The following is a 65,747-nucleotide window of genomic DNA, read 5'->3' as shown; positions in this document are numbered from 1 at the left end:
ATTGTGATTGTGAACGGAAACTGCAGAGCCAGATTCATTTACTTTTTTAATTTTAATTTTTATTTCCAACGTGCATATAAACAGAGTGAGTCCTGGACAAGACAATTTGTTCAGACTTCTTCTCTGATGTTCCACCGCTGACATGTGGTAACAATCCGATTCTGCCATCTGCCCTTCAGGTATTCATGAAGACTGGTCAACAAGTTTCCAGATGACTTAACTTCATTTGTTCCTTGTCTACTGTGTGCAGGAAGAACAAGTCTCATGATAAGTCCAAGAAAAAAAGAAAAAAAAAAAAAAAAAAGGTCAAACAATTCAACAAATCTTGATCGAAAAAAAAAAATCAATGATAAAATATAGTCCTACAGTTTGCTTTCACTGACAGCTACAGTAGAGTTCAGTTCATTTGTCATCTCATTTGTACAGACATTTTCTTGCGTCCTTCTCATCCCAGACAGCATTTACATCTGTGCCAGATCCGTTTTCGAATCCGCAGATTCGCGTAGCAGTCGCACTCACTATGCAGATCTGCACCAACTCTGCGCCAGACTTGTCTGTAGCTTCGACTGTGACAGTCCATTCGGCGGGTGCGGCGCCGATCCGGGGCAGCTGCGCAGATCAGACGCGCCACTTCTGAATTGAGTCCGTCCGGCGGGTGTGGGCCGGATTCGCGCGAGCTGCGCAGACTGGACGCGCCTCAACTAACGGAACGCTTTTTCCCCCTGCATAAAACCGCAACTCTATCTGACAGGCATAAGAGTGGAAGACAGGCTGCACCGTCTTTGTGATTATTGGTAAGTCTATTATACAAGTAATATTTAGTAAGTGCATTATAAAAGTAAACCGTTGTTGATGTCATGTTATTCTGTTAAATATGCCTATTTATATTAAACATAAAAGTTTACACTGACATTCTGACAACCTGAAACGTGTAAGACAAGCTATAACGTTAGCTAGGCTATGGTTAGCCGGTAGTAGGCCTATATTCTTTTAAACATCCACAACTAATGTGAATGAATAGGAGGCTTTAAGTTTGAATCGGTGATCACTGTCACTGATCATTCAAACAGCGCTTGATTGCTGGATTTTTGCCGACAGTATTAGTTAGCTAAATCAATAAAGGAATTAACTTCTTCTTTCTTTCTTTTTTTTTAAATCAGTGAGATGGCAACCAAGGCCATTGCGGCTCGTAAGTATGCCTTTCACTCAGTCTTTACTTAGGCTATCACCACTCTCTCATTAATTTTAGTCACATTACATAGGCTGGCCTAATCATCACATTAATTATTATTATTTGTGCAAGCATTTTATGTAGGCTAATGTAATAAAGTAATGTAATCTTTGAATATTAAATCTAATATTTTCTCTGTTTATTTTCTTGTGTGCTTTTTGTACGTCTTACAGGAGCAGTGAGGAAGAATCGCACGGAGACGGAGATGCTGCTAAATCAAGTGGTTTAATCTGGCTTGCGACCGCGGGGGTGGCCGCCGTGCCCGGTCACACCCAACTAATGAGCAGTAGGCTAAATATGTGCAGTGTTCACATTATTTACTCGGTTTTGTATTTTTTGTGTAATTTGAATAATTAACATTGATCTTTAACCATTAGATTTTTTTCTCACTTGATTGTATTGGTTTGTATTGTTTGTTTTTGTACCTCTGGATTCACGTCTACAGATGGTTGTGTTCTCTTTTGCCTTTTTTAAATAAAAAACATTTTTTTAAATTACAAATTGTGTGGTGTGTGGGCCTTTTTTTCTGATAGCCTAAATGAATCACAGACCAGGGCCAGATGAGCCCCAGATGTAAAACATGAGTCGCGGATCTGGGCCAGATCCGGACCACACCTAATGGCATTAATAACTGTACTGGGCCAGTGCTGGCCCAGATCTGTCTCTGATCCGTAATTCCAACCTGTTCCGCTATTGGGCCGTTGGAAAGAATGAGCCCGGCCCAGGTCCGTTTAGCGGATCTGCACCAAATGCAAATGAAGACCTGGGCCAAATCTGGCCCAAATACATTTTGCTGTCTGGGAGATTATGCCGGAGAACATGATCATCTGGTTGGTTCATGTCAGCTCATGTTTATTCTGCTGTCATTAATTATGCAAATGAAAACATGTTAAACAATAGAAACCATGTGGATTTCTAAGCTCTATATTCTCAGTTTTAACCACCATGCTTTTGTCTTCCTCTCAGTCAGCTGAAAGTACGCAAGTCACCTTGCATATCACGGGAATGCACAGCATGGGATTAGAATCCTCATTCCTCATGGATCCCACAGGGAAAGTAATCTTGGAGAAACAGTGACTGTGAGGCCCTGCTGCCGGCCGGATGAGGTACGGTATAACACTGCATGTTATCAGACGTACACACAAATGTAAAAGTGAGAGTGATTTTAACTGCAAGGTTTTTTTGCAAGGTTTTAATCAATGACTGCTTGTGTGGCCAGTCCGGTTTTATTTATTTACATTCACGCTGAATTTAACTGACATTACATGCATAATTGACCATAAAGTGATTGAATCCTGGCCTCGGTCGCCAATGATAACACCTCTTGATATTTGGGCTTTGCATCACTCAGCAGATGATAACTAATACTGACGTCTGGATGAGCAGCCAGGATTCTGCAGAAACACAGCGCTAAGACCAAGACAAAAGCATTAGTGGGACCATTCTTTATTTCTAATGGGGACTGGGGCAGTCAAACTCCAAAAATGACCAAAACAAATCATAGATATGAGTCCATATGATTCTTGATGGCCAGTGAAAATCCCCAGTGTGCGTTATAGTCCAAGTCTTCTGCTTTATAAAGCCATCTTACTTCAGAAGACTGGATATAATATAACATAATATAATATAATATAATATAATATAATATAATATAATATAATATAATAGATTAGAATAGAATATAATAGAATAGAATAGAATAGAATAGAATAGAATAGAATGGAATACAAAACTGCCCAGCTAACAGTGAACATTCTTAGAACGTTCTGGCATATAATATAATAGAATAGAATAGAATAGAATAGAATAGAATAGAATAGAATAGAATAGAATGGAATAGAATAAAATACAGAACTGCCCAGCTAACAGTGAACATTCTTAGAACGTTCTGGCATAGAATAGAATAGAATAGAATAGAATAGAATAGAATAGAATAGAATAGAATAGAATAGAATACAAAACTGCCCAGCTAACAGTGAACATTCTTAGAACGTTCTGGCATAGAATAGAATAGAATAGAATAGAATAGAATAGAATAGAATAGAATAGAATAGAATAGAATAGAATACAAAACTGCCCAGCTAACAGTGAACATTCTTAGAACGTTCTGGCATAGAATAGAATAGAATAGAATAGAATAGAATAGAATAGAATAGAATAGAATAGAATAGAATAGAATAGAATAAAATAAAATACAGAACTGCCCAGCTAACAGTGAACATTCTTAGAACGTTCTGGCATAGAATAGAATAGAATAGAATAGAATAGAATAGAATAGAATAGAATAGAATATAATAGAATAGAATAGAACAGAACAGAATACAGAATACAGAACTGCTCAGCTAACAGTGAACATTCTTAGAATGTTCTGGCATAGAATAGAATAGAATAGAATGGAATGGAATGGAATGGAATGGAATAGAATAGAATAGAATAGAATAGAATACAGAACTGCCCAGCTAACAGTGAACATTCTTAGAACGTTCTGGCATATAATAGAATAGAATAGAATGGAATAGAATGGAATGGAATGGAATAGAATAGAATAGAATAGAATAGAATAGAATAGAATAGAATAGAATAGAATACAGAACTGCCCAGCTAACAATGAACATTCTTAGAACGTTTTGGCATATAATAGAATAGAATAGAATAGAATAGAATACAGAACTGCCCAGCTAACAGTGAACATTCTTAGAACGTTCTGGCAAGGTTTTCTAAAAGTTATTAGCAAACGTTCTTCCGTTCAAAGTTATCTGGTCATTAATAATGTTTTCATGTTAGCAGAACAAAATTATGGCAACACGTTATTTTACAGTGTCCTTGTTACACATGTTGCATGTATTAATAACAGTAAATCATAATTACATGCAACTAATCCTAAACCAAACCAGTCCCGAACCCTATAGTAAGTGCATGTTCCTAATTAACATTATTCAGTGACTAAATTTATCATTTTATTTTTCTGAAAAAATTATCAAATGGAATGTTCCCTCAAGTTTGTATAAACAAAAATAAAGTTTTTAAAACATGTAGGAGGTTTTGAATATTCAGTGAAATTTCAGAAATAATGTTTTCATAACCTAATGATACTGTTAGCAAAATCTTCTTATGTCATGTAATTGCTTGTGACGTAACTTTATTGATGCTTTTTTTGTTGTCATTTTAGAGTTTGACAGTCCTTATTCACTTTCATTATGGAAAAGAGGAGCAAGGTATTCACCTAAAAGTTCACCTTTAATGTTCAATGGAACAATGAAAGTAATACAGATTTTGGAGGACATTAGTAGAAATAAATAATGAAACATTCTCAGTTTTGGGGGGGAACTAATCCTGTAACCTGAGCAGGACTGTCTCAGGATCAACAGTAGCTCTACCTTTAAAAACATCTGCTAAAATAAGTTAAAGATTTACACTTATTCATGGATCACTTGCATTTTTGACATTGCTATGATGACAATAAGAAGAACCATGGCTTCAGTGAGACACACACAAACCAAATTTATTTGAAATCTGCTAACACTGCAACTTCATAAAAACGTCCAATAAGAGGTTATGTTAACCTTTGGCCGTTGTAGTGATGCCTTCAGAGACCAGGAGCTGTCTCCGGTCTTCACAGACAGCTAGAGAAGAGGAGTAACTCCATTATCAGCCACTGACACTCACACACACACACACTCATACATACACACACACACTCCTCATGAGAAATGCACAAGAGACTCACGTTTGACAGTAAAGATGTTGCTAATGACCCGAGTACAAAATATACAAAGCTCAAACAAATAACTGGTGAAACCATTTTGTGAGGAGAATATTTATCAATATTCAGAAATGAAATTAAATATGTTTACATTTAAACCTCTGCAGTCCGGGTTATTATTGTTGAATTATTTTTTTTAAAACATTTATTAATGAAAATAAAATATTAAAATCATCCATCCATCCATCCATCTTCTTCCGCTTATCCGGGGCCGGGTCGCGGGGGCAGCAGTCTAAGCAGAGACACCCAGACTTCCCTCTCCCTAGCCACTTCCTCCAGCTCTTCCGGGGGGACACCGAGGCGTTCCCAGGCCAGCCGAGAGACATAGTCCCTCCAGCGTGTCCTAGGTCTTCCCCGGGGTCTCCTCCGGTGGGACGTGCCCGGAACACCTTCCCGGGAAGGCGTCCAGGAGGCATCCGGAACAGATGCCACCTCAGCTGACCCCTCTCGATGTGGAGGAGCAGCGGCTCTACTCTGAGCTCCTCCCGAGTGACCGAGCTCCTCACCCTATCTCTAAGGGATCGCCCAGCCACTCTACGGAGAAAGCTCATTTCGGCCGCCTGGATCCGGGATCTTGTCCTTTCGGTCATGACCCAAAGCTCAGGCCATAGGTGAGAGTAGGAACGTAGATTGATCGGTAAATCGAGAGCTTCGCCTTGCGGCTCAGCTCTTTCTTCACCACGACAGACCGGTACATCGACCGCATTACTGCAGAAGCTGCACCGATCCGTCTGTCAATCTCCCGTTCCATCCTTCCCTCACTCGTGAACAAGACCCCAAGATACTTGAACTCCTCCACTTGAGGCAGGAACTCTCCACCAACCTGAAGTAGGCAAGCCACCTTTTTCCGACTGAGGACCAAGGCCTCGGATTTGGAGGTGCTGATTCTCATCCCCCCATATTAAAAACATTTATTAATGAATACAAAAAAAAAAAACATGAACTTATTTTTAAATGAAACTAAATAGAATACGTATTTTATATCATCTAATGCAAAGAAAAACTTCTAATTTTGTTTACTAAAAAAGTGCTTAAAAATAAAAAAAATGATATGGACATTGTCACGGGTGGTAGCTCAGATGAGGAAGACGTAATATCCAAATTTACTAGAGATACAAAAGACAGGCGAACAGAACGCAACACACACTTAACATTGACGATACCGCACACTGAACTGAACCAGAACTGAACATATATACAGGTACAGGTGTTGATGATGGTGACTGATGAGTGAACAGCTGAACGTGATTAGTGTCCGTGACAACAAATGAGTGAGGAAGGCATGATGACAAAACATAACAAGTCAAAACTAATGTGCATGTGACAAACATATTTAAAAACAAACAAAAAAACACAACAAAACAAAACATAACAAAATATTAAAGTAAGATCTATTTCAAAATATTAACACAATATATAATAGTATACAGATGGCTTATACACACACACGGATAATCAACAGAACAAGAAACAGGTGCAACTCAATCAGAAACTATGGCACAAAAAACTGGAAACAGGAACTCAGGCAAACAGGAAAAAGCTATGCAAACAATATGTTTTATAAGAAAGAAAAATTAACCCTAGAATGCATAAAGGGATATGAGAAAAAAAATATTTGTCAATAATATGTATTTTCTTAAAACTGCATTATAATAAATGCTTTATGCTGAATATGACTAATTCTATGTCTTATCTGTCTTTACTCTTTAAGCTGAGGAGTGTGTGGCTCAGGAAAATAGCTTTTTTTTTATCCTGATGCATTCGAGAGGTTTTATCTTCAAGTTCAAATAAACAAACAAATAAAAACATGATTTACTCATTCCAAGATGAAGTCATTTTCTTTACAGTTGAGATATTTTATCATGTAATTTAAAATATATAGATCACCACATAACATCGGCTTTCTGAGGGATTCTCTGTTTTGTCTGGTAGAGGTGGTTTAAAAGTACATTTTACATAGTGACTCATTATGTGACCCACTGGAATCTTTAAATTAATAAATGGGACCTACTTTTCACCCACTTTGGTCCCCCCCCCCAAAAAAAAATAAAAAAAATAAAACATAATGGGGCCATTTGTGGGTCCAGTGTGGTCACCCATGGGCCCCATAAGGTACCCAGCGAAGGATTGTGTGTGTAGCCCACCATGGCCCCATTATTAGCACCCATATAAGCCCATAATGAACATCTAAATTGGCCCCACTGAGAGCCCACTATTGACCCATCTTGACCCCTCTGGGCTAATATCCAAGCATGAATGTGTTTAGTCCCAGCCAACATTTCCATGTGGGTTTTGGGGCCCATGTGGAGCCGATGGACAGATTTCTCTGGGCCCCATTTGGGTTGCCCATTGAGGGCCAAAGTGACAGACCATCAAAAACCCACATGGAAATGTTGGCTGGGACTAAACACATTCATGCTTTACAGAGGAATAGGAGCAATACCCAAAAGATATGCTTAGAATTATGCAAATCGTATGTGAAATATTCTGTCTGTCTGAAAAGATCATTTTCACACGGTCTATGAGAAATGTGGAGAGTTCAGACTGGAATATACTCTACTGTAGATCTAAAGTAAGGTTAATAACGGCATTTTAAAAACAATACATTTCATCTTTTGTAATGCGTATAAGGAAATTGGACAAACAAACATGTTTGATATATCAAAACACTTATGTATCATCAATTATTTTAATTATTTAATTAAACGTTTACTTAATTTTTTTTTTTTTTAAAGAAAACCATTCATTCCATTATGCATCATTTTGACCCCCTTTATGTATTTGTGTAGATTGTTTTGGTTAATGCATTCTAGGGTTAATGATGTAGACCCATACAGCACACTAATGCATTAATAAATCATTAAATCATAAAAATGCATTCAGATTAAAAAAAAAATGTTAAACCTGCAGGTCTGCTCATTTCCCACATTAATCTAGTCTAAACCCCGTCTGAAGATGCTGGAGATGTTAGATTATCACTTCATCATTTCTTGTCTACCTTTTAACCCTGCGACATCTGAGAGCAATTTTACCCTCTTAGCCACGACCCACAGGTTCATCACAGCAGGGTCATCATCAAGCAAAGTCCAGATCGGATCAAAGCGACATGTGGATGAAGAGGAAGTCATAGATTACAGATGTGTCATTAAATCATTTACATAATCAAAGCTGGCCTACTATATTAATATACCAGTCCCTTTTCTTTCTGTTCAATATCAACATTCTCCTTTGACTTGAGGAGGATCGTACCCAACAGCTGGTCTAACCATACCTTGTTTTTCAAAAGCCGGACAGGTGAGGAAGACAATGTATCACATGACCACGTCTTCATCATGCTAATAACTCATCACAGCTTTAGTCATGTTTTACTCTCACTAACCTTTCTTCACAGCTGTTCATCCATGTTTCTCCTAAAGCAGTCGACCTTTGACCATCTGAACTCCTGCATTGCAGAACAAGTAAATCAATGTAATTGATTGTTTGATGGGATTGTTTTTCCCACACATTATATGAACTGCATCAGACCGAGTTACTGAGCGTTGTCAGTGATGTAAGCTGTTCCTGCTCTGTCAGTTAGTCATTTTCTGATCCTTATTTACCTAATTTCTTGAAATCTGCTAAATAAAGTATGTCGCAGTCTGTCTTTTTATAGCATAATTTATTTAACTTTTTTTGTTGCTCAAAGCAAAATAGTTTTTTCCTCCACAAATAGTAAAATATGTTGGATTTGTATCTTAATTTCCCCACAGACGTGATGAGTGACTATAGTAGCAGGGTTTGTCCTTCCCCAAAAACAGGGCCTATTTTTTGACTATAGCTACAAGGAAATAAATATGAAAGGCAAGGTAGCCATTCCACTCAAAAGTGAACAAGGTGACGTATGCGACCCTCTCTGTGCCTGAGGGTTAATCCATGACTGAGCCAATTAGAAGACGTGTGTTAAAGGAATGGAATGAAATTCCTGAATGGCTTCGTCATAGTAAGACCTTCCGCACTTTGACTGAGACAAATCCCACCTGGTCTCTTTAGGCCCCGACGTGGTGCAAAAGGTTTTCTGATCACATTTCTGAAACAACACGCATGTGACCACTATGTGCCACTCACTTGCGTAATCGATATGGGACAAGTCATGAGGAAGCACACCAAAATGGGGGATTCAAAATGTGCAGCGTGGTACAAAAACACTGATTACAATCAAAATTGCAGTTTCCCCCTTATCTTCTTTATTCGCATATTGCTTGCAACCACAGCCATTACATATTTAAAACAGTAATATCCTATACTAAACCTAAACTAATCCTGACAAACTATCATTTGAAAGCTTACAATCTCTAGTTTACATATTTTTGTGACTGATTTTCAAAATTAATTTCAGAGGAGCCGTAATTTATCAATTTGCAACAAGAATATGTTCATCCTCCTGAGGCGAGTTCAGACCTTTATTTTGAAATAGTGATGAACATGAAAAATCATAAAAGAATGGTAGAAACCTCATTTTGTTTTCATGCCAAGAGTTCAAAAGATAGCATCCATTCAATTATTTTAGAAAAAAAGGTCTGGAAAGGGTTTAAATATTAAGAAAATAATAATAGATTCAGCATTAGTGATGTGCAGCGAGCTATAATGCACATACGTGTTCTTTTGTGTTTCTTAGAGGTTGAATTCATTTCAAAATCTGCCAAACTTCCAACACTACTTCTGAATAGGATGTCTACTTCATAAATTGTATGAAAATTGTAATAATAATGAGTCAGATCACTTAAACAACATATGGAAATGGAGGCGCCCTTATATGGGCAGTAATGTCCACTAGTGGAGAAGTGTGGTACTGCGCACAAACTAAATCTCACTGAACGCTCATTTCAAGAGATATCAAATTTGATATCAAAATTTGAAACAACTTGTTCAGATTTTTGCCTTTGATTTTTTTAGCAGTTTAAGAGTCCACCAGGTTTTGAAAATATATATTTTATATAAAGTATGAATAATTAAATTTGTAACGTTGTACATTTTCATAAACTCAAACTTCTCTGTTTAACTTTCTTAATTTATTTCACTTCTACAAAAATCTGCCAAATGTCATCTTTAAAACAAGACCAATCTTACATCTATATTCCAAAGCATTCTTGAATTACAACCATTTAAGTTCAAAATGTGCAGTTTCGTGTCTATTTAAAAAAAGGGGGGGTGCTTGACCTTTTCCATTCAAGTGTAGGTTACACTTTTTCAATAGTCCACTTTAGACTAATTAACTATAAAGAACTTTGCAACTACATGTCAACTAACTCTCATTAGAGTATTAGTAGACTGTTAGGTTCTGGTTCGGCTTAGAATAAGTTGACATTTTACTTGCAAAGTTACTAGTCAGTAGAACGTCTGTTGAGGAGCATCAAAATAAAGTGTCAGCAGATATTAATCAGACAGTCTACTAATACTCTAATGACTGCTGTTGACATGTAGTTGCAAAGTTACTTATAGCTAGTACTCTAAGAGGGACTTTCAAATTAAAGTGCTACTCAAGTGTATTTGTGCTCAACACAAAAGTAATGTAGGGTGTGAATGACAGAATAAAGGTGTCACATTAGTGCTAATTTGCAGAAATTTCACAGGCCAAAAAAGGCCCATTGCCAGTAAGCAAAATATGAAGCACAGCTCACACAGAAGTGACTAAGCAGATTTGTGTTGGTCGGCGGGGCAAATTCGCATGACCAACGTGAACATGAGAGAAATCTGTATGGGAAACTGTGGCGAGCAGGACGAGGTCGAGGGACGTGAGAGCGGCGCGAGACCGGTGGCGTGATTACTGATGAGCGACACCTGCGCGACGCACCGGTCTCGTATCTCTCACGGAGGAGCGGAGGCATATAGGGTCCGTGAGAGATACGAGACCGGTGCGTCGCGCAGGTGTCGCTCATCAGTAATCACGCCACCGGTCTCGCGCCGCTCTCACGTCCCTCGACCTCGTCCTGCTCGCCACAGAAACTTTTTACCTTCAGGTAAAACTACCGAACGCATGGATTCCTATTGAAAACAGAGCCATGGTTATTGTGACCACAAGGAGGGAAGGATCTCGACACAATTCACCCTTCGCAGGGAGTTTGATTGACAGGTGATCTGACCAATCATAATCCGCCATCCGCCAAATTCGTAATTTTTGTCCGACAAAGCAGTCAGGAGAGTTAGTAGATTAATGTTGGAGGATTTGAGCTTGAGAAGCGGAGTGTACTGACGTCTTTCCGCGGTTAAAACAACATTCCTTCCGATGTTCATTCATGTTTATTTGATGCTATAAATGAACTAGAAGGAAGAGATGATCGGGTCACGAGCGGCTTTAACTGAAGCTCTACAGCGATCTGTCACACACATTAAAGAGCCACAAGACGCTATTTATTTGTTTGTTTATTTAACAGGGACAGTGCATGGCACTCAGCCATTCCAGAATTAGCTATAAGCTAAATTTCATCCGTAGTCCCTGGGTTTATTTATTGTTTAAATTTCTTAAAAAAATTACCAAATTTGAAAGTTGAAGACTTTGTTTCATATCAAAATTAAGCTGGTCTGTGTCTGTCAGTGTGTTGTCAGTGTCTCTCTGCTCCACGATGTGTTTTTCACTGCGTGAGAACATGGTGTGTGTGAGAGAGCGGCGTGGCTTGTCGGACATAGCGACAGTAATTAAAGGGGGCGGGTCTTTGTGAACGGTCAATTGGTCAGCCAAGTCTCCTTTATGACCACATGTGATCAGATCACCGAAAACTTATTTTAATACCATGTTGGAATCAGGGCCTCAGAGAAAAGACCTCGTTTTCTCACAGTGTGTTCTCTCCTGTCGTTAAAAGGGGTCCATAGGGCTTTCGCACCGGCTAGTTATAGGAACTTAAAGTCCTGCCATATGTTTATTCCACCAATGAACAGCCAGCTGATTAGTTCTGTCTCCTGGCTGGAAAACTGTGATAATTAGCAAATACAGATAATTGGAACAAAATACTGAGGAGGACTTTTACTTTCTGCCCCTGGACTTTACACCTCTGTCGTAGAGTTAGTTTGTGGAGTAAATATATCGGCTATAATCTGTGTGTTTACGCAGCTTTTTTTTTTAAATGGCGGGTGCTGGTGTTTCGTGTGCGTTCAACCAATCAGCGTCCACTAACGTCACTGGTAGTTCCTATTAACACAGTCTCACCCCAAAACGTCACATACTGACGGGTCTTGACCATACGGCAACATACGACGAAAAGGGTACCCCTATAACGTCCATGTGTGACGATTCGGGTATGGTAGGTTTAGGTGTGCGTTAGGGTACCGCTAGGAGGCGCTGCTGGTGCGCTTATGTCTGCGTCTCATATTGACGTTATAGGGGTACCCTTTTCGTCGTATGTTGACGTATGGTCAAGACCCGTCAGTATATGACGTTTTGGGGTGAGACCGGGCTGTTCCTATAGTGTTTAGACCGACTCTGAATAAGAAGCTAAATTAGTTTCTCGCAAAAGGAGTTCCTAGAACTAAAATCGTTCCCCGTTCCTGCGGTGCGAACATACACGCCAAAATCCGGGTATTTCCGCCAATGGTTCTAGGAAAAGGTTCCTTTGGTGCGAAAGCGCCTTTATAACAAGCTTTCTGCAGCCACCACATGTCACTCAGTGAGTGTAATTTATGTCTGTGTTTATTCATTTAAACCTACATTAGGGTAATTCACTTACACTTACATTACCAGCCTCCCTCTTCATAGCAACATGGGTTTGTTTCCCAAGCCATTTAAGCACACAACTCTCCTTGCAACCGATTCGAAAGATTTCACTGGTCATGTCAGTCACAGCGCTGACTCCCTACAACACTGACACCTACTGACCCCTAACCTTAACCTTACGTTATACTGATAGATAGCATTACTGCTTCTCACAATATGATCCATCAATGATTTGTGTGAACTCTGAACTGAATCTGAGAACTGAACGTTTCTTAACAGGTGACTTGACCAATGAAATCCACTGCAGGGCAAGAGTTGACCTTCGCTGGTTTGGTTTACAATCACGCTTGTAAACCCATTAAACAGTCCCTCTGTATCCGGTTTCAGTGTTTGGATCCTGGTGACTCGCTCTCCCAGTTTAAAACTAGATTAAAGACGCATCTCTTTAGCCAAGCATTCACATGATGCATCTCATACCTTTTATACTACAGTTAAATCAGATCAAATGCATTCATATTATGAACAGCAGCTACGCTTATTATCTCCCATCTGCCTTTTTTGTTGTTATCTCGGGACGCCTGTCCCCATAACTCAAATAGAGTTCGTCAGCTCCAGTTATGTATCCAGCCTCTCATGGAGACTTCAGATGCCCCAACGCCTGTGATGAGACGACTCGACGCCTGTGAAGAGACGACCCAACGCCGGCGATATGTTATGCCCTAAATTTCATGATTAACTAACTGTATTTTTGTATGTATATTTTTGAAATGCATTTTCTGTAAAGCTGCTTTGAAACAATGTGTATTGTGAAAAGCGCTATACAAATAAACTTGAATTGAATTGAATTGAATCCTGTTTAAACCTATGCTTTCCGGTTCAGACTAACTGTGACGGATCTTAATACTACAAGTTTTTAAAACATGACTATAATAAATACTGGAATTTATTATTTTGTTTGTTTAACCAATAATGCTAGAAAGCTCTTAACCAACTGAAGCTATAAAAGCATTTAGCAAAAGAATTTCAAAAGAGGATCAGAAGTATGAAAGCATAAAACACTTAAAAGTACCAATTATAAACTCTTATTATACGATCTAAAACGTTGCACCTGAATTAGATTAACCTGTTAAGATCCTGGACCATTTTGGGGGATTTCCGCCTGGATTTGCCTATCCAAATTGAAAAGCTGCCCATTTCCTCATAGTTTTGTCAAAATGGAGAATTTTGGTGTAATTTTACAGGAAACCCTTTGAAGTTTCATAAAACAGTGCCTAAAGTGATACACATTTAAGTATATCTTGTCTGAGCTGTAATAAACACAAAAAAGAGGTGCTTTTTTATTTTTTTATTTTAAATTCATTTTTAATATATTGACCCATTGCAAGTTCTGACTAAATTGGGATTGTAAGGATTATAAGCACATCTAGTTCCAGAGATACACACTGTGTTCAGCCTGCCCAGTTCTCTGCACTCCTCCATCATGAAATACCTAAGACTGTGGTTTTGGACCGGCTGGTGATAAACTTGCCAGTGTGCTTCAGACTTCATTCTTCTACAAGCTTTTCTCTCAGGAATTCCTCTGGATGTTTCCTCCGCTGCCACATGGGGATCTGCGCGCCGAGAGTTTTGGTTTGGCAGCTTTTTGGACGTTATTTTAACTCCTCAGTGATAACCTGATGAATTAATTCACCATCTCAGTTTATCTTTCACCGCAGGATAAGGAAATAAACAAAAACACATGTTCTTTATCTGACAGTGGAGAGGATAAATCAAAACTTTCTCATCTTCAAACTCACTGCCTCATGTTCTTTATGAAAACAACATTTTTGTGACAGACGTTCTATTGTTCTGTTGTTATATCATTTTAGGCACCCTGTGTCATTATAATACATTTCTTCAAAAACACTTTGAGATTTAAATTCCTAAATAAGAGTAATTACCATCATGGAATTGCATTAAACAAAAATAAATAAATAAGCAACATTAACAGCCTTAACTATTGTACCACAAATGTTCAAAAAAATATATTTTTACTTTATTTAAAATAAAAATAGATATTGCTAATTTATTAATCTGTAGCACAACAGATTTAATGAAGAATATGTTTTTCCCCCCCAAAAAAATGAGTTTAAGGGAAACTTAGTAAAATAGTTTAATGGCTTGTTATATCTGCCTAATGTCAGAAACTCCATGAACTCCATGAACTCCATGAACTCGAGCTCCTTGCTTCATCGTTTGAATAATAATCTGAGGTAACACTTTATTTCAATGGTCCCCTTTAGACATTATATTGACTATAAGTAACTTTGTAACTACATGTCGACTTATTCTACTAACCCAAACCCTTACAACAGTCCACTATACACTAATGAGAGTTAGTTGACATGTAGTTGCAAAGTAACTTATAGTTAGTCAATGTCTGTGTAACAATATCTGTCTTTGGGTGTGCTGGGTTTTGTCAGAAATAAACAGTAGTTTCAGTAAAACTGACTGGAAATGAAAACCTAACAATATATTAGATAAGATAAACAAAAACTTCTGATGAATGAAAAAGAAAACACACACGCACGCACACACGCGCGCGCGCACGCACACACACACACACACACACACACACACACACACACACACACACACATACACAAGCTGAATTTATCTGAGGGGAAAAGTTCTCGCTATGAAAAATATTGCACACTAGAATGAAAGTGATTTACTTTAGCAAATACAAATCATTCAGTTATTTGTGGTGTATTTCCAGAACTCTGAAATAACTTTCTGCTTTTCTGTTTTTCAATGGCTTCCAGCGAGCTCTATCTCAGGCAGATGGAGTAATCTACCTCCACTCATTTAACTTATTAAATATTTGCTCGTAGAAGTCAAAAACTCTCCAGGCCAATAGTTAATTAAGAGCATCAGTTAAATCATTGCTTTCAGAGTCCGAATCTGTGTGTCATGTGTGTGTGAACTTTTTGGCCAGAGATTTGGAGAAAAATTGTTTTGATTTAAAGAAAATATCTCTGCATTATCACCAGATAGCCATACTGTGCAGTGTTTGAAATGGTTTACCTCAGTTTGCCAGTACTTCCTCCATTAACAGGAACAAGCCCAGATGTCATGCAGCATCACCTCAAACTCATATACTGTAAGCCCTTTAGTGGTTATGAAAGGCAATTTTTATTTTATGTCATTGCCCGTTTCTTGCCAGTATCCTGATCTCGAGTCCAAGTAAGTGATCCAGCATGAGGTACAGTCTTACTAGACCCTGGTTGATACAGAACCAAAGGTTTATTCAACTATAGATAGATAGACAATTCTCTGTTAGTCTGTATCTGCTACACATGCGACTCATTTTACTGTAAATCTTTGTTTCTCTCATGTAGGAATTTTAAGTCCGAGTGTCTGTGAGTTCTCTCTCTTCATGACCCCTTGGCCCAGGCTTTCTCTCACTAGAGAGCAAATGAAAACCGTGGAGAGGAGCTGGAGCAAATGAGCATCTTCATCATGATGATTGAGAACATTAGTCCAGAGAGTGAGAGACTCGTGACTACTGAGCTTTCTGCCTGAAGTGGAAACAGCTTCGTGTCCGCTAATAGGATTGATAAGATTTCCTCACGGTGACATTTTGATCATGGTTAGAGAACCAACCTCAAAAACTACACGATCACCCTTCATGAAACCTAAACCTCCAGATAAAAAGTCAAGTCACCTTCATTTATAAGTATAATAATAGGAAATTAATGCAACAAAGATTGTTTTGGCTGCACAGCAGCTCTAGAAGAAAATCATTGTAGTAGTTAAATCAAGCTTTTAATTTATTCATTTCGTTTGAAAAAATCATGTTCAAACCGTGTAATCATGTACAAATCCCAAATCATGTTATTAACTTAGGGGCTGTTTACACAACACCGTTTTCGACTGAAAATAGAAAACTTTTAATGTGTTTTGGCCATTCATACATGACAACGGCGATTTGGCGGCCTGAGAACGCAAACTTTGAAGCAGGTTTCAAAGTACAAGTTTTTGAAAACTGGTTTTGAAAGCGATACCGTTATAAACCCTTACACCCATGTAAACGCATAGTCTTTCTTTACACAGTGACATTGACTGGCCTGCATAATACAGTGTTTTTCGTCGTTTCCACGGATCTGTGTGAACGGGAAACATTTTGATAACTTTTTTATTTGTACAGAGGAAAAACGTTTGTCATGAACAATAAAAGCCCAGCATGCATCTTCTTTCAAGAACAATAGGGGATTATCACGCTGATACGTAGCACTTCCGCATTCAGTGATCTTTGTGCACTTCCGGTGAATCACTCATCACTCTGGCGAACCCATGATGGACGACCCTAAGTTTATTTATACTGCATCCCCACCTCTGCATTATATATTTATACAAACATACGTGCTACCTTGTTTTATTTTAAAGTTTGGCCCTTCATCCCGGCGAACCGCTTTAATCCACTTCTTCCTTAGACTCAGTTCAGTTGGGAATCCATGGAAACTTAAATAAGGTTGGCGTTGTTTGTTTGATTGACAAAGTGGAACAGAGCAGTAACATTTAGCCTTCGTTTCAGCCGTTGTTGAACTGCGCCGGAAGTGGACATGCACAAAGTTGAAAAATCCCGCCCATGAAACCCGGAAGCGTGATAATCCCCTATATCTTTGAAGAACAGGTAAAGAAAATGCTCCATGATCTTCTCCTGTGGTCTTACACTGTAAAAAAATATTTTCAGTATTTGTAATCACAACTTTTTATCTTTTGTCAAATCAACTTAGATAATTAATGTAGTTCAGATAACATAATATTTTGAGTTTCTATTGATTAAACCAATTTCCTTCATTGCATTAACTCAATTGTTTAATTTCAATGAACTCAAATTTTCAAGGCAACCAGGTAACTTTCTTTTTTAAGTTAAACCAACAATATTTTTTTACAGTGCAATGAAATCTTTACAAATTTAGTTTGAGCAAGAATTTATAACAGATTTTTTTGTCTTACAGTATTACTGTAACTGATACACTGATACACTCTGGCCTTTAACTAGTAGCTATAATACTGACTTAACTACATTATTTAGTAGTGTAACAGTTGCTCAGCTGTTTTTACAGTTTTTCTCAATCGCTTTGGCACATTTTTCGAAACATTCTCTATAAGCTTTTCTTCGCTGGCACATCCGAACTCTACGGCATTTAATTCATGCTGCAAAACCTAGTTATTGTGTCAATAAATTGGCCAAAGACACCAAAATAAAAAGTGTTTTTGTCATCATGTGAGCCACACTGGTCAAAGTGTTTCAATGTTTTTTCATGTGGAAATATTTGTTATATATATTTCATGTTTTCCCCCCCCCATAGTGTTTTGTTGACCTTAACTGCTTTCTATACTGTACACGAATATCAGTTTTGTCAGTGTAAACAGATTCAGAGAGTAGGTAAAAAATTGACTGAGAAAAGTCAACACTGTAGTACACAAAAAGAAAATTAACATTTGTATTTATACAGTACATTTATATTTGCAGCAATGTGTTACATGTACAAAAATTATCAGTTGCTTGTTCATTTTTACATACTCTGTCTTTCAATAACACATAGTCATTGCGCAAATTGTAAACAATTGTAAATGAAATTTGCTTAAATCAATAAGAAATTCAAATCTGATGTGAACGAGAAATGAATTGTTAAGAGATCTGAACTTGTTTTGAGAAAAATAAAATCGGATTGAAAAAAAGTTTACAGAATGTTTAGAAAAATGTGCTTAAGCGATTGAGAAAAACAGTCAAACTTGTCCAGTAAAGACTTACTTTTTCAAAGGATTTGTGGTGTAATGTGGTTTTTAAGGTGTTGCAGGGTAATCATAATTTTGATTTATGTTAAAAACATAATTTTGAGAATGTACAGTGAAGACGTGTATATATATATATACAATACCATATGACTTTAATAGAATTTAGACAAAGAATTTGGATTTTACACTCAACTAAACAACTCATCAAAAAGCCCACAATGTACAGTTATATCAGCATGAAAGAAGTTCAGTGGCTTTTTTAACAGTAGCTTAATTCAAAAACATTTAAAAACATCTGAATATACATGTATGGTTACACAAGGATCATAATTACAGCCGTTGTGCATTAAATGTCTTTGTCTAAGGCAACAAGTGGCATCCAGCCAGCCAGCGAGAACTGATGACAGAGCAGGAAGGTTAAAGTCTATGATGATGAATAAAAGTGTTTTTAGTCAGACTATCATTGGCTTCCCACTGTCTGACTCGCTGCCATCACCGATGACTGATCTCTGTGAAACCCCGTTGTGAGAGTTTACTCTTGGGCCAAGGCTTTATGCTTATTCAGACATGGTGAGTCGCATAAAGAGAAGAGAAGATCGTGTGCATCCCACTGCGTGCTTTCTCCAGGTGCCTTCCCAGAGTAAAAGCTGAAACTCCTAGGGCTGTGAGACGCAGGATGAATCAGTGTTGATGGGCGGTATAGCGTGAGGATGCAGGAACTGCCTGGGTGTTTAGTGTTGACATGAAGTGCACCTGGATGCACCTGTGGGTCTGAACCATAGACTGTAAAAAAACATGGACATAGTGTCCGTGACGTCACCCGTAGGTTTCAGAAGAGTGCTTTTGAAGCCCAAACTGGTCACCATCTTGGTAGCGCGTCACTCCCGGATAACCGAAAATGTGCAGCGCGGCGGTTTAGCTGAGGTCACGTGACTAACACACAGCAGACAAACGGCTAGTAGTGACATCAGCTCAATCCACCTGTCACTCAAATGGCCACGCCCTTAATTATGCAGATCTTTAAGGCTTAGTATAATTTCAACGGATGAGTTCACCCCCTCACAGTCGTCATGAAGGGCAAAATTAGCTATATAGACCAAACCCACTTTCTGCACCAGCCTGTAAAAAAAAAAAATCTGCTGTAAAGTTGGGAATTTTAACATGGGGGTCTATGGGATTGACTCTCTTTTGCAGCCAGTCTCTAGTGGCCAGTCGATGAACTGCAGTCAAAGTCACTTCCACTTTGGTTTCAAGAGAGAGACAGGAAGGTTTCCGCTTGGTATGAACACAATAATGAAGATTGCCTGTGTATATTTGAGAAAACGTTTTGCTATCTGTGCTCCATGTGTTAAGGAACCTGTGGGTCTTAGTGGTTATCTAGTGCCGAATGCTTTAGTGGTCAGCGCACTGTGGACAACGGCCCTGCGATTATCAGATGCACTTTATGCTCTGCCTTCCACACTATAGCCCATCTGACCTGGTTCATAATATACACCTGGAAGTACAGACAGAATGCAGTAATTACAATTTGTTTCATCTGTCAGCAAAATAATTCAATAACCCTAACATGATGTAAAAACAACATTTGTGTTGTGTTTGCGTGTTTGCAACTCATTCTCAATCTCAAGGCATCCAATACTACAGCTTGTCCAAGATATACAGGAGCCAAAAGCGTCTTTTTTTGCATCTGTTTACTGACACAGCCAACAGCTCGTTGCTGTAATGAGACATCTTTCAATGTACTCCCACAGTGATGAAAAAAAGTCATCATTTTTTTATGAACACAAAGCTAGATAATTTTGCTTGCTAAAATTGGTCCACAAATGTGTTCTTTATTTCCAACGAAAGATGCATTATATACTGAGTGAGCATTTACTTCTGAAAATCTGAAAAGGTTTTTATGTTATAGAGATTTTGAGCATCCTCATATCTACCCTATAAACCTAACCACTTTTCCATAATATAAAACATAAAAATGACAAACATTTATGCATTTGGCTTTTATCCAAAGTGATTTTTACTGCATTCAACGTATGCGTTCTATCAGTTCTCACTTTCCTTGGGAATCAAACCCACGACCTATAGCCCATGTGATCATGTGACCACCATATGTGCCACAGTTGGCCCAGATTAGGCCCTGATATGCTATTGTCAGTTATTCCATGCGGTATCTGGTCCACAACTGGGCCAGATGTCATTTGAAACTTACGTTTTTAATGGCTGAAAATCCTCCTCTGTGAACACATTCACATCTTATTTAAAAGATAAATCTGAAATTTAGCATGATGCAATCTGTCCCAAAACCAAATGGTATTTGACATCAAGGCTGTGTCTCTTCAGGCGGAAGTTTTTGAGTGTGTGCAGCATCAGCGTTCAGATAGGGGTCTTGATCAAGTTTGGGTATGTTCCTCGTACAGAGCAACTGTTTCGCTTGAAATATTGACAATTTTTGTTATTATTGTTAATCTGAAATTTTATCTCTGACTATTACAACAACATACTATGGAAGCTTGTTTCCGCCACAGAATAAAAAAATAAAAAAGGTAATTGCAACTTTCTATCTCACAATTCTGACTTTTTATCAGAATTGTGTGATATAAAGTCGCAATTGCAAATTATAAAGTCAGAATTGAGTGACATAAAGTCACAATTGCATGTTATAAAATCAGATTTGAGAATTGTCTTTTTTATATCTCACAATTCTGAGAAAAGATATAAACTCGCAATTGTGTGTTATAAAGTCATAATTGCGAGATATAAACTCTCAATTGAGAGAAAAAAAGTCAGAATTGTGACTTTATATCTCGCAATTCTGAGATAAAAAGTCGCTATTATCTTTTAAAAAGTTTTATTCTGTGGCGGAAAGAAGCGTACATAACATACAGTATGTTGTGATGATAAAATTATTCCCCAGTATATAGTTTCATGATAAAATGACCATCAGCCTACTAATAGCAATGGTTTCTCATTGCAAGCCGCTAAAATATTAGTTTCCGTCCTGATGTAAGGATTGATGCAAATTTCCAATCCTGCCACTTCTTGGACAAGTGGCAGTATTGGACACGTTGGAAGTGAGAACGGGTTGATGATGTCTTGTTTGTGTGTACTTACACTTTACTCGAGTTCAATGACTAGCTTTTGCTCATCATCACTACTGCTGTTACTGTCCTCATCTTCCAGGTAACTATTATTGCATAAATAGAGCGGTTTAGGCTCTGTTGGGTTGCTATGTATGACTGGGGGACATATTTGCGGTTCTTGACTGGACATTTGATTCGAAGCATTGCAATAACTGGGCCCAGCACTGGATGATGAAGTAATGCTTGTACTGACAGACTCAATCTTCGAAGCGCCACAGTTATGTTGCAACACGCTGGCTGATACCGGTGTGCCACTTGTTTTGTGCATCTGAACCTGAGAGCCTTTTGAGTAAATCCAATAGCTCGTCGAACCCCTTGTCTGCGTCTCCTTTAGGAATTCATTTTGCATTGTATTCACTGATGTTTGACCGGAACTTAGTGAGGATGTCTCCTGTGGGCTCGTCTCTCGAGAAGCGCTGATCTCCAGGTATTCACCCATGCTGGTGTTGTTGTTGTTACATTCCCCTTGACCTTCATGTTGACATGTTTGTGAAAGGGTGTTTGTGCAAACAGAGGCTTCTGGATTGTTTGAATCGCTGAATTGTTCATGCTGAAGAGGTTCTGAAATGTTGAGGGACACTTGAGCGGATGTCTGATGTTCCTCTTCCTGTTGTCAAAAGAAACATAAAATTACTACATATTACCTTGGAAAAGCCCAAAGTATACACAGTATCACAAAATGCGCATCACATAGTTTCGTCCCCTGTATACGCACCGTTCTGTAACTGTGCCTACTTTGTATACACAGGCCACACATGCGCATTTTATTATTTTTACATTAATCAGTTGCAGAACACTTATTCAAAATAAGTATCTACTCGATTTCAGACACAGTCATAGCATTTCAAAGTATACTCCATTTGATAGCGTACGCGAACGCAGGCTCGACACATGCGCTCTAGAAAGTTTCATCTTTGTCCACTGCCTGCGCTATATCTCTTCATAAGTTATGACTGATAAATAAAAATCTTCTACCAGCGTTAGTTGCGTTGCTTCACTGTCATTAACAAAACCATGGGATAGTAAAGTGTTCATCATATCTCAGCAGAAGTAGTAGATCATCCGGGGACTTTTCTCCTGCTCTTTTATGAGTTCTGTGAATTCAGACATACTTTTTTTGTTGCATATACTGTTTTTCGCCTACTATATAGTAGGGAAGTATGTGATTTCGGATCCAGCCTACGTGTTTAGATTAGATTAGATTAGATTAGATTAGATTAGATTAGATTAGATTAGATTAGATCAACCTTTATTTGTCTCACAGGTGAGAAATTTCAACATTTACAGCAGAAAGTGGATAGCATGGAATAAAGTAAAATAATAAGATCACCTTGATTGGCTGTTCATTTTAGCGAACCAGTGCACAAGAAGATTAGCAAAAGTAATGAAAGTGAGCAAATGATGAATTCATGAGGACACACACAACAGGCTGTTCTAATTTTACATCTTCATCTTATGCATTACAATATGCAAATATTTTCATAACAACATGACGTCTGGGATGAAGAAAGTTAAGACCAACTGATCAACATGATTCATATTCAAAATGGTAAGAAAGTATTGCTTTGTTTACGGGTTGGATATGAACATTTCTCTTTTTGAATGATGAATATAGACTGTTATTTCCTCTCAATCAGACACAGAGAGTAAAGTCAAGCCAAAATGTATTCAGACACCTTCAACATTTCTCACATTATCACAGTTTATTCGCTATAGATAAATGGTAGATACAATATGATGTTTAGAAAATGGTAATAAAATATGACAAGAACTCCGAGTATCAAATCGGTTGAAATTTCACTGGTTTTGTCCGTCCTTCTGTTTGACTGTCTCACACATGAATTATGTTGAATATCTGTCAGCTGTTAAATTAGATAATACCAATTTAACCAATTACCAAGCAATGCTTAATTTCGTTCAGTCTGTGGTGTAAAGGTTGCATTAGCAATAAAAGAAAAAACACTTCAGCAAAACATGGTCAGGTCAAAGTGTCTGAATAATTTTTGGTTTGACTGCATATACCCAGATGTCACATTCAGTGTTTGGTGTGTCACGTCATTTCTTTCTTTTCTCTTACCTTTCTTTTGTCCTGTTCTCCATTGTCTTCACAGCCTTGGCATGTGAAGGTGTGTGTGATGTTGGTGTCAGCCATGTCTGTGTTCGGTCTCTCTCCTTCTCCACCTCCACTCTCCGGTTGTTTGGGGTTTGATTCCTTGCTCTCCGTCCCAGGATCCCTCTGAAACCTCAGGCTTTTGAGGGTATCATCCTCCCCAGGACCTGAGAGCAGAACAATAACAGAATTAATAAATGCTGCTTCTTACACGGCTCTGTGGAATACTTGATTCTGATTGGTCAATCGTGCCATCCAGCGGTATATTATTCCCAGATAACAACCTCTGAAAATAAAGGCTCATCTGGGTTATTGAAGTCAACAATGCTAGCAACGGGTTTTCTTTGTGGAAGGTTTGCGTTTAGTAAGCTAATAAAATATTAAAACTCAGTCAAATCAATTTTTTGTGTACAGTTATTGAATTATGCCATCCAGTATCATGGACTCTCTCGTGTTTCATACAAACACAGCGGCGGACATTTTGTGACTTTTGTTTTGTACACTGTTGGATTATAAGATACAAAACAGAAACGTTTTAAAACAGTTTAATCTGAAATCAATATCTCTTATCTCCATAATGATAAATGTAGTGAAATTCTGTGTAATAAGTGTCTTAAATGTCCGTCTAGTTTGAATTTGCTGCGCTAGAAACTTTTGTCTACGCGGAAGCTTTGCGTTTAAATACCTAATATTTAAATACCTTTGCGTTTCCTAATAAAATATTTCAACTAAGATTAATATTTCGTGTTTAATTATTTACGTGTAATAAGCGGGAAAATGAACACCCAGCCGGTTGTTATCTCAGAATAAACCCCTTCAGGCTGATGAAGACCTGATCCTGATCACCCTGTCGGGTTTATTCTGAGATAACATCCGGCTGGATGTACATTATCCCTTACATATATATTAGAGTCTGTTCTTGAAGCTGGGTTTCCGCTTGCTCTTTTGGTTCTTCAAAATGTTATTGTATGTAAATTCTTAAAGGCAGTTCCAAGTATTGACAAATTCACTTGACTAGTGTTATGGGAGGGTTACTTTTAATATGTTGTTTAAAACATAACCATTTATAAAAAAAGGTGCACACGTGCCTGGCTGCTTTTGCCAAAAAATTATAGGCTTAAGGTTTTATGCTAACGAAAAACCTTTTTGTCCAAAACTAATAAACTGGTCACAGAAATCTCTTTTAAACTGACCATAAGACTGATTTTCTGAATACAAATGTTACAGCCAGAAAGCATATGTACAGTAATTCAGCCTCCTGGAATTTATGCCTCATTGCAAACCAAATGTCAGCCAAATGAAGAAAAAAAGAACGTGACAGTTTCACATTGTATATCAAGGCACACCGACCAACATATGCTACTATATATTATGGTGGTGGAGATATAAAAATGATTGTCCTGATGAAAAACAATCGGTCAGATTCTCTGGGGTGGAACTGGTTTGGCTGAACTCTTGCGCAGCATTGCTCAGAAAAGGAGGCTACGCTTGGCTCTTAGGTTTCTTGTCAGATGTCTGGAATAAAGACCGGCATACAATCTCATTTCAACCTCTGGTGGGGACCATCTACAGAGCGCCCTGTGTATTCCCTGAACACATCTGACCAATCAAATCCACTCCAGTCAAGACTAGTCGGGAGGATTAAGATTGCTGTTGATCAACTTTTTATCAACAATTCACTTAAACATTGAAGCATCCATAGATTTTTTCTAAGAGTTTTCTTTAGCTTTTTAATAAGACGCTTATTAGAAGGGCGGTATGTTTTGTTTATTCTAAGCCTCTCTGATCGACCTTTGACCTTCTTCATATGACTAATTGGAGGTGACCTGTGACCTAATGAAAGGGAATCTCTTAAGTGTGCTATTTAGGCAGGGATCAAATGTTTCCCTCAAACAAGTGACTCTAATAAGAGTAACACCAGGTCAGTGAAGGAATTACAAAGTGGGATTACAAAGGTTAGGACAGGAAAAAGCCGCAGAGAATGTGATGACAACTTAATGATGTTCACCTTAGATTCACCCTCTCACACTAAAATCTTGGTGATCCTACTGAATTCAAAACAGATTCTGCTTGTGAACTGCTATCGCTGCACGACTTGAGTATGCAAGACCGAATGGTTCAACAGCTTTACCCTTTTTCCCACATAATTATTCTAATAGTGTTGCATCCCAATCTGAGATGTCTCTGGCGTGTCTCTATCAATACATGAAACAACACTTGTTTCTTTGGCCACTAAAATGTGTGAGCTCTAAACTGGTGTAATCAATGCTCTATCATGCAAGAATCCTTCTCTTAAGTTTTCATTCTTAATTCTGTAAATATATATCTTTTTTTTACTACATTACTACTTTAATAGCAAGGTTTTTCTGTACTTGTCCACTTTCAATTCTTGAACGTTTCTCAAAATATTGCACGATTGCACGATTTTGGTAATATTCTTATGTGACAAAAGCATGTGACTTAATGCAAATTAATGTTCATAATGCAAATGAACTGTTGTGCTGCTGTAATTGGACAATATTCTTTCATGTAAGATAGGAATCTCAAATTATTTTCATAGAGGTATTTCATTGAGGCCACTTGCATGTAGTGCTTGAGATAAATAATTATAAAATAAGAGGAAGTCTGCCTTGTCATAAAGCATTGTCTAGTAACACAGGGAGATGGGAAGTTTTGATCTCTTGTCGCCACCTTGTGAAGAGAAAATGTTATGACACCCATTGAAATCAGTGTTTATGATTTATAATGTCCCAGAAATTTGTTCTAAGAATGTTTTTCTAATGGTCCCTATGCTTTTGCATAAGTAATGAGTAATGAGAATGTTCTCTGAATCTATCAAAACATCCAGTTAAAAAAAAATATTTGGTTATTCAAACGTTAAGGGAACATTTTGTTTTGCAAACAGTATTTGAATATTACTCTGAACTTCATGTTCTCTGAACTTTCTGAAACAAGAAGTAACATTTAAAAAATCTATGATGAACATCCAACTAAAACATTTTAGAGAAACGACGCACAGATAATGTTTTGTTCTAATGTTAGGGTGTGCTATGCTATATTGTTTGAGAACATTAAATACCATAACATTGAACAAACATTGCATCAATGGGTAACACTTTACAATAAGGTTCATTAGTTAACCTTAGTTAACTACCTTAGTTAACATGAACTAAGAATGAACACACTTTCTTTAGAATTTAGTAATCTTAGTTAATATTAATTTCAACATTTACTAATACGTTATTAAAATCAATAGTTGTGTTTGTTAACATTAGTTAATGCACTGTGAACTAACATGAACAAACAATGAACAGCTGTATTTGTATTAACTAACATGAACAAAGATTAATAAATACTGTAACAAATGTATTGCTCATTGTTAGTTCATGTTAGTTAATACATGAACTAATGTTGACTAATGATGCGTATTATAAAGTGCTACCCATTAATGTTATCTAAAGAACGTTTGTTCATAATTTTGAGAAAACCTTCCCATGTTAGCCAAACTTCTGAGAACATTCCCTGTTAGCTGGAGTCTATGGTTGTTTTTCACAAGCACTGCACTGTAAACAGCATGACAATATTACCTTGCAGAGATATATAATAGTTATTTGGTCCCACCTGTAAATATTTCCGGATTGGCATGGCGTGTATGGACATCTCCACATTTGGTGCTGTCTTCAAGAATGCTCTGAACGTTAGATGTCCTGTTCGCCATTAGGCATGATGGCTTTATTTGACTGTAAGTGTCATTCACAAAGTCATCAGGGCCTAGAGCAAAGGCCTGTTGGAGTTCATACTGTGTAGGTGTTTGTCCTGGACCAGTCGATAGGGTCCCATGCGTGCAGCTGAGCTCACCTGTGTCACATGCTCTCATTTCCCTTGTATCTAAATGTGAGCTGCCACAGTATGGCTTGTTGGGCTTACTGGAGTTTATCACGGTATGCATTTGCTGTGATTCTGCGGTAGAAGTCTTTTTCTCACAAATACAAGCTGTGAGCTGTATAGTTGTCTTTGTTTCAACCCTCTCACCATTTTCCGATAACATGACTGACACGAGGTGGTCTGTTTCATTAGGCTCCACTGGCTTAGTGTGAACGTGATTTGGCTCCATTATCTCTGTGAATATTTGATCCGCAGGGGAGCTAAACAAATCTGGGTTACGGACAGAACACTTTTGGGGCTCTTTGTAATCTTCTCTTCTAGAATAGCTCTTGTCCACTGAACGAGGCTCGTCTCCAGCCACTGGTTTGTGATGTGACTCTGCGATAACCTCAAACTCAGCAGGTTTTCTCTCCTGGGGATTCTCAGGTATCTTCTGGGGTTCATACAACTCTCCAGCTGTATTTTTATTACAATCCACTGAGGCTGTGATGTGAAACTTTGTCTGTGGATGTGACCAAGATGACACAAACTGAGGGCTGCCGTTTGCATAATGTTTGGCATTTTGAGAGTTTAAACTATGAACAGTTTCTGCTTTGTTTACTGAACTGGCAGATTCACAACGATTGGAAGTGTTATTGTTTCTCATCTCGCCATTGTCTACCGTTTCCTGTTCCATGCACACATTAGTCACATCATTGCTATATAAGTCCTGTGAAAGTGATGTATGGTTTGTTAAAGTGAGTGAAGTTGTTGTTTCAATGTGAGGCTCTATCAGTGCCAACTGTTCATCGGATATGATCTGCATGACGATCTGGAGGTCAGCTGTTCGTACATAAAACGTGTTTTGAGCCTGTGCTGAGCCATCTAGTACCATCACCTTTCCTTCAGACTGGGACCCTTGAAAGTCACATCCAGTGGCCATTATAGAGGCAGTGCTGTTCAGCGTATTCTCATACACTGTGGATTTAGTGTCCGCTGTAAGACCGATATGTTTTCCTGGTTCACTCACAGGGGAGGCAGGATGGTTTTGAACTGTTGGTGGAGGATAGATTTGTAGATCAGATTCAGAACAATAACTCACTGTTGACGTTGAGCTTGTTGATGTGACAGGTTGAGCGTTCTCTGAGGTTGTTAAAACTTTAAGAGGGTGATGCATTACAGACGATACAGGAACTGTCGACTGGCTTTCCACCACACCGGTTGCACAGTTGCTCTGCAACAAAGACACTTGCTTCTGCACCGGTGGATGTAGCGTAGGAGAAAGCAGTGTAGGCGTGGTAGACTGAAGTTGTGTCAGGACTTTGGATGAAGTGTTTGTGTGATTCAGCCCTGAACAGGAAACCGATAACATAGGCATTGAGGTTGTCGTACACAATACATCTTGAATACTCTGGTCAAAGTTTGTGACTATTGAAGCCCCCTGACTCTGGTTTGAGGATAATACACTGTTCTCAAGATGGCTCTGCACTGTAGTTTGGCGGCTTTGCCCGAGAGCTGGAATGGTTGAACAAGTGTTGTGTGTTAACGTGGATCCGGAAGAAGAAGTCGACACTCCATCTGTGGAAGGGATCTTCAGCTGGTACTTTGGAGGAAAGCTGGTCTTGGCTTCAGGGACCGAAGAGCTGGTGATAGAACCAGACGGCAGGCCAGATGTCCCACTTACACTGATCAGACAAAGTGTATTACCAAGCAACTGCCTTGGACTTGAGAGCTGTTGTATGAAGGTACCCTGCGGGTGGAGATTTTGCAAGTTGAGCTTTTGTGCTGGAACTGTGATGGAAGTCTGCGTCGCACAGGTTGATAGAAGTGATTGACTCATATTTTCATTTGCCTGTCCAGTTCTTGGATCTGAAATACTGGTCATTTTCACATCATTCCCAGTGCGCTGTTTCTTCCTCTCTGATGGGATACGGCAATCGAAGTGTTGTGTTGCTGATTCATCCCTTTCCATGTCTGGCCCCTTTGCATTATTATTCTCAATGCCGGTATATGACACTTTAAGGTCATTCACAGCAGAACCGGAAGTAAAGCTCAGAGACACGGATCCATTGTCTCTCTGTTGGCTAATTTGAGTTTCCAGGCTCTCTGCTTGTTCAGAGCTTGATGCTGTCTTTTTCATCTTCAGTGGATAGTCTTTCTCAGTATTGTACAGTTTCCTAAATGTCCCACCTTTGTAAGTGTGCCACTTTGTGTAGTCAAATTTCTTGGCTTTTCTCCTGTTGTTTCCTTTTATACATGACTCCGTTCCCAAATCAGTGCTGTCTGCATCTGAGCTAAGACTGCTTATACTGCCTCTTTCAACCGGGGATCTCTCTGGAGGCAAACCATCTACCGCTACCTGCCTAACTAGTGAGCGATGACCTTGTGCATGTTGGTGTAATCTAAATGGGTAAACATGCCCTGCACTACACCTTCTGCTAAGATTTAAATTCATTGCTCCGTCAGTGGGTTTGCCACCCATAGTGAAGGGTAAAGAACTGCTTCGCGTTAATGGCGCATGATCTGTGCAAGTGGAGGGTTGTGTTGGCACAGAGCTGAGAATCGCTCCACCTCGTCTGTCTTGATTTTGAGAGCTTGGGATGTGCTTGTTGCTCCTAATCTCAAAATGGAAGGAGTCTTTATAAGTGTACGGCATGGGAAGATCAATACTTCCTTGTTTTGACAATACTGTCTTTCTTGGACGCACATTTTCCAGTTGTTTATTGTCCACCAGCACACTGTTCTCATATATAAGCTTTGAAATGCGTTCTTCCAGCTTCTGCTTCTCCTGAACGGACACCTTGCTTTTCCCGTCTTCTGGTGTCTGGGATGCACTTGCTTCTTGCTGTTCCATTGGAGTTTCTTTAAATGATTCCACAGTGTGATCGTGCAAACTTGCCCCGGGACTGCTCAATGAGGGATGCTCACTGCTGTCACTGAAGCCAGAGTCTGTACTGTCGTGGCTTTGAGATTTTCCCCGAGACCTGGGCGAATCCCAAGGTTTGGAAAATAAAGCCTCCTGCCTCTGAAGCGGTGTACGATTTGGGATGGACGATGTACATCCGTCCTCACCTGTCTCTTGGATAGCAGGATTATTTTTAATGCCGACTGAAAACTCCACAGTTTTTCTCAAAGAATTTACCTTGTCTTGAAGTGCTGGTGTTGTGCTAAATCCAACCATGGCAGCATTACGTAATGCCCATTCAATGCTAGTCACTGTAGAGTCTACCTGACTTGGTACTACAGGAAAAACCTCTTTGCTTCTCTTTACATCTCCGCCATTCATCTCAGAAGACGGGCTGGTGCAGTTGTCCTTCGAACTTTCCATGCTCTCCTGGCTGCTGAAAGTGCCTTTGTCAGATTCGCTGGAAAGGCGTGCATGAGCCTGTGTGCGCTTGTGTTTATAAAGGTTACTCTGTGTCTTGAAGGAAATGCCACAGGTAGTGCAGGGATACGGTCGCTCTCCTGTGTGACAACGGAGATGTTTCTCGAGCACGCTGGGCTTCAGACAGTCCTTTCCGCAGTGTGGGCAAATATGCTTCCCAATTGGCTTTGGTCTGGCCGAGGTTGCTGGAGCCACTAGCCTTTGTTGTTGTAAAGCAGCCCTGCTGGCAATATGCAGTGTCAGAGAGGGCAGAGACGAGTTGCTACACATCCCTGGCAGGAACAGTGGTAGAACCGTTGGATCCTGCAAGGCTCCAGGTTGGGCCTGAGGGTATGTCTGCAGGCCAGGGGCAGGAACGTTGTGGACATACATAGTCGTAAAAGGGGCCTGAACATGCGTCTCCTTCTCTCTCTGTGCAGACACTGAACACTGAGGCTCGGTAGCTCTCGCAAAGCTCTGCTTGCTAGTTGCCATGGTAACACAACCCTTGTGATGCTGGGAGACGGAGCTCACTAATTACCTAAAAAAAAAATGAAACAGTTTTATTATTATTATTTTTCATTAGGTTTGGACTCCTCTGGATCAAAGGATTCCTCCCCCTATTTGAACTGGAATGCAGGTGATAGATGCTAAAGAAACCTAGATTTAACACCTTATTACAGATTACCATCATGTGAGTGGGTAGAAGCTACAAAATGTGTTTCAGAGCAGGCTGGCTATTCTGGACTTCAAAAGAAAATGGTATACCAGCAGAAACAACTGGTTAAATTTGCTCACTTCAATACAATGTTTACATTTGACAACTATTGTCGTTTACTCTGATCAGTTAATAATTGAAATGTAAAAATGTGATAAAGATAATTCAAGATCGCTATGATTGTTAGACTAGTAGGAGTATTTAATGCGAACACATGGTCAATATTTGCATATTGCAGAAGCACCAGAGGAGTATGAGCAAAAAACAGCGGTGGTAAAGTTGTGACTCATTTCTAGAAGAATGATAGCATCAAGGACCTCCTTCCTAGACCAGATTATTTTTTACATTTATGAAAATGTGAAGACACACATTTGTTAAACAAGCTCCTCTTTATTAACCTTTTTGTATTTTTTCTTTTTAGTTTTTGTATCACATGAATCCAAGTATGCTTGGGTTGTGAGATATTTCAGCCTTTAGAGTTGAAAAAGACAGTTCTGTTAAAAAAACAGTTAATTTTTTTTTTGAAGGTGACGTAGTTACATTGTACTCACTCAGATAAGCACTGAGTAATATTAATGACCTACATGTATTTACTATAGAGTCACGGTTAGGGTTAGTTACTTGTAATTGTGCATAATTTACTGTTTTTATAAAAACCCTAACCCTTAAGTATATATAGTAGCATGTAACTACGTCACTTTAAAATAAATTAAAAACGTATCCCTAAGACATTTGCAGAAAGTTTGCATGAAAGTTATACACAACATGCATTTTCTAATCTCTGCTCATTCTCATAAATTTGTCTATCTTCAAAAAAAATAATGATTTTAAAACATGTCTCTATATGTATTCATTATTAAATTTGAAATGATACTTGTTTGTTCACAGAATAGATTTAAGACAAATGTGAATTCACAAATCACATCATTATGATTTTTTTTTTTTAATGATTTAGGTACAAGCTGAAAGCCAATATATAAACTAATACATCTTAGCATTACCTTTCATCCTTAATCACTTGCAGAAGTTACATTTAAATACCCTATTATTTGTATTGTTCACATTCCTTTGTCTGTGCCCTATGTATACATCACTACACTAGAAAGATATTGCTATCAAGCACATCCAAAGCGATGTAGAAGATCTCCTGTGTGCTTTAGGATAGTGCATTTATGGGTCACTCACCAGAACTTTAAGCTGAAACTGCAGCAGCTAAAGGTTGTCCAATTAAATCCAAAACGTGGAGACAAAAATCCACCTTTGGAAGAGTGAGTTCGACGGCATGTGACTGTGGCACTTTCTCTCAACACTGAGGCCCCTGGTTCCTCTTCCCTCTTTAGTTTTCTTACTGTCGTTTCTGTTGCTGATGGAGGAAATACAAACGTCACTCATGCAAATGTGACTGGATGACGGCGGCAACACAATGTAAAAAGTACTTGAGAGAGAGTGAAAGAGGAAGAGAGAAGTGACTCCCAATACCATTAAAAAAACTTCAGGGTGCCAGCACTTTGAAATAAAAGAACCCAAACCAAAGTGAAGACATATCGCAAAATGGAGATCCAGAGAGAAAGACTAAATGAGATGGACACAGATAGAGAAGAGAGCAGATGGAGGGAGGGAGAGAGAGAGAGAGAGAGAGAGAGAGAGAGAGAGAGAGAGAGAGAGAGAGAGAGAGAGAGAGAGAGAGAGAGAGAGAGAGAGAGAGAGACTAGAGACAGAGAGCAGCATAAAAAATAACAACTGAACTGACAAACAAAATCCCTGTTCAAAAGAGGAAGTGCTATGAACATGCAGACCCACCTCAAACAGAACACACACACACACACACACACACACGCACACACAGACACACGCATGCACGCACGCACGTTTGCAGCATGTACCTGACTTCTGTTTCTGTCTTTTCTCACTCCTCCAGTCACCCACACACCCACACACAAAGGAGAAGTGTAACAGAAATTGTGGTGGTGTAACATTTAATGGTGCGTGTTTATTTATATATATTTGATAGAAATGTTAGCAGCTACTCATCAAAAGTGTCTTGTTTCTGTCACCCAGTGATCAGAGAGTACATTAGCAACCATCTGCGCTTTAAACGGCATCAGAGCAATGGAGGCCTCATTATTTCCTGTAAACAAAAGCGAAAGCAAATCCTCTGGAGGAATCAAATCTGATTGTATTATCCTTCTGTGATAAATTGCTTTGGCCTTCACTCGCTGCTCCTCGTGTAATTGGCATTATATCAGAAAGGCAAAATAAATAAATGAATAACAGGCAGTTGAAAGAGAAACTGCTTAGAAATGTTAATACATGTAATATTATTAAAAATGCAGGATAGAAGTAGACAGTTGGCAAAATAACAGAATGAAAAACTAAAATGATATATTTCACATTTATCCTATAGAGAAATAAAAATGTACTATCTTATGTAAAGGTAAACTTTTTATGTCTGACACGCCATGAGGGACGCAGGGCTGAGCACACTTTCAACATCTCAGTCTGGCAAAAGATACTGACTGTCCCATCCAGACCCAAACATTCACCTTTTCCTTCTATTCCCTTTGCATTAGATACCTTTTCATTAAATAAAAACACTGTAAAAAAAAAAATCTTGTTTAAAAAAAAAAAAAAAAAAATGCTGACAGCTGTGGTTGCCAGAATAATTCTGTTAAAATGTAAAAAAAAAAAAAAAAAAACATACATACAGAACAACCTGTAAATATTACAGTAAAAAAATTAATTTACATACAGTTTAAACCGGTAATTTCAACAACTACTAAAATATTTATTATACTCTTTTGTACAACCACCATAATAGTGCAAGTGGTCAAAGAGGAAGCCACATGAAGAGTCATGAAGAAGTTCATCTAGCCTTTACACAAGCTGAAGTATACAGAAGAGTCATTCACGGCACGCAAACACTAAACACCATCATGGGAACACACACAACACTTAAATAATGCAATAATCATTCAATAAACAACAGAATATGTAACATAAAACCCAAATGTGCATAACTGAAAACATAAACTATTACGTAAGAATCTTAATTATTTAAACCAGATACTTTAAAAAGTGAAGTGTTACACAGGGAATTCCGGGAATGTCCGTTTACAGTTGTTTACTGTATATTATAATTTGATTTACCTTTTTTACTTCTAAAAAAAACCCTGTTATAATTACATGAAATGTCCAGTTAGATCTTTTACAGGTTTCAGATTCAGGACCCCCCATAAGGTATTACAGTTTTTCTCGATTGCTTAAACACGTTTCTTGAAACTATGCCTCGTATTCTCAAAACAGTAAACACAAATCCATAACGTCTCCCAATTCCCCAAACATCCTATTTTCAGGTCAAAATGAAGCTCTACACTCAAAACCATTCACTCTTGCTGAAAAACCAAACTTTGCCCTCAGACTGGACACACAAGCCATCAAAATCACACACACTACAACATAGTCCTACACACTGGTGCAATAAATTCAAAACAACATTTCCAAAACTGGTAAGTTACGTATGTTGCTTGTGGTTCCCCCCTCACAAACCTTTTCACTTGATGAACACAAAAGACACAACCAATGGATACATTGGCACATTTTGATACATCCATGTACTACACAGTACAACACTCACACACAAAAAAAAAAAAACTTTTTGTTTTTCCTGTTTTAGTCTTTTTTTTTTTTTACTCTCTCCTTTAAATTGTTTTTATATTTACTTACGTAAGATGTGTGTGAGCATCAAATGACAGTAAAAGAGCACACACAAACCTTATTCTAATATGGACTTGTACTAGAATGGTAAAGAGTGTTGGTCGTGACAGGAGAGCCTCCACTCAAGGATACAATATGATGAACAAGTCTAAGAGTTCCACGTATGGTTGAAATACCATCATAGGCCTAGAAAGATAACATTCTGGCAGTCAAGACTATAAAGGAGAGAGGATGCTTCACTGTCACACTCTGCAGACACTCTGTGTGACTGTACGACTGCTGACCTTTTCTTGCAAGAAAATAAACCTCAAAGACAATTGCACATGTTTGTCTCTTATTCAGTGATAGAGTTTTGTTTGCCAGCACACCTCCCTGAAGCTTCTGATGATGGAGGTGACGGTGAAGCGACTCAAATTTGTCTGTACTCGTTGCCCAGCCTCCCTCATAATCATACAATTGACAAAGACATGGTCTGTGCTGACTTGAGTGAACAATATTGACTTTCTAAATGACCACATGGTGTGGCAATGAGAAATGAAGGGATTTGTGTGTAGAGTTTTGCCGTGACAGTTCAACAAATCTGACTCATGTGCCAAAACCAGGGAATAGTGTTTATAGTTTAGTGAAATGGGTGTACTTTTTGATAAATGGCATTATGTTTTTGACATTTTAGTTCAAAAGCCTGGTTATAGTGTTTAAGCAATCGAGAAAAACTGTAAGAAGTAAACTCAGGGGGGTCCCTCAGATATTTGTATTTTAGTAAATCTGATTCAATTTAGTAATCTGATTAAATGCATGCAAAGGATATGGTAAATTTCGTGAATTAATTATTTACAATAATTTATATTAAGTTTGTTTATAGGCTAGTTGACATGTCTCTTTAAAAAATTTCTAATATCCATTCAGAATTTGTATAAAACTTGTTTTTCATGCTGCAAGGACCAATGACCACGTAGCCTACACGCTGTAAAGTTTTGGGAATTACATCCGCATTTATGCGGGATTCACTCTTGAAATAGCAATGACTGACAATGATAGCCATAGCATTGTTTGTTCCTGAATAAAGCAGCCTTTTTCACTGTCCGGTTTTGAAATAATAATACAATAAAATATAAAGCACAAAGACAATAAGACATGCCAACATGACTGGGAGTGTCCGACCAACTGCAACAATGAGAAATTAAAGACATTTAAAGATGATTTTAGGCAAAATGGCTGAAAAATCATATGCAGTAACTAAAATTATGATTTAATGGATTATCAAGACACATACCGAGTTTTGTAAAGGTACACCAATGTGTTCGTAAAGTGTTGCATTTAATATCATGATGTTTTATTGTAATTGATGGCAATGTCCTTGTTTTGTTCTATTATAGAGCCACCTAGTGGTGCAGTTCCAGCACTTTTTTTATGTGTTCTCAGAGTGAGCCCATAAATGTGTGTCAAATTTGGTGCAAATATCTCATTTTGTTTTGGAGTTAATGTCTCATATGTATGAGAGCATAAACAATGACCCATGGGTGACTTCACCAGCCGTGGGTGCAAGCAGCTATTGACGAAGAAAATTCATTAATTCATAAAAATGGATTTACAGAAATGGAACAAGCGGTATTTGTGATGATTATCAGAGCCAGTATATGGAAGAGCTGTTAAAGACACAAAAGCTGAGTTTACATTTAAGTCTTCACAGTTAGTTTTGCACATGTAAGCAGCTTTCTCTACCGTGAACGAGATTATAATGTTATTCCCCGATGCTGACGTACAGATAAACTGTTAAATCTGAGGTAGTAGACATATATTTCTCTCGGTTGTTTTTTCAAGAACTGCAATTCAACAAGCTTTTTAGTTTCAAAAACATTTGTCATTATTTTACTTATATACATTTAGCAAACAACCTAAATATCTGAACGTTTTCCAGAATCATTGAAGAGAGAATCGTAATGCATTGGAGAACTGATATTTAATTCCACCCCTACAAGTGATCATGATCAGCCCAGATTGAGTTGCGATAGTAAATGCTTCTGTTTACTCATTATTCATCTTTAACGGGACACTTGGAGCTCTTTTTTATTGCCTTTTTTTTGTATCACATATTTTAGTAATCAACATCATATATTATGTAACATTCAAAAGCTTGAACACTCAAAATTAATGTTGTGAAAACTGTTTTGAAATTGGATGTTGCGTTACAATGGAAACAATGGTGACATGATTCATATTACAACATTTTTATAATCAAAACCTTTTCTAATCTTGACAAAATGCATATCGTTCTGAGACTCTAGGTTCCATATTCTTTTGGGTTCCATTTATTTCGATAGTCCACTTTAGACATTCTACTAAATATAAGTAACTTTGCAACACATGCTGACTAACTCTCATTAGAGTATTAGCAGACTGTAGTAGCCTATACTGTCAGTAGACTGTTAGGTTAGGGTTAGGTGTTAGGGTTCGGGTTAGCAGAATAAGTTGACTTGTAGTTGGCAAGTTACTTATAGTCAGTATAATATCTGTTGGGGGACCAACAAAATAAAGTGTTATCAGATATTAAGCACTAAGTGTCTACTAATACACTAATAAGAGTTAGTTGACATGTAGCTGCAAGTTACTTATAGTTAGTAGAATGTCTTAAGTGGACTATCGAAGAAAAACAAATTTGATAGAAGTGATATTGTGACAAAGTATGAATTTAACCAAGGCAGTATTTCCACCCAATTCTAACTATTTAGAGTTGTAAAGGTTTCTAAAGGTGTATTACACCCAAATACTACTTTCTTGCAATTAAACCTGGTTGCTAAGAGCTGAATGTTGAATAATTACTGTGACTAATTAGCATAATATAATAACTCATCAAGTAAAATAAACAAGGAATCATGGTATTGCCTTTTCAGTCACTAGATCAACCACATATTTTAGAGTACAGCTGGAAGACACAATGATGACTCTGGGGATTGATTTAAAATTGTGTATATTTTACAAAATAATATTACAGTAATAACATTTGAACAAACACAAAAACAAAAACAAATTGTTCATGACATCGAAATGTTTGGCTGGTTGAACACTAGCATAACAGTACCTGAGATCACATTCAGATTTGATTCTCATACATTTCATTTGTACAGAGAGTCTGGCCTCTCTCCATTGACAAGAGTTAACTTCCTTGTAGGCAGGTACTCTGTTGAAGTTTAAAACTATTGGATCTGCCCAGAGTCACTCTGGATCTGCCATAAACAATCGCTAACGATTGGTCGTGAGTCTCGTGACGTATGTCAACTCAAACTAGCGTACAACCTCAACATCATCGTTCTCAACCACTCCCTCTGTTCGTTGTTTGGACCGGTAAAAATTGATTGGAGAAAACCCAAGAATACACCGCAAGACCAGACATAGAACAGGAGGAAAATGAAAATTGAGCGGAAGTACATAGTAGGGCGGAGCCAGGCTAGCCAAAGGGAGCAAACAGATTTGAACCAGGGACATCTTGATCTGCAGTCAAATGCTCTACCACTGAGCTATACCCCCTGTAAAATATATTTTTTCAAAGTAAAAAAAATCCCAGTAATTTTCTTAAATGCATCTGTAGAAGGTAAAACAACAAAGTGTTTGGCTTGTTAGACAGTACCAAAGATCACTTTCAGAGACATTCTTGTAAATAATAAAAAATCCCAGTAATTTTCTCAAATACATCAGTATAAGGTAAAAGCCACATTTAGTAGAGCATTTGACTGCAGATCAAGAGGTCCCAGGTTCAAATCCGGTTGCCCCATTTGACATGGCCAAATCTGAATGTTATCTCGGGTACTGCTATGCTAGTGTCCAAAAAGCCAAACACTTCGTTGTTGGCTGTTTCTACAGATGCATTTAAGAAAATTACTGGGATTTTTTTTTACTTTGAAAAAATATATTTTACAGGGGGTATAGCTCAGTGGTAGAGCATTTGACTGCAGATCAAGAGGTCCCCGGTTCAAATCCGAGTGCCCCCTTTATGATGTCCCAATCTGTATGTTATCTTTGGTACTGTTATGCTAGTTTCCAACAAGCCAATCACATCATTATTTTACCTTATACTGATGTATTTGAGAAAATTCCTGGAATTTTTTTATTCTTTACCAAAATGTCTCTGAAAGGGGGTATAGCTCAGTGGTAGAGCATTTGACTGCAGATCAAGAGGTCCCTGGTTCAAATCCGGTGTGTCCCGTTTGACATGGCCAAATCTGAATGTTATCTCAGGTACTGTTATGCTGGTGTCCAAAAAGCCAAACACTTCGTTGTTGGCTGTTTCTACAGATGCATTTAAGAAAATTACTGGGATTTTTTTTACTTTGAAAAGAGATATTTTACAGGGGGTATAGCTCAGTGGTAGAGCATTTGACTGCAGATCAAGAGGTCCCCGGTTCAAATCCGAGTGCCCCCTTTATGATGTCCCAATCTGAATGTGATCTTTGGTACTGTCTAACAAGCCAAACACTTCATTGTTTTACCTTCTACCGATGCATTTAAGAAAATTACTGGGATTTTTTTTACTTTGAAAAAAGATATTTTACAGGGGGTATAGCTCAGTGGTAGAGCATTTGACTGCAGATCAAGAGGTCCCCGGTTCAAATCCGAGTGCCCCATTTGACATGGCCAAATTTGAATGTTATCTCGGGTACTGTTTTGCTAGAGTCCAAAAAGCCAAACACTTCATTGTTGGCTGTTTCTACAGATGTATTTAAGAAAATTACTGGGATTTTTTTTACTTTGAAAAAATATATTTTATAGGGGGTATAGCTCAGTGGTAGAGCATTTGACTGCAGATCAAGAGGTCCATGGTTCAAATCCGGTTGCCCCCTTTGACATGGCCAAATCTGAATGTTATCTCGGGTACTGTTATGCTAGTGTCCAAAAAGCCAAACACTTCATTGTTGGCTGTTTCTACAGATGCATTTAAGAAAATTACTGGGATTTTTTTTACTTTGAAAAAATATGTTTTACAGGGGGTATAGCTCAGTGGTAGAGCATTTGACTGCAGATCAAGAGGTCCCCGGTTCAAATCCGAGTGCCCCCTTTATGATGTCCCAATCTGAATGTGATCTTTGGTACTGTCTAACAAGCCAAACACTTCGTTGTTTTACCTTCTACAGATGCATTTAAGAAAATTACTGGGATTTTTTTTTACTTTGAAAAAATATATTTTACAGGGGGTATAGCTCAGTGGTAGAGCATTTGACTGCAGATCAAGAGGTCCCCGGTTCAAATCTGAGTGCCCCGTTTATGATGTCCCAATCTGTATATTATCTTTGGTACTGTTATGCTAGTTTCCAACATGCCAATCACATCATTATTTTACCTTATACTGATGTATTTGAGAAAATTCCTGGAATTTTTTTATTCTTTACCAAAATGTCTCTGAAAGGGGGTATAGCTCAGTGGTAGAGCATTTGACTGCAGATCAAGAGGTCCCCGGTTCAAATCCGGTTGCCCCCTTTGACATGGCCAAATCTGAATGTTATCTCGGGTACTGTTATGCTAGTGGCCAAAAAGCCAAACAGTTCGTTGTTGGCTGTTTCTACAGATGCATTTAAGAAAATTACTTGGATTTTTTTTACTTTGAAAAAAATTTTTTTACAGGGGGTATAGCTCAGTGGTAGAGCATTTGACTGCAGATCAAGAGGTCCCCGGTTCAAATCCGAGTGCCCCCTTTATGATGTCCCAATCTGAATGTGATCTTTGGTACTGTCTAACAAGCCAAACACTTCGTTGTTTTACCTTCTGCAGATGCATTTAAGAAAATTACTGGGATTTTCTTTACTTTGAAATAATATTTTTTACAGGGGGTATAGCTCAGTGGTAGAGCATTTGACTGCAGATCAAGAGGTCCCTGGTTCAAATCTGAGTGCCCTCTTTATGATGTCCCAATCTGTATGTGATCTTTGGTACTGTTATGCTAGTTTCCAACATGCCAATCACATCATAATTTTACCTTATACTGATTTATTTGAGAAAATTCCTGGAATTTTTTTATTCTTTACCAAAATGTCTCTGAAAGGGGGTATAGCTCAGTGGTAGAGCATTTGACTGCAGATCAAGAGGTCCCCGGTTCAAATCCGAGTGCCCCCTTTATGATGTCCCAATCTGAATGTGATCTTTTGTACTGTCTAACAAGCCAAACACTTGGTTGTTTTTCCTTCTACAGATGCATTTAAGAAAATTACTGGGATTTTTTTTTACTTTGAAAAAATATCTTTTACAGGGGGTATAGCTCAGTGGTAGAGCATTTGACTGCAGATCAAGAGGTCCCCGGTTCAAATCCGAGTGCCCCCTTTATGATGTCCCAATCTGAATGTGATCTTTGGTACTGTCTAACAAGCCAAACACTTCGTTGTTTTACCTTCTACAGATGCATTTAAGAAAATTACTGGGATTTTCTTTACTTTGAAAAAATATTTTTTACAGGGGGTATAGCTCAGTGGTAGAGCATTTGACTGCAGATCAAGAGGTCCCCGGTTCAAATCCGAGTGCCCCCTTTATGATGTCCCAATCTGTATGTTATCTTTGGTACTGTTATGCTAGTTTCCAAAAAGCCAAACAGTTTGTTGTTGGCTGTTTCTACAGATGAATTTAAGAAAATTACTGGGATTTTTTTTTACTTTGAAAAAAAATATTTTACAGGGGGTATAGCTCAGTGGTAGAGCATTTGACTGCAGATCAAGAGGTCCCCGGTTCAAATCCGAGTGCCCCCTTTATGATGTCCCAATCTGTATGTTATCTTTGGTACTGTTATGCTAGTTTCCAACAAGCCAATCACATCATTATTTTACCTTACACTGATGTATTTGAGAAAATTCCTGGAATTTTCTTATTCTTTACCAAAATGTCTTTGAAAGGGGGTATAGCTCAGTGGTAGAGCATTTGACTGCAGATCAAGAGGTCCCCGGTTCAAATCCGGTTGCCCCCTTTGACATGGCCAAATCTGAATGTTATCTCGGGTACTGTTATGCTAGTGTCCAAAAAGCCAAACACTTCGTTGTTGGCTGTTTCTACAGATGCATTTAAGAAAATTACTGGGATTTTTTTTTACTTTGAAAAAATATATTTTACAGGGGGTATAGCTCAGTGGTAGAGCATTTGACTGCAGATCAAGAGGTCCCCGGTTCAAATCCGAGTGCCCCCTTTATGATGTCCCAATCTGTATGTTATCTTTGGTACTGTTATGCTAGTTTCCAACATGCCAATCGCATCATTATTTTACCTTATACTGATGTATTTGAAAAAATTCCTGGAATTTTTTTATTCTTTACCAAAATGTCTCTGAAAGGGGGTATAGCTCAGTGGTAGAGCATTTGACTGCAGCTCAAGAGGTCCCCTGTTCAAATCCGGTTGCCCCCTTTGACATGGCAAAATCTGAATGTTATCTCGGGTACTGTTATGCTAGTGTCCAAAAAGCCAAACACTTCGTTGTTGGCTGTTTCTACAGATGTATTTAAGAAAATTACTGGGATTTTTTTTACTTTGAAAAGTGATATTTTACAGGGGGTATAGCTCAGTGGTAGAGCATTTGACTGCAGATCAAGAGGTCCCCGGTTCAAATCCGAGTGCCCCCTTTATGATGTCCCAATCTGTATGTTATCTTTGGTACTGTTATGCTAGTTTCCAACAAGCCAAACACTTCGTTGTTGGCTGTTTCTACAGATGCATTTAAGAAAATTAATGGGATTTTTTTTTACTTTGAAAAAATATGTTTTACAGGGGGTATAGCTCAGTGGTAGAGCATTTGACTGCAGATCAAGAGGTCCCCGGTTCAAATCCGAGTGCCCCCTTTATGATGTCCCAATCTGAATGTGATCTTTGGTACTGTCTAACAAGCCAAACACTTCGTTGTTTTACCTTCTACAGATGCATTTAAGAAAATTACTGGGATTTTTTTTTACTTTGAAAAAATATCTTTTACAGGGGGTATAGCTCAGTGGTAGAGCATTTGACTGCAGATCAAGAGGTCCCCGGTTCAAATCCGGTTGCCCCCTTTGACATGGCCAAATCTGAATGTTATCTCGGGTACTGTTATGCTAGTGTCCAAAAAGCCAAACACTTCGTTGTTGGCTGTTTCTACAGATGCATTTAAGAAAATTACTGGGATTTTTTTTTACTTTGAAAAAATATATTTTACAGGGGGTATAGCTCAGTGGTAGAGCATTTGACTGCAGATCAAGAGGTCCCCGGCTCAAATCCGAGTGCCCCCTTTATGATGTCCCAATCTGAATGTGATCTTTGGTACTGTCTAACAAGCCAAACACTTCGTTGTTTTACCTTCTACAGATGCATTTAAGAAAATTACTGGGATTTTCTTTACTTTGAAATAAAATATTTTACAGGGGGTATAGCTCAGTGGTAGAGCATTTGACTGCAGATCAAGAGGTCCCCGGTTCAAATCCGGTTGCCCCCTTTGACATGGCCAAATCTGAATGTTATCTTTGGTACTGTTATGCTAGTTTCCAACATGCCAATCACATCATTATTTTACCTTATACTGATGTATTTGAGAAAATTCCTGGAATTTTTTTATTCTTTACCAAAACGTCTCTGAAAGGGGGTATAGCTCAGTGGTAGAGCATTTGACTGCAGATCAAGAGGTCCCCGGTTCAAATCCGGTTGCCCCCTTTGACATGGCCAAATCTGAATGTTATCTCGGGTACTGTTATGCTAGTGTCCAAAAAGCCAAACACTTCGTTGTTGGCTGTTTCTACAGATGCATTTAAGAAAATTACTGGGATTTTTTTTTACTTTGAAAAAATATATTTTACAGGGGGTATAGCTCAGTGGTAGAGCATTTGACTGCAGATCAAGAGGTCCCCGGCTCAAATCCGAGTGCCCCCTTTATGATGTCCCAATCTGAATGTGATCTTTGGTACTGTCTAACAAGCCAAACACTTCGTTGTTTTACCTTCTACAGATGCATTTAAGAAAATTACTGGGATTTTCTTTACTTTGAAATAAAATATTTTACAGGGGGTATAGCTCAGTGGTAGAGCATTTGACTGCAGATCAAGAGGTCCCCGGTTCAAATCCGGTTGCCCCCTTTGACATGGCCAAATCTGAATGTTATCTCAGGTACTGTTATGCTAGTGTCCAAAAAGCCAAACACTTCGTTGTTGGCTGTTTCTACAGATGCATTTAAGAAAATTAATGGGATTTTTTTTTACTTTGAAAAAAAATATTTTACAGGGGGTATAGCTCAGTGGTAGAGCATTTGACTGCAGATCAAGAGGTCCCCGGTTCAAAACCGAGTGCCCCCTTTATGATGTCCCAATCTGTATGTTATCTTTGGTACTTATAGTGGCACCTAGTTTCTTCTTTTTCTTCTGTACCACTTTTTGAAGTCAGTCTAATACAACCAGTATTTGAAACACGAGCAAACCAAACGGTCTTCTTTTAAAATGTTTACTTCCAAAACAAAATTATAAAACAAAATTATACATAGACAATGGTACGCACGGTCAAAAAACTGTGTTGCTTCCAACGTCTCTAACTTCAAACTAAAACTAACTACATCCAATCGCTTACGCTATGACGTAGTGCTATCTGACTGGAAGCTCAAAATACTGAAATATTATCAAATCTAAACATTACTAAATCATGCATTACTAAACATTACTTAACCAATATATTTCTTATAAATGTTCTTTTACTGGTTTTAAACTAAATTATTATTTCAGATGAACTAGTCCTTATGTGGCTCTTACATTACCCGGCCCCTAATTGGTTAATCAGGAGGACTAAGCAATTATAAACTTAAACACTGAGAGCCAAACAATTTTTAAATGTCCATAAACTATCAACTTGTTTCCCTTTTTTTTACTCTTCTGACGTCGCCTCTTCCAACAAGCACAGTTTGTTTACAGGCCTTTCCAGAGTGTTGGTCTTGGTCTTTATCTTCACTCTTCGTACTGTTCCATTGGAGTCCGGCAACGTTTCAACTACTTTTCCCATGAGCCAGGAGTTCCGTGGGGAAGAACTGTCCACTAATAGCACAACATCTCCTGTCATGAAGTTTCTTCTTGGCTTTAGCCATTTCTGGCGCTCCTGAAGAAGTGGAAGGTATTCACGTGTCCATCTAGTCCAAAATAAATCCACAAGATACTGGACCTGCTTCCATCTCTTTCTTGTGTACATGTCATCTTTGCTGAAAATCCCTGTAGGCATTTTGGGTTGAGATTTCAACAGCAATAAGTGATTGGGTGTTAGAGGTTCTACGTCGTTCACATCATCTGAAACAGTTGTAAGCGGCCTACCGTTGATTATGCTTTCGACCTCGCACATTATTGTCAGAAGACAATCATCGTTCACTGCTTGCTCTTTCAAAAGAGAGTTAAGGATTCTTCGCACAGTCCGAATTTGTCTTTCCCAGACCCCGCCTTGGTGTGAAGCGGCTGGGCTGTTGAATATCCACTTTATTCCTTTTGGTTGCAAGGCCTTTTCAATCTTGCCATTATCCACCAGTTGAATGGCTTCTCTCAACTCTCTTTCAGCGGCCACAAAATTTGTGCCGTTGTCGGAACGCATGATGGTAACTTGACCTCTCCTGCACATAAAGCGACGAATTGCATTAATGCAGGAGTCTGTGTCGAGGCTATCTGCAACTTCGATGTGCACCGCTCTGAGAGTGAGGCAAGTGAACATCACGCCGTATCTTTTGACTGTACCCCGGCCCCGCTTGACATCAAACGGCCCGAAGAAATCAACGCCGGTATTTGTGAAAGGAGGCTTACCTGGCAAGAGCCTATCTTCAGGCAAGTTTGCCATTTTTTGCTCACCAACCTTTCCATTAATCCTGCGGCACACTGTACATTTGTTGATGATCTTTCGAATTGCAGAATTGGCTTGTGGGATCCAATACCTGCATCTCAGTTGTGCCAAGACATAACTGCGTCCACAGTGTCCTGTTCTTTGGTGTATGTCTCTCAAAATCAGTGTAGCAACTCTGCTATGCTTTGAAAGAATTGCTGGATGTTTAGCATTTTCTGGCATAGCGGACTTGTGGAGTCTTCCACCAACCTTTAACGTGCCATCTTGAAGAATCGGATCCAATTTAAACAGCTGACTGCTGCGACTGAGCTGTTTACCTTTCTCCAGTACTTTGATTTCTTCTCCAAACTGTTGTCTTTGACTGAATTGGATTATTTCCGATTCTGCTGCAACCAGATCATCCATGGTAAGTGATTTCTTTTCTGTTGCTTTGAATTTTTTCATTTGTTGTTCTAACTTTGAACTTTCCTTTTCAGGGTTCTTTTCCGCTTGCCTGATCGTTCTTGATATTTCCTTTCTTTTCTCTTTCAGTTTCCACAGATTTTCCTTCACCTTTAAAATCCAGGCCACTGATCTCTTTAATTTATGCCAGTCCGAATAATAGTTGATCAATTTGTCGATTGGTTCCATGTTTTCTTCAACTTTGATCATGTTGACTGTAACTCCCTTCTTGACTTCCGGATCATTTTGAAGGCTTTCTTTCCTTCGCATAGGCTGTTCCGACCAATCACATTCACTGTTCAGCAAGAAATCCGGCCCATTGATCCAGGTTCCTCCTTGCACCAAATTCTTAGCTTTCAGTCCCCTGCTGGCTTGATCTGCAGGATTTTCCGTTGTTCTGACATACTTCCATTGCGATGGCTTGGTTGCTTCTCGGATCAACGAGATTCTGTTTGCAACAAAGGTTTTGAAACGAGCAGTTTCACTGTCAATATATCTGAGCACTGTAGTACTGTCTGTCCAGAAAATAGATTGTTGCAGTGGAACTTGAAGCTCTTGATGTAACATCTTGTCTACTTTAACAGCGACAACTGCTGCGGTCAACTCGAGCCTGGGAATGGTGACCAGTTTGAGTGGGGCTACTCTTGACTTCCCCATGAGGAATGCACAATGCTTCTCACCTTGGCTATTCTCTAGCAGCAGATAAGACACAGTGCCATATGCGGACTCTGAAGCATCTGAAAAATGATGTAACTGTGCTGCTGCAGTACATCCAAAATCTACAGGCTTCCAACACCTGCTCACATTGAAGGCAGAGAGATGACTGACATCTTCGATCCATCTTTTCCAATCTTCAGCGTGTTTTCCACCAATGTTCTCGTCCCATCCGTATTGTTCTTTACAAAGATCTTTCAGCAGGAGTTTAGCAGGCAAGATGACCGGAGCCAAAAAGCCAAGGGGGTCGTAGATGGAATTCACGACTGATAAAATGCCTCTTCTGGTCATCGGCTTGTCTTGCAGCTTCATACTGTAAGTGAAAGTATCAGTTTCTGTGTCCCACTGTACACCAAGGGTCCTCTCGATTGGCAAAGCGTCATGTCTTAGATCCAGGTCTTTCACTTCGCTAGCTCTATGTTCTTCAGGGATTGACATTAACACCTTCCTGCTATTGCTCATCCACTTTGTTAAAGCAAACCCTCCGCTGGCACACAGGGTACGAAGATCTTTAGCCAAGGTTACCGCATCTTCTTCGTTAGCTACACTCTTCAGACAGTCATCTACGTAGAAGTTACGCAGAACTGTCTGTACAGCTTCTGGAGATACATCAGCCTTGTGATCTTCAGCAGTTTTTTTCAGTGCATATGAGGCAACACTCGGTGAAGAAGTGGCTCCAAAGAGGTGCACGGTCATTCGGAATTCCTCCATAGGTTCGTTCAACTTGCCGTTGGGCCACCAAAGAAAACGGAGTAGGTCTGCGTCACGCTCCGGTACCTTGACCTGATAAAACATCGACTCGATGTCCGCCATTATAGCTACTGGCTCCTCACGAAATCTTAAAAGCACACCAACTAACGTATTGTTCAAGTCGGGTCCTTGGAGCAGTTCACTATTCAGAGACCTATCCTGAAACGAAGCTGTGCAGTCGAAGACCACCCGCAACTTTCTTTTCTTTGGGTGATACACCCCGTGATGTGGTATGTAAAACAGTCTGTTGTCGTCACGGTTCAGCTGTTGAACTGGAACTTGGACAGCATAGCCCTTGTCAATGATGGTTTCCATAAAGCCCTTGTACTCTTCAAAGAATTCAGGATTCTTCTTGAACTTTCTAAGCAAACAGGCTATGCGCTGTTCAGCCACACAACGGTTATTAGGCATTTGGAGCTTCTCATTCCTGAGTGGCAGTCCAATGCTGTAATGCCCGTTCTCAAAAATTGTCGTTTTCTGCACAGATTGCAAAAACTGTTTGTCTTCATGAGACATCTCCTCTCGATCATCGTAGTTACGCTCTGGAAAATCAGTGTTATACTGTTGGACCAGCAGCTTTTCAATCTCCATCACAGAAATTCTGTTTACTGAAAAGGTAGGCGTTTCATTCATTGCATCATCCAGTTCTTTTCTTAAGGGCCCATTCACAACCCAGCCAATGGCAGTCTTCACGGCATAAGGGCCTCCATCCTCAGCATTAACAACGTGCCATGGCTCCATTGCTCTTGAACAGTTAGCTCCAATAAGCAGGCCTACATCTGCTTCTATCTCTGGCAAGCGTACTTCATTGAGATAAGGCCACTTCTGGATATCTGACTGTTTAGGTATGTTCTCGGTGTGAACAGGTATGTTGCTATGAGTGAACACCTTAGGTAACTCAATGAACTTGGTGTCTTCCAGCCCACACACTTCCAGGTCTGATATGATGAAACTGTTCATGAGCTTCTGTTCTCCAGGTTTGTCTTGACCCATGGTGCTAAGAAGTATTCGTGTTGGTTTCCCTTTAATGTTTAGTTTCTTTTGCAGGTCTTCTGTGCAGAAAGTTGCTGTGCTTCCCGGGTCCAGAAAGGCATATGTTTCAACACACTTGTCACTCCTTTTTGACTTGATCTTCACCGGTACTATTGACAGCACACATCCTGCTTCTCCGGCCCCCGTTAGGCTACAGGACTCTTGCAGAATAGACACTTGAGCACACGATACTTCACTTCCATGATGACCATCTTTCTTTTCAGGTGAGACAGAACCTTCTTTTTTCATTATGTGCAAAATGTCTGGATGCTTTAAAGCACACTCTTTACACTCAATTCTTCTTTTGCAAAATTTGCTAAGATGACCCGGAATTAAACATCCAAAACACAAGCCCTTCAGTTTTAAGAAATCCACACGCTCTTTATGTGGTTGGTGTTTGATTTTGCTGCATGAGGCAAGGGTGTGAGATTGCTGGCAGTACAAACATGGCTTATCAAAGGCACTCACAGTTTTACTTGAGTTTGCTGACTTAGCAAGCGTTTCTAGAGGCCCTTTGCTTTCGGTGGAAACATTGGTTGCAAAACTGCTTCCACGTACCTCTTTCCTTCCATAATGCTTTTCCTTTTGGTCAGTCTTTCCACTTGGGATTGGGCGGCTGTCTGAGATATTACCAAAGAGGGGATCCATCACTATTCTAGCTTGGCGGTCTATGTAGCTCACCAAATCAGCAAACTTTGCTCTCCTGCCTCTTCGCTCTTTCATGTCATAAGCTTCAGCTCGCCAACGTTCCTTCAATTTGTACGGTAGCTTAGACACCACTGTCCGTAAGTTGGTTGGGTTGTCCATCTCCTCTAAAAATTCGATGTCTTCCATGGTATTGCGACATCCAATCAAAAACATTGCATAGGCGCTCAATGCTTTCCCATCATCAGACTTCACTTGAGGCCATTTGAGAGCTTTGTCAATGTACGCGCTGGCAATCCGTAATTCATCCCCATAGTGCTTATGAAGTAGTCGCTTCGCCTCGCAGTATCCTTTGTTAGGTGTCATATGAGCACAGCTGCGAACAAGCTCTTGAGGTTCACCGGCCGTAAATTGTTCCAAGAAGTACAATTTGTCTTGATCATTGCTGGTTTTCTGCTCTATTGCGTGCTCAAACGCTCTCATGAAAGATTTGTATTGTAGCGCATCACCCTTGAACACAGGAATGTCCTTTGTTGGTAGATGAGATAGCTGCTGTTGTTTTACAAGTAGCTCAGTGATTACATTCTGTTTTTGCATAACCGCTAGTATGTCATCGCCTTTGTTAGGTTGAGCATTAGTGACATAATTGGAGACCGGTTGAGATGGCTGTTGTATTTGGGAGTGCTGTGTTTGTGGGTGAACATGAGTGTTCGTTTTAGCTTGCTGAGGAAGCATAATGCTAGTTCTTTCCTTCACGTGTCCACCTTGTGACTTTTGCACTGCCGCGTAGCTACTTAAACCATCTTCAGATCTTTCATATTCTTTAAGCACCTTTAATTTTGCTTTACTCTCAGCTAATGCAGTTTCCAGCTCTAACTCATCCTTTTCGGCTTTGATTCTAGCTGCTTCAAACTCAAGCTGTTGCATTTTCTTTAGCGCAGCAGCACGTTCGAGCAGGGCTGCATGTTCCGCTTCCTGTTTAGCTCTTGTTGACGATACTCGTGACACAGCTGAGGTGCGACTTACTTGTGATCCATGTCGGCTGGCATATGTGACATCGCAGACCCCCACCTGTGAAACGCTGTCATTTGGTTTAACAGTTTCTTGCAGATAATCAACCGCATTGTTTTCTTCTTGCAGTATCTTTTCCACTGGAAGTATGAGTTCATGCTCAGCTGCAATCCAACTTTTTGTCGTTTTCATAAATCCTCTGATTGTTGCCATTTTAGGTTCGAACCAGTTCTCTTGATCAGTTGTTTTTTCATCTTCAGTCAAAAGATTTGCAACTTCGTTGTTGAGACGGTTAAACTCATTTAGTGACGTTGCAAAATCATTTTCCATCATATTTTTCACACTTTGTAAATTTTGAGCATCACTCATCATTGTTTCTAACTCTTTTCTTTTGCTTGTTAGAGTTCCTAATGTTCTTCTTCTCAGTGCAATGCACCTCTGCAATCTCTCCTCTAATGCCTTCTCTGTCAGCTTATGTGACCTACCCTTTTCCATTGTATCCTCGATACATCTATGCTCATCTTCATCAGCCATCTTACAAATAGCAGAGTTAATGCTTTAGTTGAATGCAAACGTATAAAGCACTTCCTTTTGCTTTACTTTTCTTAATAAACCGAGTGCAAAACAACTTCTTAACGATCGCCTTAACTCCACATTGACTGAATCAGAGCTTGCTATCAGCATACATTTTGCAGGGAGAAGTTACTTTCGTTTTCTTCCAAACTCACTCATTATCCTCGCGCGTCCGTATCACGTCTTTCAATCCGTACTTTTTCTCCTCGGTCTCCGTTTTTTGAAGAAAAAAGTCCCCACTTCAGCGCGCAGCGTCACTTCTCTCTTAGCTGACAGGCCAAAACCGCGGAGAAACTGCGGTCTGTTCGCGGCTCTCTGAGGCTCGTTTTCGGCGCTAAAGTCCGATCCGTTTCTTAAAGGAACACTTCACCCATTTGCATTAGACTTTGTATCTTTAGAAACCCAGTCACATTTTCGAATGGTCATGGTTTATTCCCTTATTTTCCCCTGAGATGGGAGAAATAAGGATTTAAGTGTTCCACTTCCTGCTTTTTATGACGCAAAAATCGTCAATTTGCGTCATAAAAAGCAGGAAGTCAAATTTCTTTGAATAAGGGTAAGACTACAAACACTAGCTCATCATTTATCCAGTAGAAGGCGCTGTTCCGCATGTTTTCAACCCGCCCATAGAGGGATCTCACTCACAGAATTTACATATAGTGTCAGCCATTCTTTATTTGGAAGGTAAGCTAACAGTTTCTTATTCTGTGGAGAAAGCTGAGTAGTAGCGGTGACCATCCTCTTTTTCCCGGACATGTCCGGCCGTCGAGATCGTCCAAAATGTCCGGGATTCGGCTTTTGCTTTCTGCAGTCGCATTCATAGTTTACATGCACACCTTTTGTTTCAATCTAACTGAATTCATTCCGATTGGTGAATCTGAATGTAGTGTTTACATGAACGCTAAACAAGTGATCGTTTGATGTGCGTTTTAACATTGCTAGGAAAATTCCCGCTCCTCCGTGAGAGATACGAGACCGGTGCGTCTCACAGGCGCCGGCGCCACTCATCAGTAATCACGCCACCGGGCTCGCATCGTTCTCCGCGGCCGTCAGTCTCGTTCCTGCTCGTCACAGTAAACATGAGGAATGGCGACTGAAGAACGCAAAATCCGAATCCTGGACATTTTGGTCGACATCAAAATACTGGGCAGACTCACGGAGACTCAATAGTAGCATAGCCTTGTTGTTTACTGCGATCTCTTACCGGTAGGCGTGGCCTCCTAGGGCAGCGAAGCAAGTGCATTCTGGGAGTTGTTGTCTTTCATCCCCATAAGCCAAAAATACATTTTCTGGCTTTTCTCAGTCTAGAAGGCTCCAAATTCAAAAATAATTTCACATTTCTTCTACATAAATGACCCATTTTAAATACACATTCATCTTTCCAGAGGTGAAGTGTTCCTTTAAACCAGCAACAATTTAGCCACGTCCTCTTCGTTATTCAGGTAATCCAGCGCAGCTTCGTATTAGCTTAGTTTTTTGACTAAATATAGTGGCACCTAGTTTCTTCTTTTTCTTCTGTACCACTTTTTGAAGTCAGTCTAATACAACCAGTATTTGAAACACGAGCAAACCAAACGGTCTTCTTTTAAAATGTTTACTTCCAAAACAAAATTATAAAACAAAATTATACATAGACAATGGTACGCACGGTCAAAAAACTGTGTTGCTTCCAACGTCTCTAACTTCAAACTAAAACTAACTACATCCAATCGCTTACGCTATGACGTAGTGCTATCTGACTGGAAGCTCAAAATACTGAAATATTATCAAATCTAAACATTACTAAATCATGCATTACTAAACATTACTTAACCAATATATTTCTTATAAATGTTCTTTTACTGGTTTTAAACTAAATTATTATTTCAGATGAACTAGTCCTTATGTGGCTCTTACAGTACTGTTATGGTAGTTTCCAACATGCCAATCACATCATTATTTTACCTTATACTGATGTATTTGAGGAAATTCCTGGAATTTTTTTATTCTTTACCAAAACGTCTCTGAAAGGGGGTATAGCTCAGTGGTAGAGCATTTGACTGCAGATCAAGAGGTCCCCGGTTCAAATCCGGTTGCCCCCTTTGACATGGCCAAATCTGTATGTTATCTTTGGTACTGTTATGCTAGTTTCCAACATGCCAATCACATCATTATTTTACCTTATACTGATGTATTTGAGAAAATTCCTGGAATTTTTTTATTCTTTACCAAAATGTCTCTGAAAGGGGGTATAGCTCAGTGGTAGAGCATTTGACTGCAGATCAAGAGGTCCCCGGTTCAAATCCGGTTGCCCCCTTTGACATGGCCAAATCTGAATGTTATCTCGGGTACTGTTATGCTAGTGTCCAAAAAGCCAAACACTTCGTTGTTGGCTGTTTCTACAGATGCATTTAAGAAAATTACTGGGATTTTTTTTTACTTTGAAAAAATATATTTTACAGGGGGTATAGCTCAGTGGTAGAGCATTTGACTGCAGATCAAGAGGTCCCCGGTTCAAATCCGAGTGCCCCCTTTATGATGTCCCAATCTGAATGTGATCTTTGGTACTGTCTAACAAGCTAAACACTTCGTTGTTTTACCTTCAACAGATGCATTTAAGAAAATTACTGGGATTTTTTTTTACTTTGAAAAAATATATTTTACAGGGGGTATAGCTCAGTGGTAGAGCATTTGACTGCAGATCAAGAGGTCCCCGGTTCAAATCCGGTTGCCCCCTTTGACATGGCCAAATCTGAATGTTATCTCGGGTACTGTTATGCTAGTTTCCAACATGCCAATTACATCATTATTTTACCTTATACTGATGTATTTGAGAAAATTCCTGGAATTTTTTTATTCTTTACCAAAACGTCTCTGAAAGGGGGTATAGCTCAGTGGTAGAGCATTTGACTGCAGATCAAGAGGTCCCCGGTTCAAATCCGGTTGCCCCCTTTGACATGGCCAAATCTGAATGTTATCTCAGGTACTGTTATGCTAGTGTCCAAAAAGCCAAACACTTCGTTGTTGGCTGTTTCTACAGATGCATTTAAGAAAATTAATGGGATTTTTTTTTACTTTGAAAAAAAATATTTTACAGGGGGTATAGCTCAGTGGTAGAGCATTTGACTGCAGATCAAGAGGTCCCCGGTTCAAATCCGAGTGCCCCCTTTATGATGTCCCAATCTGTATGTTATCTTTGGTACTGTTATGCTAGTTTCCAACATGCCAATCACATCATTATTTTACCTTATACTGATGTATTTGAGAAAATTCCTGGAATTTTTTTATTCTTTACCAAAATGTCTCTGAAAGGGGGTATAGCTCAGTGGTAGAGCATTTGACTGCAGATCAAGAGGTCCCCGGTTCAAATCCGGTTGCCCCCTTTGACATGGCCAAATCTGAATGTTATCTCGGGTACTGTTATGCTAGTGTCCAAAAAGCCAAACACTTCGTTGTTGGCTGTTTCTACAGATGCATTTAAGAAAATTACTGGGATTTTTTTTTACTTTGAAAAAATATATTTTACAGGGGGTATAGCTCAGTGGTAGAGCATTTGACTGCAGATCAAGAGGTCCCCGGTTCAAATCCGAGTGCCCCCTTTATGACGTCCCAATCTGAATGTGATCTTTGGTACTGTCTAACAAGCTAAACACTTCGTTGTTTTACCTTCAACAGATGCATTTAAGAAAATTACTGGGATTTTTTTTTACTTTGAAAAAATATATTTTACAGGGGGTATAGCTCAGTGGTAGAGCATTTGACTGCAGATCAAGAGGTCCCCGGTTCAAATCCGGTTGCCCCCTTTGACATGGCCAAATCTGAATGTTATCTCGGGTACTGTTATGCTAGTTTCCAACATGCCAATCACATCATTATTTTACCTTATACTGATGTATTTGAGAAAATTCCTGGAATTTTTTTATTCTTTACCAAAACGTCTCTGAAAGGGGGTATAGCTCAGTGGTAGAGCATTTGACTGCAGATCAAGAGGTCCCCGGTTCAAATCCGGTTGCCCCCTTTGACATGGCCAAATCTGAATGTTATCTCGGGTACTGTTATGCTAGTGTCCAAAAAGCCAAACACTTCGTTGTTGGCTGTTTCTACAGATGCATTTAAGAAAATTACTGGGATTTTTTTTTACTTTGAAAAAATATATTTTACAGGGGGTATAGCTCAGTGGTAGAGCATTTGACTGCAGATCAAGAGGTCCCCGGTTCAAATCCGAGTGCCCCCTTTATGATGTCCCAATCTGAATGTGATCTTTGGTACTGTCTAACAAGCCAAACACTTCGTTGTTTTACCTTCAACAGATGCATTTAAGAAAATTACTGGGATTTTTTTTTTACTTTGAAAAAATATATTTTACAGGGGGTATAGCTCAGTGGTAGAGCATTTGACTGCAGATCAAGAGGTCCCCGGTTCAAATCCGAGTGCCCCCTTTATGATGTCCCAATCTGTATGTTATCTTTGGTACTGTTATGCTAGTTTCCAACATGCCAATCACATCATTATTTTACCTTATACTGATGTATTTGAGAAAATTCCTGGAATTTTTTTATTCTTTACCAAAATGTCTCTGAAAGGGGGTATAGCTCAGTGGTAGAGCATTTGACTGCAGATCAAGAGGTCCCCGTTTCAAATCCGGTTGCCCTCTTTGACATGGCCAAATCTGAATGTTATCTCGGGTACTGTTATGCTAGTGTCCAAAAAGCCAAACACTTCGTTGTTGGCGGTTTCTACAGATGCATTTAAGAAAATTACTGGGATTTTTTTTACTTTGAAAAAAAATATTTTACAGGGGGTATAGCTCAGTGGTAGAGCATTTGACTGCAGATCAAGAGGTCCCCGGTTCAAATCCGAGTGCCCCCTTTATGATGTCCCAATCTGAATGTGATCTTTGGTACTGTCTAACAAGCCAAACACTTTGTTGTTTTACCTTCTACAGATGCATTTAAGAAAATTACTGGGATTTTCTTTACTTTGAAATAATAATTTTTACAGGGGGTATAGCTCAGTGGTAGAGCATTTGACTGCAGATCAAGAGGTCCCCGGTTCAAATCCGGTTGCCCCCTTTGACATGGCCAAATCTGAATGTTATCTCGGGTACTGTTATGCTAGTGTCCAAAAAGCCAAACACTTCGTTGTTGGCTGTTTCTACAGATGCATTTAAGAAAATTAATGGGATTTTTTTTTACTTTGAAAAAATATATTTTACAGGGGGTATAGCTCAGTGGTAGAGCATTTGACTGCAGATCAAGAGGTCCCCGGTTCAAATCCGAGTGCCCCCTTTATGATGTCCCAATCTGTATGTTATCTTTGGTACTGTTATGCTAGTTTCCAACATGCCAATCACATCATTATTTTACCTTATACTGATGTATTTGAGAAAATTCCTGGATTTTTTTTATTCTTTACCAAAATGTCTCTGAAAGGGGGTATAGCTCAGTGGGTAGAGCATTTGACTGCAGATCAAGAGGTCCCCGGTTCAAATCCGGTTGCCCCCTTTGACATGGCCAAATCTGAATGTTATCTCGGGTACTGTTATGCTAGTGTCCAAAAAGCCAAACACTTCGTTGTTGGCTGTTTCTACAGATGCATTTAAGAAAATTACTGGGATTTTTTTTTACTTTGAAAAAATATATTTTACAGGGGGTATAGCTCAGTGGTAGAGCATTTGACTGCAGATCAAGAGGTCCCCGGTTCAAATCCGAGTGCCCCCTTTATGATGTCCCAATCTGAATGTGATCTTTGGTACTGTCTAACAAGCTAAACACTTCGTTGTTTTACCTTCAACAGATGCATTTAAGAAAATTACTGGGATTTTTTTTTACTTTGAAAAAATATATTTTACAGGGGGTATAGCTCAGTGGTAGAGCATTTGACTGCAGATCAAGAGGTCCCCGTTTCAAATCCGGTTGCCCCCTTTGACATGGCCAAATCTGAATGTTATCTCGGGTACTGTTATGCTAGTGTCCAAAAAGCCAAACACTTCGTTGTTGGCTGTTTCTACAGATGCATTTAAGAAAATTAATGGGATTTTTTTTTACTTTGAAAAAAAATATTTTACAGGGGGTATAGCTCAGTGGTAGAACATTTGACTGCAGATCAAGAGGTCCCCGGTTCAAATCCGAGTGCCCGCTTTATGATGTCCCAATCTGAATGTGATCTTTGGTACTGTCTAACAAGCCAAACACTTCGTTGTTTTACCTTCTACAGATGCATTTAAGAAAATTACTGGGATTTTCTTTACTTTGAAATAATATTTTTTACAGGGGGTATAGCTCAGTGGTAGAGCATTTAACTGCAGATCAAGAGGTCCCTGGTTCAAATCCGGTTGCCCCCTTTGACATGGCCAAATCTGAATGTTATCTCGGGTACTGTTTTGCTAGTGTCCAAAAAGCCAAACACTTCGTTGTTGGCTGTTTCTACAGATGCATTTAAGAAAATTAATGGGATTTTTTTTTTACTTTGAAAAAAAATATTTTACAGGGGGTATAGTTCAGTGGTAGAGCATTTGACTGCAGATCAAGAGGTCCCCGGTTCAAATCCGAGTGCCCCCTTTATGATGTCCCAATCTGTATGTTATCTTTGGTACTGTTATGCTAGTTTCCAACAAGCCAATCACATCATTATTTTACCTTACACTGATGTATTTGAGAAAATTCCTGGAATTTTCTTATTCTTTACCAAAATGTCTTTGAAAGGGGGTATAGCTCAGTGGTAGAGCATTTGACTGCAGATCAAGAGGTCCCCGGTTCAAATCCGGTTGCCACCTTTGACACGGCCAAATCTGAATGTTATCTCGGGTACTGTTATGCTAGTGTCCAAAAAGCCAAACACTTCGTTGTTGGCTGTTTCTACAGATGCATTTAAGAAAATTACTGGGATTTTTTTTAATTTGAAAAAATATATTTTACAGGGGGTATAGCTCAGTGGTAGAGCATTTGACTGCAGATCAAGAGGTCCCCGGTTCAAATCCGGTTGCCCCCTTTGACATGGCCAAATCTGAATGTTATCTCGGGTACTGTTATGCTAGTGTCCAAAAAGCCAAGCACTTCGTTATTGGCTGTTTCTACAGATGCATTTAAGAAAATTACTGGGATTTTTTTTTACTTTGAAATAATATATTTTACAGGGGGTATAGCTCAGTGGTAGAGCATTTGACTGCAGATCAAGAGGTCCCCGGTTCAAATCCGAGTGCCCCCTTTATGATGTCCCAATCTGAATGTGATCTTTGGTACTGTCTAACAAGCCAAACACTTCGTTGTTTTACCTTCTACAGATGCATTTAAGAAAATTACTGGGATTTTCTTTACTTTGAAATAATATTTTTTACAGGGGGTATAGCTCAGTGGTAGAGCATTTGACTGCAGATCAAGAGGTCCCCGGTTCAAATCCGAGTGCCCTCTTTATGATGTCCCAATCTGTATGTGATCTTTGGTACTGTTATGCTAGTTTCCAACATGCCAATCACATCATAATTTTACCTTATACTGATGTATTTGAGAAAATTCCTGAAATTTTTTTATTCTTTACCAAAATGTCTCTGAAAGGGGGTATAGCTCAGTGGTAGAGCATTTGACTGCAGATCAAGAGGTCCCCGGTTCAAATCCGGTTGCCCGCTTTGACATGGCCAAATCTGAATGTTATCTCGGGTACTGTTATGCTAGTGTCCAAAAAGCCAAACACTTCGTTGTTGGCTGTTTCTACAGATGCATTTAAGAAAATTACTGGGATTTTTTTTTACTTTGAAAAAATATATTTTACAGGGGGTATAGCTCAGTGGTAAAGCATTTGACTGCAGATCAAGAGGTCCCCGGTTCAAATCCGAGTGCCCCCTTTATGATGTCCCAATCTGAATGTGATCTTTGGTACTGTCTAACAAGCCAAACACTTCGTTGTTTTACCTTCTACAGATGCATTTACGAAAATTACTGGGATTTTTTTTTACTTTGAAAAAATATCTTTTACAGGGGGTATAGCTCAGTGGTAGAGCATTTGACTGCAGATCAAGAGGTCCCCGGTTCAAATCCGAGTGCCCCCTTTATGATGTCCCAATCTGAATGTGATCTTTGGTACTGTCTAACAAGCCAAACACTTCATTGTTTTACCTTCAAATTTAAAATTTGATTCATTCATTGCTATAGGAGAGGAAGAATTTTGCAAACTCGTCAAATCATCTAAATCCACAACGTGCATGTTAGACCCTATACCGACTAAGCTGCTGAAAGAGATGCTTCCAGATGTCATAGATCCTCTTCTTAATATCATTAATTCATCTTTGTCTCTAGGATACGTACCAAAAACCTTTAAGCTAGCTATGATTAAACCGCTTGTTAAAAAACAGCAACTTGATCCTACAAAACTGGTCAATTACAGGCCGATCTCTAATCTGCCATTTCTGTCAAAGATATTAGAAAAAGCAGTATCCTCACAACTGTGTTCCTTTCTTGAAAGAAATGATATCTGCAAGGATTTTCAGTCCGGATTTAGACCGTACCATAGTACCGAGACAGCTCTCGTTAGAGTCACAAATGATTTGCTCTTATCATCCGATCGTGGTTGTATCTCTCTATTAGTATTACTGGATCTAAGTGCTGCATTTGACACCATTGACCACAACATCCTTTTAAATAGACTCGAACATTATGTTGGCATTAGTGAAATTGCACTAGCATGGTTTAAATCATACTTATCTGACCGTTATCAGTTTGTAGCAGTAAATGAAGAGATGTCTTATCAATCACAAGTTCAGTATGGCGTACCACAAGGCTCAGTACTAGGACCGCTGCTGTTCACTCTGTATATGCTACCATTAGGAGATATCATTAGGAAACATGGAATTAGCTTTCACTGTTATGCCGACGATACTCAGCTGTTTATTTCTTCAAAACCTAACGAAACCTACCAATTCACAAAATTAACGGAATGCATAGCTGATATAAAAAATTGGATGACTAGTAATTTCCTACTACTAAATTCAGAAAAAACAGAGATTCTAATTATTGGACAAAAAACTTCCACACGTAATAACCTAGAGTACTGTCTAACACTTGATGGCTGCTCTGTTAAGTCTTCGTCGTCGGTTAGGAACCTGGGTGTGCTCTTTGATACCAATCTTTCATTTGAAAGTCATGTGTCTAGTATCTGTAAAACCGCTTTCTTCCATCTTAAAAATATATCTAAATTACGTCATATGCTCTCAATGAATAATGCAGAACAATTAGTTCATGCGTTTATGACCTCAAGGCTAGATTATTGTAATGCTCTACTGGGTGGATGCCCTGCACGCTTAATAAACAAACTACAGCTAGTTCAAAACGCAGCAGCTCGAGTTCTTACTAGAACCAGGAAGTATGACCATATTAGCCCCGTTCTGTCAACACTGCATTGGCTGCCTATTAAACATCGTATAAATTTTAAAATATTGCTGATCACTTACAAAGCACTAAATGGTTTAGCTCCGCAGTACTTGAGCGAGCTCTTAACTTATTATAGTCCTTCACGTCTACTGCGATCTCAAAATTCCAGCCAGTTAATAATACCTAGAATATCTAAATCGACTGCTGGCGGTAGATCCTTTTCCTACTTAGCACCAAAACTTTGGAACAGTCTTCCTACCATTGTCCGGGAAGCAGACACACTCTGTCAGTTCAAATCTAGACTAAAAACACATCTCTTCGGCCTAGCATACACATAACACATTATAGACTTATATAATTAGGCTGCATAGTTTAGAACAGCCGGGACCGGGAACACTTCCCGTAAATCCTGATGTACTTGGTACATCATAATAAGGATGGCGTCTACGCTAATATTAGTCTCTCTGTCTATCCCGAGGTTTTCTGCTGTCCACCGGAACCAGGCCGTATCCAGATCTGATGAAGGACCAGCGCCAGGACACGACGACGACGCCGCTGACCTGAAGTGTCAACCAGTCTCTTCTCCTCTCCACTCCGACTTCAACCAACCGGAACTGGACAAATACTCTGATTCATTCTGAACTTCATACACTGTTCACTCATTGGCCAGAGGAGAACTGGCCCCCGACTGAGCCTGGGTTCTCCCAAGGTTTTTTTCTCCATTCTGTCACCTGATGGAGTTTTGGTTCCTTGCCGCTGTTGCCTTACCTTCTGGCTTGCTTAGTTGGGGACATTTAATATTCAACAATATTATAGATCTGCCTTAAAGGTGGATGATGATGAAATTGTTTTTTTGTATTATTTTCATGTTATCACTGTGAAGCTGCTTTGATACAATCTGTATTGTAAAAAGCGCTATATAAATAAAGATGACTTGACTTGACTTGACCTTCTACAGATGCATTTAAGAAAATTACTGGGATTTTCTTTACTTTGAAAAAAAAAAATTTACAGGGGGTATAGCTCAGTGGTAGAGCATTTGACTGCAGATCAAGAGGTCCCCGGTTCAAATCCGAGTGCCCCCTTTATGATGTCCCAATCTTTATGTTATCTTTGGTACTGTTATGCTAGTTTCCAACAAGCCAAACACTTCGTTGTTGGCTGTTTCTACAGATGCATTTAAGAAAATTACTGGGATTTTCTTTACTTTGAAAAAAAATTTTTTACAGGGGGTATAGCTCAGTGGTAGAGCATTTGACTGCAGATCAAGAGGTCCCCGGTTCAAATCCGAGTGCCCCCTTTATGATGTCCCAATCTGTATGTTATCTTTGGTACTGTTATGCTAGTTTCCAACATGCCAATCACATCATTATTTTACCTTATACTGATGTATTTGAGAAAATTCCTGGAATTTTTTTATTCTTTACCAAAATGTCTCTGAAAGGGGGTATAGCTCAGTGGTAGAGCATTTGACTGCAGATCAAGAGGTCCCCGGTTTAAAACCGGTTGCCCTCTTTGACATGGCCAAATCTGAATGTTATCTCATGTACTGTTATGCTAGTGTCCAAAAAGCCAAACACTTCGTTGTTGGCGGTTTCTACAGATGCATTTAAGAAAATTACTGGGATTTTTTTTACTTTGAAAAAAAATATTTTACAGGGGGTATAGCTCAGTGGTAGAGCATTTGACTGCAGATCAAGAGGTCCCCGGTTCAAATCCGAGTGCCCCCTTTATGATGTCCCAATCTGAATGTGATCTTTGGTACTGTCTAACAAGCCAAACACTTCGTTGTTTTACCTTCTACAGATGCATTTAAGAAAATTACTGGGATTTTCTTTACTTTGAAATAATAATTTTTACAGGGGGTATAGCTCAGTGGTAGAGCATTTGACTGCAGATCAAGAGGTCCCCGGTTCAAATCCGGTTGCCCCCTTTGACATGGCCAAATCTGAATGTTATCTCGGATACTGTTATGCTAGTGTCCAAAAAGCCAAACACTTCGTTGTTGGCTGTTTCTACAGATGCATTTAAGAAAATTAATGGGATTTTTTTTTACTTTGAAAAAATATATTTTACAGGGGGTATAGCTCAGTGGTAGAGCATTTGACTGCAGATCAAGAGGTCCCCGGTTCAAAACCGAGTGCCCCCTTTATGATGTCCCAATCTGTATGTTATCTTTGGTACTTATAGTGGCACCTAGTTTCTTCTTTTTCTTCTGTACCACTTTTTGAAGTCAGTCTAATACAACCAGTATTTGAAACACGAGCAAACCAAACGGTCTTCTTTTAAAATGTTTACTTCCAAAACAAAATTATAAAACAAAATTATACATAGACAATGGTACGCACGGTCAAAAAACTGTGTTGCTTCCAACGTCTCTAACTTCAAACTAAAACTAACTACATCCAATCGCTTACGCTATGACGTAGTGCTATCTGACTGGAAGCTCAAAATACTGAAATATTATCAAATCTAAACATTACTAAATCATGCATTACTAAACATTACTTAACCAATATATTTCTTATAAATGTTCTTTTACTGGTTTTAAACTAAATTATTATTTCAGATGAACTAGTCCTTATGTGGCTCTTACATTACCCGGCCCCTAATTGGTTAATCAGGAGGACTAAGCAATTATAAACTTAAACACTGAGAGCCAAACAATTTTTAAATGTCCATAAACTATCAACTTGTTTCCCTTTTTTTTACTCTTCTGACGTCGCCTCTTCCAACAAGCACAGTTTGTTTACAGGCCTTTCCAGAGTGTTGGTCTTGGTCTTTATCTTCACTCTTCGTACTGTTCCATTGGAGTCCGGCAACGTTTCAACTACTTTTCCCATGAGCCAGGAGTTCCGTGGGGAAGAACTGTCCACTAATAGCACAACATCTCCTGTCATGAAGTTTCTTCTTGGCTTTAGCCATTTCTGGCGCTCCTGAAGAAGTGGAAGGTATTCACGTGTCCATCTAGTCCAAAATAAATCCACAAGATACTGGACCTGCTTCCATCTCTTTCTTGTGTACATGTCATCTTTGCTGAAAATCCCTGTAGGCATTTTGGGTTGAGATTTCAACAGCAATAAGTGATTGGGTGTTAGAGGTTCTACGTCGTTCACATCATCTGAAACAGTTGTAAGCGGCCTACCGTTGATTATGCTTTCGACCTCGCACATTATTGTCAGAAGACAATCATCGTTCACTGCTTGCTCTTTCAAAAGAGAGTTAAGGATTCTTCGCACAGTCCGAATTTGTCTTTCCCAGACCCCGCCTTGGTGTGAAGCGGCTGGGCTGTTGAATATCCACTTTATTCCTTTTGGTTGCAAGGCCTTTTCAATCTTGCCATTATCCACCAGTTGAATGGCTTCTCTCAACTCTCTTTCAGCGGCCACAAAATTTGTGCCGTTGTCGGAACGCATGATGGTAACTTGACCTCTCCTGCACATAAAGCGACGAATTGCATTAATGCAGGAGTCTGTGTCGAGGCTATCTGCAACTTCGATGTGCACCGCTCTGAGAGTGAGGCAAGTGAACATCACGCCGTATCTTTTGACTGTACCCCGGCCCCGCTTGACATCAAACGGCCCGAAGAAATCAACGCCGGTATTTGTGAAAGGAGGCTTACCTGGCAAGAGCCTATCTTCAGGCAAGTTTGCCATTTTTTGCTCACCAACCTTTCCATTAATCCTGCGGCACACTGTACATTTGTTGATGATCTTTCGAATTGCAGAATTGGCTTGTGGGATCCAATACCTGCATCTCAGTTGTGCCAAGACATAACTGCGTCCACAGTGTCCTGTTCTTTGGTGTATGTCTCTCAAAATCAGTGTAGCAACTCTGCTATGCTTTGAAAGAATTGCTGGATGTTTAGCATTTTCTGGCATAGCGGACTTGTGGAGTCTTCCACCAACCTTTAACGTGCCATCTTGAAGAATCGGATCCAATTTAAACAGCTGACTGCTGCGACTGAGCTGTTTACCTTTCTCCAGTACTTTGATTTCTTCTCCAAACTGTTGTCTTTGACTGAATTGGATTATTTCCGATTCTGCTGCAACCAGATCATCCATGGTAAGTGATTTCTTTTCTGTTGCTTTGAATTTTTTCATTTGTTGTTCTAACTTTGAACTTTCCTTTTCAGGGTTCTTTTCCGCTTGCCTGATCGTTCTTGATATTTCCTTTCTTTTCTCTTTCAGTTTCCACAGATTTTCCTTCACCTTTAAAATCCAGGCCACTGATCTCTTTAATTTATGCCAGTCCGAATAATAGTTGATCAATTTGTCGATTGGTTCCATGTTTTCTTCAACTTTGATCATGTTGACTGTAACTCCCTTCTTGACTTCCGGATCATTTTGAAGGCTTTCTTTCCTTCGCATAGGCTGTTCCGACCAATCACATTCACTGTTCAGCAAGAAATCCGGCCCATTGATCCAGGTTCCTCCTTGCACCAAATTCTTAGCTTTCAGTCCCCTGCTGGCTTGATCTGCAGGATTTTCCGTTGTTCTGACATACTTCCATTGCGATGGCTTGGTTGCTTCTCGGATCAACGAGATTCTGTTTGCAACAAAGGTTTTGAAACGAGCAGTTTCACTGTCAATATATCTGAGCACTGTAGTACTGTCTGTCCAGAAAATAGATTGTTGCAGTGGAACTTGAAGCTCTTGATGTAACATCTTGTCTACTTTAACAGCGACAACTGCTGCGGTCAACTCGAGCCTGGGAATGGTGACCAGTTTGAGTGGGGCTACTCTTGACTTCCCCATGAGGAATGCACAATGCTTCTCACCTTGGCTATTCTCTAGCAGCAGATAAGACACAGTGCCATATGCGGACTCTGAAGCATCTGAAAAATGATGTAACTGTGCTGCTGCAGTACATCCAAAATCTACAGGCTTCCAACACCTGCTCACATTGAAGGCAGAGAGATGACTGACATCTTCGATCCATCTTTTCCAATCTTCAGCGTGTTTTCCACCAATGTTCTCGTCCCATCCGTATTGTTCTTTACAAAGATCTTTCAGCAGGAGTTTAGCAGGCAAGATGACCGGAGCCAAAAAGCCAAGGGGGTCGTAGATGGAATTCACGA

At 39.2% G+C, this 65,747-nt stretch overlaps 2 protein-coding genes across 2 annotated transcripts in view; both read right to left on the bottom strand.

Annotated features, from left to right (window-relative positions):
• Nucleotides 1–18,156: 18,156 nt before the first annotated feature.
• On the bottom strand, nt 18,157–32,969 carry znf831 (zinc finger protein 831). Its single transcript, XM_079597548.1, has 5 exons — nt 32,847–32,969; nt 27,337–31,484; nt 23,683–23,882; nt 21,577–22,212; nt 18,157–19,960 (listed from the first exon to the last, which is right to left on the bottom strand). The coding sequence occupies exons 2-4, from the start codon at nt 31,436–31,438 to the stop codon at nt 21,580–21,582; spliced, it is 4,935 nt and encodes a 1,644-aa protein (XP_079453674.1). The 5' UTR covers nt 31,439–31,484; nt 32,847–32,969; the 3' UTR covers nt 18,157–19,960; nt 21,577–21,579.
• Nucleotides 32,970–63,375: 30,406 nt separating this feature from the next.
• The window catches only part of LOC306990463 (uncharacterized protein), a gene marked incomplete at its 3' end in the record, with an annotated part of 318,552 nt that continues 316,180 nt past the window's right edge, over nt 63,376–65,747 (bottom strand). The window contains exon 3 of the mRNA XM_079597339.1: nt 63,376–65,747. This exon is cut by the window's right edge and continues 4,598 nt beyond it. Coding sequence (XP_079453465.1) covers nt 63,376–65,747 — 2,372 coding nt within the window.

This window comes from Phoxinus phoxinus (assembly GCF_949152265.1).
Source record: "Phoxinus phoxinus genome assembly, chromosome: 22".
Lineage (NCBI taxonomy): Eukaryota > Metazoa > Chordata > Actinopteri > Cypriniformes > Leuciscidae > Phoxinus > Phoxinus phoxinus.
The sequence above is the reverse complement of the archived record's forward strand: the minus strand, read 5'-3'. Positions and strand labels throughout refer to the sequence as shown.

Excerpts from the sequence above, each read along its gene's own strand:
- znf831 (XM_079597548.1), bottom strand. The coding sequence starts at position 31,438 with ATGGCAACTAGCAAGCAGAGCTTTGCGAGAGCTACCGAGCCTCAGTGT. Across the intron at positions 23,883-27,336 it reads CAATCCGGAAATATTTACAG|GTCCTGGGGAGGATGATACC; the intron begins GTGGGACCAAAT and ends TTCTGCTCTCAG. Across the intron at positions 22,213-23,682 it reads GAGAACAGGACAAAAGAAAG|GAAGAGGAACATCAGACATC; the intron begins GTAAGAGAAAAG and ends TTTTGACAACAG.